This window comes from Primulina huaijiensis, chromosome 9, assembly GCF_012295235.1.
Source record: "Primulina huaijiensis isolate GDHJ02 chromosome 9, ASM1229523v2, whole genome shotgun sequence".
Classification (NCBI taxonomy): domain Eukaryota; kingdom Viridiplantae; phylum Streptophyta; class Magnoliopsida; order Lamiales; family Gesneriaceae; genus Primulina; species Primulina huaijiensis.
In genome coordinates, this window is record NC_133314.1 from 14,988,060 (window position 1) to 15,049,170 (window position 61,111).

At 33.5% G+C, this 61,111-nt stretch overlaps 2 protein-coding genes across 3 annotated transcripts; both read left to right on the top strand.

Annotated features, from left to right (window-relative positions):
- Positions 1 to 25,572: 25,572 nt before the first annotated feature.
- LOC140984530 (DNA-directed RNA polymerase IV subunit 1-like) lies at positions 25,573 to 46,333 on the top strand. Of its 2 annotated transcripts, XM_073452019.1 has the most exons (19): positions 25,573 to 25,950; positions 30,809 to 30,915; positions 31,354 to 31,477; positions 31,598 to 31,719; positions 32,525 to 32,578; positions 32,649 to 32,861; positions 34,188 to 34,325; positions 34,449 to 34,544; positions 34,643 to 36,568; positions 40,516 to 40,685; positions 40,799 to 40,865; positions 40,938 to 41,056; positions 42,117 to 42,295; positions 42,836 to 43,086; positions 43,158 to 43,331; positions 43,436 to 43,573; positions 43,909 to 44,147; positions 44,907 to 45,018; positions 45,766 to 46,333. In XM_073452019.1, exons 2-19 carry the CDS (start codon positions 30,829 to 30,831, stop codon positions 45,931 to 45,933), a joined length of 4,377 nt encoding a protein of 1,458 aa, XP_073308120.1. In that variant the 5' UTR covers positions 25,573 to 25,950; positions 30,809 to 30,828; the 3' UTR covers positions 45,934 to 46,333. The 2 variants fall into 2 exon arrangements, with proteins under 2 accessions (XP_073308120.1, XP_073308121.1); XM_073452020.1 differs by lacking the exons at positions 25,573 to 25,950; positions 30,809 to 30,915; positions 31,354 to 31,477 and having other exon boundaries at positions 31,646 to 31,724; positions 45,766 to 46,332.
- A 2,784-nt stretch (positions 46,334 to 49,117) lies between these two features.
- LOC140983900 (cucumisin-like) lies at positions 49,118 to 53,281 on the top strand. Its single transcript, XM_073451055.1, has 10 exons — positions 49,118 to 49,294; positions 49,368 to 49,456; positions 49,855 to 49,952; positions 50,047 to 50,187; positions 50,279 to 50,378; positions 50,485 to 50,998; positions 51,084 to 51,412; positions 51,555 to 51,666; positions 51,964 to 52,177; positions 52,623 to 53,281. The coding sequence occupies exons 1-10, from the start codon at positions 49,211 to 49,213 to the stop codon at positions 53,279 to 53,281; spliced, it is 2,340 nt and encodes a 779-aa protein (XP_073307156.1). The 5' UTR covers positions 49,118 to 49,210.
- Positions 53,282 to 61,111: the final 7,830 nt, after the last annotated feature.

Genomic DNA, 61,111 nt, shown 5'->3' on the forward strand with positions numbered 1-61,111 from the left:
CGTCATAGTGTATTGTGGGACGATACCGCATTCTTCTAGGAATCTTGCAAAAAGTCCTGGACGTTGTTCACCTGAACCGTCATATCTACCATAATATTCACCACCACGGTCAGATCTAACGCTTTTAATCTTTAAGCCAAGTTGATTTTCAACTTCAGCTTTATAGTTTTTGAACACATCCAATGACTGTGTCTTTTCATGAATGAGATAAATGTAGCCATATCTTGAAAAATCGTCTGTGAACGTTATAAAATACTGTTGACCATTCCAAGAAGCCGAAGGGAATGGTCCACAAATATCAGTATGTATAAGTTCTAAGACGCCTGAACACCTGTTGGCTTCAAATCTCCTTTTGTTGGTTTGTTTTCCCTTTATACAATATAATTAACACAATTATTAAAATCTGTGTAATCTAAAGGTTCGAGAATTTTGTCTGACACAAGTCTCCTAATTCTCTTTTCAGAGATATGACCCAGTCTTTTGTGCCATAACGCAGCCGAATTCTCACTGGTTAATTTTCTTTTAGTGCCTCTACTTGTTTGCAGAGATTCATTAAATGATGCAATAACATCCAAATAATAAAGATTATCGTATCCTGATAAAGAACAAGAACCAACCAATTTTGAATCGAGAAACAAACTGAATATTCCATTTCCAAAAGAACAAGAATAACCAAATTTGTCCAATGCAGAAATAGAAATCAAATTCCGTCTAAAAGACGGTACGACAAATGTTTCATAAAGATCCAAATATATTCCAGTCTTTAACAATAATCTAAATTTCCCTACTGCCTCAACTTCAACTTTGTTGCCGTCACCAACATAGATGAATCTTTCAGCATCACTTGGTTTTCGGCAATCCAGGTAACCCTGCATAGACACACTGATGTGAGTTGTTGCACCAGAATCTATCCACCACGTGTGTCTAGGCACTGAAGTTAAATTAACCTCAGAACAAACCATATTCAGAAGCATACCTTTTTTAGCACGCCAAGCGTGATAATTACTGCACAGCTTCTTCATATGCCCATCACTGCCACAGAAAAAACAATCAGAACTTTGAGAATCACTAGGATTCTTCTGTTGTTTCTTTGGAGGCTGTGTATTCGCAGCTTCTTTATCCTTCATTTTCTTTCCTTTAACCTTCGAAGTAGAGGCATAATGAGCACTTTCTATCTTATCTTGCTTCAACCTTTCTTCTTCCTAGACACAATGCGAGATGAGCTCATTCAGAGAGTAAGTCTCTTTCTGACAGTTATAGCTCACCTTGAACTGATTAAACTGAGGAGGAAGAGATATCAAAACCAGATGCACTAGCAAGTCCTCAGAGAGGTCAAGCTTCAGTGCTTTCAACCTTGAGGCAAGATGAGACATTTCCATAATGTACTCCCGGATGTTGCCCTTACCCCTGTACCTCATTGAAACTAGGCTTGCCAAAAGTGTACCAATTTCAGACTTTTCACTTTCAGCAAACCTCTTTTCGAGGTCTTGAAGGAAAGCCTTAGTCGTAGCAATGTCGCTAGACATTGTGCTCCTGAATGTTTCTGGATTAGCCCTCTTCATGATCATCATACACATGCGATTCGATCTCTCCCACCTTTCAAACTCCCTCTTTTCATCAGAGGTACTCTTATCCGTAATGGCGGGAGGAGAGTAAACCCTTATCGCAAGGTCCAAATTCATGACTCCGAGAACTATCAATAAATTCTCTTGCCATGATTTAAAATTAGAGCCATTTAACATAGGAATAGAATTTATGTTGGAGTGAATATTTGCAGGAGTCAAATCTGAACAGAAAACAAAAAAAACCAAATATACATGCTCAAGCAAATATCCAAATAAAATTATCAATAAATTCAAATAATGTAAACCCTCATAAACAGAATATCAAGCACTCCATTAATGTTTCATCTTTGGACAAAAGATTAACTTGTAAGTGATATCCTGGCGCAGCAGTCAAACAGTGATAGTAACTGTCATGTCAAATAACAACCTTTCTTTGGGCCGATTTATTATTCACATGAAAAAACCGAATAACTATCACATGTTTACCACCACAAGTGCATATATAATTATATTAAATATTAACCTTCCTTTGGGCCGATCAATATTCATATAAATCACATATACCTAAAATCCTTTTGTATTTCAAAATAAAATTAATTTCCATAAAAGAGCTCACTTTGGCGACATTTTATTTCAATTAATCAATTTTAAAAATACATATAACCTTATCATTATTTGAATTAATGAATATTTAACCTTAACCGAATAAACTTGAACCGAAAAAAAAAGGTTTTTTTTAAAAAAAAATTCGTAAATTCCGTACAGGTCGGGTCGACCCGGGTCCATACGATCCGACCCGAATCTGTACAAGTCGGGTCAACCCGGGTCCGTTCGGCCCAATCCGAAACCGTACTTTTTTTTAAAAAAAAAAAAATTTTATACAAATTTTCAATTTTCCTCTAAAATATTTTGTTGAACAAAACTGGAAGGAAAATCGAAATCTTATACCAAATCTTTAAAATTTACAACCAAATCTTTTTACCAAAATTGAAACTTTAAAAAATTTGATTGTTTATCCAAAATATTTTCCAAATCTGAAACCATATCAAAATATTTTTCAGATCTGAAGACATATCAAAAAAATTTTTCAGATCTGAAGTTATATCAAAAAAAATTTCAGATCTAAAACCATAACAGAAAAGTTTTAAATAAAATTTTCTTTTCCAGATCTGGATCTGAATAATATCCAAAAACTTGAAACAAATCTCAATGATTCAAGCATGAATGGCTCTGATACCAATTGTTGGGGAAAACCCATAAACCGCAGAATCCATCATGATAAATCATTAAGAATTTGACTGAAAACTTAAGCGGAAGCGTACCTGAAGCCATATTTCTGAATTATTTAGAACGTGCCTTGATCTTCCAGATCTACGCGCTCTTTCCTCGAGAGAATCCTTTAGTTTTCTCTTCAAAACTATTTTCTTAATGGGGGAGAGAATAGTGAAAGTGATAACGCGGGATCTGGGGATCATGACTCATATATATAGATAATATTATCATTATCTTCTGATATTTTTGTTTTAGCCCATCATAAAAACAGAAATTACACTTATGTCTCTACACATTAAAGGCTCAACAACCTATCAGATACATTAAAGCCCAATAACACGAAACCTTATTTGATCACTTTATTTGGGGCTTAACTTAACAGACAACCCACACACATAATTATTAACATATAAGCCCATAAAAATAAAATTGATCCAACAGTTGAAATTTTGTTTTCATAAAATACAACATCATGAGATTCAAATATGAAATTGACATAAATAGAATTATAAGGTTCCAGTACTAGTAGAATTTTTAATTTTTACTTCGCCACTGATTACTTCGGAGATTATTAATTATGAAGTAGTATATACCAATCAACTTGGGTAATAACACAGACGAAATAAAACATTATTTTTTACTTCAAAATTTAAAAAACACGATCTTCAGTTCTAATTTTTTGTAACATTTTACTTCGACAGAGTAGTTTTGATAAAATAAAAGATTAAAAAAATTTAAAATTTATATTTAGTGAAGTAAAAAGATTCTCTACTCAAAACATCCCAAAGTATAGGAGGCAGCTGGCTCTATCACAAACAAAAAGATCCTCGAAAACAAAGAACTATTCCCAGCATAGCCCAGGACTAGTATATGCAAAAGATGTCTTATGTACAATGACCATATCTTCACAATATTTAGTATAATGATTCACCTCCTTTTTATCAATTCTAAGACATTTAATCTTAGAGTTACATAAAATTTCCGCTCAGACCTTATAAATTTTGAATTTGTTTAGCACTTTATCCTTTGGATTCAAGAAATGCACCCCCTTTAAATAAGACTACAAAATCAGATTTAATGACAATTTTGAGGCCACACTTGCTAAGTATGCTTCCAGAAAAAAAAAAAAGGTTCTTCCTGATTTCAAGAACATGATACACATTAGTCAATGTAAGCGTCTTCCTTGAAGTGAACTCCATTTTGACAGTGCCAATTACTTCGATAGTTGTCGTGTATTGATCGATTCCTCATGTATATAATTTACCTCTCTTCTTAATTCTACCGGTATATAGGTAGAGAATAGATTTCAGTTGATACAAATGTGCTTTGTAGCACCGATATCAATCCACCAAAAAAATGGAAGTGACACGATAAGTAACTATAAATAAACGTTACATATCAGTTATAATGCGAAGGAACACCATGAAAAGAAGCAACTGTTCACGACATGGTGCATCGCGCTTCTGGTTCCCTCAACTTTGCTTCCTTCAAACCTGGTTCCTTCCATTCTGTTTCCTTACCATTTCTATGGAAATCCACCAACATTTCATGTCCACATGATTGGTGCGCTGATTTATTTGGAGAATAACTTGAGGATCAGTCGTTAGAATTCTAATCGCATCATTAAAGGTAGAATAATTGTTGAGAAGTAGTAGAAGGCAATGCTCTAGTGAGAGTGGATAAATCGACAGTCAGATCTGCGTGAATATATGTTATATTTGGAGGACAAACCAGGGTAGCCCAATTTTTCCCAAATTTAGCCGGACAAAACTTAGATATTAGTCTTATAAAAAAAAAAAAGCAAAAACTTGTGTGAGACGGTCTCACAGGTCGTATTTTGTGAGACATGTCTCTTATTTGGGTCATCTATGAAAAAGTATTACTTTTTATGAAACAATAAACACAAATCATATCAGCAAAGGATAATTTTTTTGGGCATAGTTTGGTACACATGATAGGATAAACATGTGATATATAATTTAAGGATAAGTTAAGGATAAATAAGATGTATGATATTATATTTAATGTTTGGTATGATTTTAATAAGAGTAATTAAATTTATATATTAGATTGTAATGACAAAATTAACATTATCATAATAAATTTTATAATTTCAAAGTTGTTGCTTGAGTTCATATTTTTTATCGGTTCATGCGCCGACAGTGTTTGCATGATTTATTTATTTTTACCTAATTTTATATATTCTATAATATGATAATTGAGCATTTTGTGAGTCAAGTCAAATATCAATTTTTAAGGTTAATCGAGTGATACTAATAATTTTATTGAGATTTATAAAAATCATTTATATAATTATTTCGAGTTCATTTACATAATTATCATATTATATAATATATAAAAATAAATAAAAATATTTATTTGATTTTAATTTCTACCTATTAGTAAAGATTTATAAAAATCATTTATATAAATATCATCTAGTGATACTAATTTAGAACTTGATCATATATAGGATTTTTATATATTGAGGGCAATTAAGTCATTTGTGGTGTTTTTTTTATTATTAAATTAAAATTATCACACCTAATAGAAGGGACATTTTATCCTTCTAAAAAATTAGGCTTTTTAAAATGGTACCAAACGTGGGGTAAGGAGGATTATTTATCAATCTCTCCCTTATCCCGTGTACCAAACTATACCAAAAGTATTCATATCTCACATGGTTTTAATCTTGTGATTCTACCGTCACTAATCCAATTCCAAATTGAAATCAATAATAGTCAACCTAACCAATTAACACAAAAGTAAAGAAGTTAGTTTGAAAAAGGAATGTGGTCAAGATCAATCAGTTGCAGTCACTACCAAAACGATAATAATAGCCGTTGGTAGTTCACTTGGTAAACCAATATCAAATATAAAAGAGAGCAAGAAGAGGTGGATGTGTAATAGAAGAGAGAGTCGTATCTATTTCGATCAATCAATAAACAAAATTCTCATAATTCAATATGAACGTGGTTCTGATACTATTTGTGGGAGATTTAATAAAATTAAATCTGTAAATCATGTGATTCAATAAACAAGATTTAAAACGTGTTTGGGTGAGATAAGTTCTCATATTGGTGACATATTAGGAATTCTTTGTATTAGATTGTGTCAAGCTGGTGATATTGTTGCATGATTTGGTTGGTTATTTGAGCCTTAAAATTGGAAAGATACTAGATCTTAATGAGTAAGACCGATATCTTATGGATATGTACTGATAACAATAAGGAAGAAAAAGACTAGAATCTGGGAAATATTAGATAACACCAACAGGCATTAAAACACACTCATCTCTTCACTTACGGCCTAACATCTTGACTCATTGGTACCAAGTAAGTGCAACTAGAGCTGTAAAAATGAGTTGAGCCCACCGAATCGGTCCATCCTGCTAGTCTGTTTTAACGGCTCTAGGTGCAACCCGTGTCTACTAATCGCTTAATGTGAGAGCCTGTGCGCGCTACCACAAAATAAAAAAATAAATGTGTGTCTCTATTAACTATAGTTTTTTTTTTTTTTACCTAATTATAAACTCTTGGTCTTAATATTGGTGAATTTTGGGGGAAGCGCTCAACAACTAAAGAGGTTATTGGGTGGGAATGGATGGTATAGGGCGAATTCTTGTCATTAACATCTATGGATTACTGAACATATAAAAAAAATATTTATAAATGAAAAAGTAACAACAAAATTATCCAACTTAATTTTAATTAATATAAAAAAATTATAAAAATTGTTTTAAAGTTTAAGATTGTAATATATTCTTTAAACTTTTACTTACATAAAAATTACTAAAAATATTATATGTAAAAAATTAATTTATACATCCGAAAAACATGACATTTAAAAAATATTAGAGAATCGCAATTTTTGCCACACTCGAGGGATATCATGTCTATCATGACCCTACCCCGCCGTTGAGGCTTAACAAAATTTAAAATTCAATAGTTGTAGTCAAAGTTATAATTTTTTAATAAAAAAATTAAAGAGGCAAGTCTAGAAATTAAGGAACTTTTTAGGTAATTAATAATGTGGCCGATGACTTTGTAGCTATTCGAGATAAAATTATAATAACATTATTCTCCAATTCAAAAAATAATAATTATTATAATAACAATGGGGTAAGGGATAAATTAGGGAAATTGTTGAGCTCTAAATAAATTAATTTGGGTCTAATCTAATCTAATTTTCCTAAATTGATATTTTCCTCATTTTTAATGCAATAATAATTGATGCGTTAATCGTGTATGATTGAGAGTGGTATTGAGATAAGTTACCTCTTGGGAAGCTTTTGTACGTCGACCTACTGACATTGTGCCGCTTGATCTAGTTGGTTAGGTGAGCCGTAAAGGAGTCACGTCATATATTAACGATTAATATTGTCTTTGATGGGAAAATGATAGACAGTAGGGAAAGAGAAAGACTGATATGTATGAGATAACACCAGCAGATAGAAACGCACATCTCCGGATTCATGAGTCTAACAACCTGACCGATTAGCATCTAAGTAGGTGCACTCTGTATTGCCACAAATATAAGAAAATAAAGAGTAACATGTCAATGACTTGTAGTTCATCTGACTGACATCAAAGTCTCAAGTTGAGGATAAGATCTCAAATCCGAGACTCAATTGCAACAATCGAATCCCCTAATTAAAAAAATAACGATGAAAACATTGGCACAAAATAATTAGATCACAAAAAATGCGAAGAGGAAATATATATAGTTGATTGATCTTAATAGTTTGATTGGAATTACCAAAAAAATTTGAAATATTTACTGGAACCTGTAATCATGAACATGTCCCATATTAAATTAATAATGAGTGAACTCTCTTATTCCTTTCTTTTATCTAATATAATTTTTATTTTTATTCAAAAATAAATAATATTNCTCTTCATCCATGGACTTAAAAAATATATAAAGTATGTCTTTTGAGAGACGATTTCACGAATCTTTATCTGTGAGACGGGTCAACCCCACCGATATATACAATAAAAAATAATATTCTAAACATAAAAAGTAATACTTTTTCATGGATGACCCGAATAAGAGATCGTCTCACAATATACGATCCGTGAGACTGTCTAACACAAGTTTTCACTAGCGGAAGTGTAGTTATTTCTTCTAATTTCATTTGATCTATATGTTAGAATGAAACGTCATCTTGAAAGAAATTAAATTTTAATTTAAGAATAAAGATAAAAATGATTTTAGAAAATGAGAAGTGCATCTACAATAATTGTGTCAAACGAAATGCATCCCTTTATTATGATTTATTATGCTTTTGGATTCAACGAAGAAAACTCCATGAATTATGTTTAAAATAATTTGTTAAGATAAAATTTATATCTAAATTTTGGTGATTATAAAATAAACTGATCTATATTAAGATTATATTAATGCAAATCATTAAACAGAACTAAACAATATTAAAAGCGTGTTAATCAACTTGTGTTGTTACAATATTTATTTAACAGACAAATCGAGTTGCTCAACTATTTTGATCCGATAGAGTTTCTTCACCAGCATGACTTGAACCAAGTTGTTCGAACAGAACAGAGCAACTCGAAGACCATTCTGTCAACATTATCTGAAGACAAACAGACTATCTCCGAGTTTATAATAAAGTTGTCAGCAAAAACAAAATAGAGAAGATATGTTGTTTACCTCTTTCAACTAGTGTCCAAGAAATTTGAATTTGCCATTATTATATTCGGCTACATGACAAAGACACATGGCAATATCTACATAATTGTCAGCTACCCAATATATATTTGAGTACCATATTCATTTATTAATGTTAGGGACCAAAACCTATAAATAAATAATGCATCAAGACTCAATACCTCTCTCGCAACTGCTACTGTTTTATCAGTCTTCATCAAGCATTCAAATCGCATAACATCTCTCAAAAGATTCATATTTAAGTTGTTCTTGCACACACACTGAGTTTTTCATCAGATCGATTAAGGATCAATAATGTGCACTTTGTATTCTCACTTATCTTTTATACACGAGTGTTATTGTATTATAAGAATCAATTATAAATATCAGAAACCTGTTTTTGAACACACAAAGTTGAAGTAAAGAGTTCTAGGAGTTTCAACTCATTAAAATTGTTGAACTGAGCTGGAGTGGGTTTGTACAAGTTTTTGTACCGATCAAATCTTATAGTGGAATCCTTATGAAAACAGAAGAAGGAGAAACATAGAAGTGTAGTTTTTGAACTTCCATAAGCAAATTATTGTCTCCTTACTTACTGTTACTTGTGTCGTTGAGATAGTTATAAGTGTTGATAAGTCCACTTACGTAAACTGAGCTATTGTATTTATATATATAATACTCACTAAGTAATTTGAGTTGTTTCCGTGCTAAGAAATTGATTTTATTAGCTTAAATTACTCGGTCCACTCACAACTCTGAGTATCTGATATTTTGATGGCTTTTGTTAATAAAATTCATATATTTTCCAAAGAAGAATATAATGACTAGAAGATTCGAATGCAGGCTCATTTATCAGCCAAAGATGATGACGTGTGGTATGCCATCACAGATGAATCGATGAAGATTATGAAAGAAAACACAGTCGTTGTTGTAACAGACGGTGCTCCTCAAATGATAGAGAAACCAAGGATGTAATGGGATGTCGATGACAAGAAGAAAGCAAATATGGAAAACGTTGCAAAAGATATCTTTTATAAGACCTTAGATAAAAATATGTTCAGTAAAATTAAAACATGTTCATGTGCTAAATAAATATGATAAAACTAACCCAACTTTGTGAAAAAAAAATGATGAGATGAAGGAGAAAATGTTGATGGTGACCATTTAGAAGTTCGATAACATCAAAATAAAGGTCGGTGAGACAATGGATTAGTTCAATGAGAGGTTCAACATCATAGTGATTGAGCTGGCAACTATTACAACAATAGGAAGGTTGCTCTTAAAATTATGAAAGTCTTACCAAGAGAATAAGACATCAAGATCATATCCATGAGAGAGTCCAAGGACTCGAACAAGCTCAAGTTGTAACAAGGGCCTTGTAACTGGTGGAATTGCTGATTCTTCTTCATTTCTAGTTCCCAGCTCAAACTCACAGGAATTTCGCTGACCTAAAGTCCTATGAGTTTGAGCTGGGAACTAGAAATGAAGAAGAATAAGTTGTTCCACCAGTTACAAAGGCTCTTGTTACAGCAGAAGAATCCACATCCAAGTCAGTAGAACAGCTGAACAATGACACCAAGTCATTATTTGTCAATAAGTTTGAGAAATTCATGAGAAATAATCACTCTAACATTAAAAATTCTCATAAGAAAGAACAATTATAAGAAAGAATCAAACTCTTTAGATCAAGCATGTTTTAATTGTGGTAGAACAAGCCACTTCATCGCCGATTTCACTAGACCAAAGAAGGATGACAATAAATCATCTGACGAGAAGAACCAAAGATGAGAAGAAATCCTTCAAAGGAAGAGAGAACATAAGGTGATGATAGAAGAAGAAAGCAAGAGCAAGTGGACTGAGATAGACTCAGACACCACTAGCTCAGATGATGCTTCCAGTGATAGTGATGAAAAGTCGGTCAAGTGTCTGATGGCTGATGAAGATATGGAATCCAAATTTGATGAGGAATTCAATTTTGCCTTTGATGAATTTACACGAGATGATTTAATCACTGCATTGAATGAGATGGTAATGGATTACAAAAGACTTTCTCAAACATTTGAGTAAGTCAAAGCAGAAAACAAATGTTTGACAGATAAGTCAAACAACTCAAGAAGTGAACAACTTGATGAGATAGACAGTCTTAAGACAAAATTATGCTCACGACTGAAAATGAAAACATGCGATTTGAATTCCGAGTAATAATGATGGAAAATCGAAGTTGACTAATTTGGTCAATACTTTGACAAAGTATTATGTTTCACTTGGAAAGATGCATGAAAGTCAAAAGCAAGCTGATGACAGATCAAGCTTAGGCTTTGATCATAATGAATACAGATCTTCCGAAACAAGTAATCAGTTTTGTCTAAAGAAAGAGAAATCTAAATTCATAGATTTGTTAGATTAATCACAGTGTATGAACATTTAGAACTTGAAATTCAATTCATTAAACCTATCTATCAAAGGAAAAAAGAAATGCATCGTGGACTTGTATATGTAGATCTGATAGTTCTAAGTTCAGGAATAGACTAAGCAAGAATGGATATGATCATCATTCCAAGTCAAGCTGGTCTGATAAGAGTCACACTAGACAGAGCTATATTTAGGTTAGAAATAACTACTACTACAATTGCAAACCAGATCAAAAGAGATATAGGCTAACTGATCAGAAGGAAAAGCCTAAACAAATATTTGTCAAGCCACCACACAACACTAGCAAGATTTCAGCACAATCACATAGCCTATTGGAGACACGCAATGGAAGATCTATTAGGATAATTCAGGTGTGGGTCTCAAAAACACTAATATGTTCTGGACCTAAATAGATGTGGTACCACTACAAGAAAATACTAATTCAACAACACATCAAAGACAACGACTTTTATTAAAAATGTTGTGTTTTTTCATTTAACAACGGTTTTAACAAAAACCGTTGTCGTATCCTATAAAAACGCGCTTAAAGACAACGAAAAACCGTTGTCTTTGATGTGTCTATGACAACGGTTTTTAAAAACCGTTGTCGTTGAGCGTGTTTTTTTTTGTTACAACAACGGTTTTTAAAAATCGTTGTCTATGAGTGTGTTTTTTTTTTGCTACAACAACGATTTTTAAAAACCGTTGTCTTTGAACGTGTTTTTTTGGGCTACAACAACGGTTTTTAAAAATCGTTGTCTATGAGCGTTTTTTTTTTGGGCTACAACAATAGTTTTTAAAAACCGTTGTCTAAAAGCATTTTTTTTGGCTATAACAACGGTTTTAACAACCGTTGTCCATGAGCGTTTTTTTTAGGCTACGACAACGGTTTTTGAAACTGTTGTCTATGAATGTGTTTTTTTGGGCTACAACAACGGTTTGTGTAAACCGTTGTCTTGTGGTTTTTGTAGAACTACGACAACGGTTTTGTAAAACATTGTCTTTTTTTAATGTTTTTTTTATCAAAAATTGTTGTAATTGTTCTAAATTTTTTTAAAAAATCGGTATTTAGCGACGGGTTGAAAACAACCGTCGCTATTTTAAATTAGCGACGGTTATTACCGTCGCTAAATATTGCGATGGTGTGATACAACCGTCGCTAATTCAAATTAGCGACGGTTGTATTAAAGCGTCGCTATGGGTTTCAACATTGTAAATTTAAATTCGTGACGATACAAACGTCGCTAATTTAAAATATGCGACAATTTTAAACAACCGTCGATAGTCGCGACGATTTTATAAATGTGTCGCTACTAGCGACGGTTTTATAAAAATCGTCGTCAATAGCGAGAGTTTGAGCTAAAACCGTTGCAAATGACGACGGTTTATACAAAACCCGTCGCAATTTGTCTATAAATATCGGTGCACTTGTACATTTTCTCCCCACACGAAATTTTTCTCTCCCTCAACAAATTTTTTTTATCTACACGAAATTGTTATTTCTTCCACAAAATTTTTCTCTCTTCCACACATTAATTTCAGAGTTAAGATTATAAATATTTTTATTATATGACAAATTTAAATTTTTTATTATTATAATTATTAAATTATAAAAGTATTTTTTTTATTTTCCGTAAAACATTAGAGACGGAATTTATATACCAAAACCTTCGCTATGTAGCGACGGAAATCATATACAAACCATCGCTAATTAGCGACGGTTTCGGAAAAAACCGTCGCAAATTAGCGACGGTTTTCATATAAAAAATGTCCCAATATATAGTTTAACAACGATTTTTCAATGCTACGACAACAGTTTTTCACCTTCGTCTTTAGACGTGTACGACAACGGTTTTTCACCGTTGTCTTTGAGCGCACCCTTTAACCACAGGACCTTTAACAGCGGTTTTACAAGATCTACGATAACGGTTTTTCACCGTCGTCTTTAGACGTCTACGACGACGGTTAAAAACCGTTGTCTTTGAGCACACCCTTTAACCACATGACCTTTAACAACGGTTTTATTTGACCTACGACCACGGTTAAAAACCGTTGTCTTTTGCCTTTTTTTTTAGTGTACAAAAATCATTTTTAATATGTGATTACATGTACAATAGATTGAGTTGTTGAAGAAATCAATCTGATACCTAGATAGAGGATGTTCAAAACATAAAACAAGAAACGTCAGTTCTTATCAGAAATCATTGAATATCAAGGTCCAAGAATCACTTTTGGATATTACTATAAAGTAAAATTGTGGGTAAGTGTAACTTTGTTCATTATAATACATCATCAATGATGTATTGTTAGTTGAAAATTTATGTTATAATCTAAATAATATAAGTCAATTATGTGATAATGGATACATTGTAGAATTCCACAAGCACATTTGCACTGTCAAGAATCCAAAAGGTAAAATTGTGATGACAGGTAACAGGACTGGTAATATTTATAAAATAAATTGGTCTGTTGAAGCTGACAAAAATTGGTTTTAGCATAAAAGATTAAATCATTTGAATTTTAAATTTATCTCAAACCTAAGTAATAACATTTTAGCATCCATTCTTCCCAAGATTGACTTTTCAAAGGATAATATATGCTCAGCATGTCAGATGGGAAAGCAAGTCATAACGATTTTCAAGAAAAAAAATGTTGTACCGCCTCAGCTCGATGTTTGAAACTCCTTCACATGGACTTATTCGGCCATATATCAGTAACGTGCTTAGGGGGAATGAGGTACACTATGGAAATGATTGATGATTTTTCAATATTCACATGGGTTATTTTCTTAGATTCCAAAGATCAGATCAGATCAGTTCACAATTGATAAAGATCCTAAAACGTCTATAAAATGAGAAAACCCTAGTGGTGGACAAAATAAAAAGTGATTGAGGAACTGAGTTTACCAACATACTGCTTGCAACTTATCTGGAGGACAATGGAATCAAGCATGAGTTCTCTGCTGCAAAATAACCTCAGCAGAATGATATTGCTAAGAGACATAACAAAACACTTAAGGAAGCAGCTCGAACCATGCTAGCAGACAATGGAATTCTCAGCGCTTTTGAGGTGAAGCTATCAACATTGCCTGTCATATTCAGAATAGATCAACAATCAAAAAAAATGGCATGGAAAACTACCCTATCAGTTTAAGGATATATGGTTGTAAATGTTTCATTCATAACAACAATAAGAATCATTTAACTACCTTCGATTCAAAATTAGATGCTGGAATATTTTTAAGATACTCATCTGTTAGCAAAAAATATCGTGTTTTAAATACTAGAACTCTATATGTTGAAGAATCAGTTCATATAGTGTTTTATGAATCATCAGTTGTTCCAAATGCACACGATACACACTTATATGATATTTCCAATTGAATGGAAATATTAATCTTCAATCTGACAATGATGATGAGATTCAGATTAGAAGAACAAATGACTTGCACCGTGAGCATGATATTCCCACAAATCATGTTGATGATGACATAAATAAAAAATTGAGAGATCAAGATGATGATCAAAGAAATGACAATGTAACAGATCAAAATGATCATGATCTAGGTCAATCACCAGAAGATCAAGTTCTAAATCAAACTGATCTTATTGAGGAACAAGATGACCCAATTCAAGGACAAGATTCTATTATGTTAAATTCAAATCCCTTGGACCATGCTATCGGAGGAACAAAAATCATCCACCTGTGATGGTTACAAATACCGTTTTAATCTTTTAAGAACTAGAAAATATATTACTGATGAATTTTTTGCACATTGAATTTATATCTCCAAATGAACATAAGAAAATTGATAAAGATCTAGTTGACTCTAATTGGATAAATTATATACAAGAGGAATTAGGAAAATTTTGATAGAAAAAAAATTTGGCATTTAGTTCCCAGAACATCAGATCAATCTGTAATAGGAACAAGATGCTTGTTTGGAAATAAACTTCGATGAAAATGGCACTGCAATAAGAAGTAAAACAAGATTAGTGTAACGTCTTCTCATTTTAAAATTCTACTGAACATTTTTTTAAAAACAAACTAAGGCGGAAAATATTCGCAGATAAAAAACATTTAAATAAGTTGAACATGCTTTTAAAAAGTCATCTCACCTCTGAATAAAAATAACTGCAGTTAAAAACAATGAAAAGAGCAACCAACCTAAACAATTTCAGTTTAAAAATATAAAACGTCAAGCTTTTTAAAATCTGTCAAAACTTTCGACAACATAAAATCATCAACCATTTAAAAACCTAGTTAAACGTGTTCCCATAAAATCATATTCTTGCGGAAGAATACAAGGTCCTCGGGTTAACGTGCGTCACCAGCTCCGTCCGTTCAGTCATCATCACCTCCAGTCTCTTGATCAAAATGCTCACCTGCATCACACACGTCGAGGGAGTCTAAAGACTCAACACACCTGTACCGTGATAACAAATACATATACGTAACAAACAGCAGTGAAAAATATCGTAATCAACATACATTTCATGTCTGCAGTACAATCATATGCATAATCGTGACATGTCAAAACATGATAATAATCGTAGCATGTATCATCATATCAACATATACGTGTTCATTTTCTTAACTTGAATTTCGTTCATTAGCTGTGACTTTCGTATCATGTCAGTCGATGGATCCATCTACGTGTAATCGTGGTACCCGACGGTGAGGATAATCAGCGACAGCATTATCCGCCCACTGAGTCCCGACCTACATGTCATCGTGTCATCATGTTAGTCACAACTAAATCACTTCATTCAAAATGTGTCATCAAATTCATCACTTAAATAAAAGCATTCATATACGTAATTTTTCCTTTAAACCAAGCATGCACTGTATTTACCATAATTTCATAAAAATCATAAATGTGATGCTTAAACATTTAAAATGTCATAAATTTGTGCTCAGGGCTCTGTCATGACCAAAATCTCACCCCGGGTGTAAAATGACCATTTGTCCTTGGAAATCCAAAAATTATTGTTTCACCCTTGGACCTCTGAAATTGACCCGAAGCTTACCAAACTCCTTAAAATGTCCAAAAACATATTTATAAGCATTTCCAGACGTAAACTCGAGCCCAATACAGAACTTAATCGATTCGTTTTAAAACTTGGACCGGGGTCCCGGTTTTAACCCGAATCGATTCGAAACTTAACCGAAATTTTCCCAACCCTTGATCACACCTAATAAACATCTAGGAGGCTCTAAAAACATCTAAATCAGACCTCTATTCCCCTCGGCCATGAGCCATAAACTGCTGGAAAATTTCCTAAAAGAACCCACTCGAACCCTAGTTGCACCCCTACCATAACTACGCCCCCAGCCCAAACCCAGCTGGACCAGCAAGGTCTCGACCTTCCCTAGACCATCCTAGGACACCTCTGGACTCAAGGAACCCACGGATACAGCCACATGCAAGCCATGAAGCGCAGCCACTCGAGGAACGCTAGAACAAGCCCAACCCGAGACTCACCTTCACCAAGCTCACGCGATCGCCTACAGCACCATGCCCAGCAGTGTTCGGGCCATCCAAGGCCACGACTTAGACCCAAAAGGGTCTGGTCCGAGGGTTGGGAGCAGCCCTTGCACCACCGCCTACTTCTAAACTCTCGATAGCCCCATCCTCGAAGCACAACAAAAATGAGACCAGCGCTCGGTTCCTCCCCGATGGCAACCCCCACGCACTACCAGCCCTTGACAGCAGTAACTCACGTCCATAGCCACATAATAGCCTGAGCTTGGCAGCCCCCTTGCAACAAAACTAGAAAAAAACGTGAACAACACAACACCAAATGCAATACAATGGAACAAAACCTATGGATTCCTCATATTCTTGACTAGATCAAAAGATTTCATGTACACTTGCATACACATAAGTATTATCAACGTGAATGATGCAAAAACGAAGTAACAAGCATGCCTTTGATGATTCTTACGCAAGAACGATGAAGAACGGACGTCGAGAGAACGCCGATAACACTTGTTAGGATCGATTGAAGTCTTTAGAAGGCAATGTTAAATAAACACTTACTAAAATTTATTTGTTTAATTATATTCAGTCTAATTAAAAACTAAACTTGGTATTCTCGATTTTCAATGTCCGTTGATGTTAGGATCGGTTTGGGGGAAAATAGTTGAGCTACAATAGCTCGGTTTTTGAAATATTGAACACCGATGAATTAAATCGAGTTTGGTGTTCAAACCAAGCGGAATACATTCGAAATAATCATTCGTAGAAACCGATTAAATATTTTGTAAAGCATTTAAAATATATGCAAGTTGAATGAGTAAAAATATTTTGGTTGAAGCATTTTATCAAACACTTTGTATGCAATATTTTGGTATTTGAAGAATACATAAAATGCTTCAACAATGCATATTTAAAAACGATGAAAATGATAATTAAATGCAATAAACAAATAGACATGAATTTGTTTATGGATGTTCGGAGATTTCAAATGCTCCTACGTCACCCCTTCTTCCCCTTGGGAAGGATCCACTAGAAGACTTTGATTTAATCAACTCTTTGTACAAACCCACTCCGAAAGGGCAGCACCCAACTAGAACTCCTAGCACTCAAGATTGTAGACAGCACCTCATAATCAGCATATTGTTTAATGTCTCATATGCAAAGACTACAAACACATTGTTTAACGTCTATGTGTGAATACTCACTCAACTAATATTTGAAGTTCAACTCTCTTGTATATATGTGAGTGATTGTGTGTGAGGAATTTATCATTTACAGTGTACATCTCAAATGTATCCTCACACAAGGGCTTGTGCTCTCAACTAGCTGATTTCTTCATGCTAACTGCTCATGCTTTGAATCCCCTTCAAAAGCTCTTGTTTGATCTTCAAAATGTTGTATTTATAAAACCCAACAATGATATATACGTTAGACACCAGAATATGACCGTTTGGAAAGTTTCTGTACCATTTCTGAGATTGCAACAGTCAAATTCGCCTTGCTGGACTTTTTTCCGAGTGGTCAACTGGTTCAGTTCAACTGATCAGGTTCAGTTCATCTGGTCTGGTTCAGTTCATCTGGTTCGGTTCAGTTTCAGCTGGTCTGGTTCAGTTCAACTGGTTCGGTTGGTCAGCAGCTGGTTCAGTTCAGTTCAGTTGGTCAGCTGCTAGTTCAGTTCAGTTGAGTTAGTCAGCAGCTGGTTCAGTTCAGTTGGTCAGCTGCTGGTTCAATTGGTCAGCAGCTGGTTCAGTTGAGTTGGTCAGTACCTGGTTCATTTCAGTTCAGCTGGTCAGCAGCTGGTTCAATTCAGTTGGTCAGCTGCTGGTTCAGTTCAGTTTCAGCTGGTGTGCTGAAATCAGCCTAGCTGATTTCAGTTTGTTCCAAACCAGTAGATTCATCGTCATTTATCAGCAGCTTAAGTTTCGATTCAGACTTTGACTTTTGAAAATAATTTGTAGATCATTGTCTTATCTTTCCAACGCATATTGAATCGCTTCATTACAATAATGGAGCTGAGAGATATGAACAAAATACCGCAACTGCTTATACCAAACTGATTGCTATTTTCGTGCAATCAGTTCGGTAATTCAGCGATCATTTAGACCTTGATAACATCCGATTTTGCCCAATTGATGTGAAATACAACTTGTTCAAAATCGAGTTTCTAATCAATCATGTTGGCGGATTTTCATTTGAATCATACAGCTGAGAGATATCATCAAAATACCAAAGCTTGCCAGAAATTCAGTTTGTGCGGAATTCAGTTTCAGTTTTCTTATTTTTTTTAATAACTTCACACTAAAGTAAATATGTTAGAAACACAATAACAAGTTTTGTTAACATCAAAATCAAGATTGTGAACATGAAATGTTCCAACAATGACTAACAAAATATATGAGGAAAGAAGTCAAACTGACATATTAGAACAATTCAAATAATGACTTGGATATGTAAACTGAATGGTAAATTGAAAGTATAATGTATGGAAGTTTTGAGAACTTAAGTTCATATTTCACCCCTTCTTCTTTTTGAGAATGCACACAATAGAAGGCTTTGATCTTTACAAGAAATTTGTAAAAACCCAGTTCAGTTTGGACTTAACACTATCAAAACTGAAACTCCTGATCTACTCAACTGAACGAAGAAACATTGTACAAATTGTTTTCGAATACAATGAGCTATAAAGAATTATCCTATCACTTAATGATATTCAATGATTTAGGTACAATTCTTTGTAAAGTGTGTTCGACTGACTAAGTTTAGCTCAAATACTTGAATGCTTGAATTTGTATAAAGGTCGTGGAGCTTTACCAAATTGAACTCCTATATTTATAAATTCTGAGTCCAACGGTCTTGAGTTTCCAAAAAGATTTGTTACAAATAAAAGTGTTTGTTGGCTTGTCTTTTGTCCACATCATCGCTTTCTGACATCCGGATAAAATATAGTGCGGTTTTAACAAAACAAAGAAAAACTTATCCAATAATCAATTTAGCCCTAAGGTGTAAACTAATGTCCTTAAAAATGAATGATAATCTCTTAAACTGGACTTGATAAAAGGTGATATGATGTAATTCTGTTTAGGTATGAGTAAGTTTTGTTTGACTAGTCCAGTTAAGGTAAAACTATTTTAGCTTGTGGAAGTAGTCAGTTCCGTTCGATTTGGATGACTCAGTTTTAGTCTAGTCCAGTTTAGCTTAGATCAATTCTGCCTTAAATTATTTGTTAACACCAAAACATATATGTTTTAACAATATGTTTAAGTGAGTTATATGTCATTAATGACAATAAATGTCAATATCTTGGAATTATAAACATATGTTTGAATGATTTATATGTCATTAATGATCATATATATTACAAAGATCTTGGATGTATAAATATATGTTTGAGCGAATTTTATGTCATTGATGATCATAGATTTTACATACATCTTGGATATATAAACATATGTTTGAGCGGGTTATATGTCATTGATGATCATATATGTTACATATATATTAGACGTATAAACATATATTTGAGTGAATTATATATAATTAATATATATTTGATTTATAAACATATACTGAATGACTTATGTGTCATTGATGACTACATATGTTACACATATCTTAGATGCATTATGTTTAAGTGAATTATATGTATAACATATATCTTTGATGTATAAACGTATGTTTGAGTGAGTTATATGTTATTAATGAACATGAACACATGAATGAGTTAGTATCTTCATTCTTGTATGTCAGCAATACAAATGGTCTTACTATGTAGTAGTTATGTCTCGGTATATCGAAATTTCGGTATGGCATAAATTTTATATCGTTTTTACTAAAAAAAATTCGATATGCCGAAATTTCAGTACATCATTGGTATAGTGCAATCTATACTGCAATTAAAAAAATGGTGTTATTCACATCGAAATACTGAATTTTTTTGAATATCATACCGATATCAAAATTAGCATTATGTTATAATTTTTAAAATATATGAATTTTTTGGTATTTTGAAATATCAAATTTTTTTGAATATCATACCGATACCAATACCGAAAAGTGATTTACTGTTAAATTCGATATGTGCAGTATTTATGGTATAGTAAGTGCGATATATTGGAATGTTCAGTATTTTTTCCCCACCCATAACCATGAACACTTGTATGAGTTAATGGTCTTCGTTCTTGTATGATATCAGTAGTACCAATAGTCTTACTATGTAGTATTTATTCCTTGATTTGTAGTACACAATAACTTAATTATGGTATCAATAACACCAACTGCGCGGTACAACCATATATATATATATATGTGTGTGTGTGTGTGTATAACACCGTGGTCTTGGTTATTTCACGTATGTTCAGTACTAGTTCCATTGTTACGTAGAATTAATTTTGCAAAATATTGTTCAATTAAGACTAATTGCAGTATTAATATGTTAGAATATAATATCCTATACATATAAGTGTATCATCATGGTCTTGGTTCACTCATGTATGCTTAGTACCGGTTTCATTGTTACATTGTACTAATTTGAAAATTTGTGGTACAATTAATAATAGTTGCAATATCAATATAGTTAATATTGTATTGTATACCTTTATAGTTAATATACATATAAACATATAATCAACCAAAATATATATCAATTCAACCAAAATTTAGTACAAATCCAACCAATATAAAATATCAATTCAACAAAAATGCAGTAGCAATTCGAAATTCTTGACATATACAGTAACAAAAATACGTTAAGAATGTCACCGTCGTAAAAATTGAATTCATCAGCTACAAAAGCCAAATTTACAATTTTAGAAATACTCTCTCACCCGGAAACATTTGGAAGATAAATCTAATTAATTTTGACAAAACGAAAACTTCGTGGAAAACACATGGATAGAATTTCCTTTTTAAAAGATAGATCTCATTTCTCACATTCTTTTGGTTTAAAGGAAAATTTTGGGTAGATAAACATAGACATGATGAAGGTGATTCTATCAATTATCAATATGCTTAATATGTTTATTTAATTTTATGTTAATATGAGCTATCTTCAAATTTTATTTACAAATAGGTGCTTAATTTGTCGAAAGCGTGATGCAGTATATCTGACATATATTTTGCTTCTTGATTCCATTTTACTTCAAAAATTTTATTTACAAACAGTGAAACAAATTTCACACAAAAGACTAAATCTTTTCGTGTTTGATTGATCAATAGAATTCAAGCTCATGCTGAGAGCAATCGGGGAATAGGTGATTCAATAACACTTCCCTCATTTTTATAAGATTGTAGATTAGTTGAGAACTTGTACCTTACACGGTTTACCAAAAGAGATTGATTCAAGGAAAGGGTCGGTCGAACACTTCGTCTACATCTGAAAACTTGAATTATGGAATATACTCAAAATTCTCAGTATCTATGGTAAGATAACAAAACTTTAAGGTAAAAACTTGTGTGAGACGGTCTCACAGGTCGTATTTTGTGAGACAGATATCTTATTTTGGTCATCCGTGAAAAAGTATTACTTTTTATGCTAAGAGTATTACTTTTTATGCTAAGAGTATCGGTAGGGTTGACCCGTCTTACAGATAAAGATTCGTGAGACCGTCTCACAAAAGACCTACTCAAACTTAATTTAATGGTTTTGTTGGATTAGCACTACTTTTAATTAGGTGGCATCGATGCTTCCATGTTTTAATGGCATGAAGAATCGATGGAGGGAGAAGAAGAACGTTGATGGTAAAGTGGAGGGAAAAAGAGTTTTAATTAGTTAAAATTCTAATTAAAAAAAATTAAAACAAAGCCTTAATATACAATTTAATTGCAATAGAGAGTTGAGTTAAAAAAAAATAAAAAATTTGACAGTAGAGAGCTCTTAATATGAAAATCTGACACAAGGACTTATATAAAATGAAAATTGACAAAAACTTGTGTGAGACGGTCTCACGGGTTGTATTTTGTGAGACGGATCTCTTATTTTAGTCATCCATGAAAAAATATTACTTTTTATGCTAAGAGTATTACTTTTTATTATGAATATCGGTAGGGTTGACCCGTCTCACAGATAAAGATTCGTGAGACCGTCTCACAAGAGACCTACTCATGAAAATATGGCTTGGAGCCTTTAATAAATATTTATGATAAATGGACTGATTACTAAATTGAAAAAAAATGTTCGAGGATTTTAGCATAAATTATCTTTAATCTATTCTATTTAATTAAAGTTGATTATATAATAATAACTCCTAGGAAGGACATCAACTTTTTCTTCCAATTTTATCCTTATATGATACTAATATTACACTTTTGTTTTTTTGTTTTAAATCTCAACCCACTTTTTTATTTTTATTTTTTTTATTACAACAATTCAAATATCAATTTAGTCCCTCCATAATTTGTCAAATTTCACTTTAGTACATTTATAATGATAAAAAAGACTGTACACACACGCGTCGCGTGCGCAGAATAACTAATTTAATAATAAATTATACACATTAATGTTAAATCATCATTGAGTGCGGAACGGTAAAATCACTACTGTATGCCAGAAGGGAAACAAAATAAAACTGGATTTTATATTAATTTAAAAAATTTCAAGGATCCGAATTTCAATCCTTTCCCTATGTTTGGTTAATATTCTTAAATATATCATTTACAAAAATTCTTTGACATTCAAATTTCAGATATACACAACCAATTTTTCAAAGACTTTCAATTATATTACGAAAATGATCAAATCCTTTTTAATACTAATAATTCTATTATAAAATCAAACCCATCAAATTTTCCAAATATTATTATTCTAATTACGAAATCAAATCTTGTTAAAGGAAAATTTTAATGAAGAAAAATTATTATTATTCAATCTATAAATAAAATCAAATCTTAAAAGGAAAATTTTAATTAAACAATCTTCGTCTATTCCAATTATCTAGATTTTTTTTTCTGGTTTTTGAAATATATAAACCATTTTATGCATTTAGTATATTCTTGTTAACTAAGTATTTGAAAACCTGCTAAATAGAGATAAAATAAAAAAATTTATTTATAAACTTTATATTGATATTTAGAATGATTTTATTCAATATATTTTGCAATTTTGGCTTAAATAATTTTTCATTCTTTTGAGAGAGAAGTTAAATTTCATAAATATTAGTTTTAATTGTGTTATGCTCACAAAATGGAAGACAAAATAAATTGACGTGAATTGATATTTGATGATGCATGAATTCATTTTTTTGTATAACATTTATTTCAATTATATTAGTGTATTTCACTTAAAATATGAATGATCATTTATGTCTTATAGAACTTAGATGGATGACCATGATGTAAAAAAAATATATGAATGAATAATGAGAATTGGAAGAATTCTATAAAATGTTCGAATTTTGTTTTTGTTTGTTGAAGTTGAAAATACAAATATAACAGTGTAGTAAAAAAATTTTGTTAGGATTAAGTGTTTACTACTAGGTCAAAAGTTATAGTTGTTAGTCAATGCACAACTCTATTTTCTTGTACTCGTTGTAGCATATAGTGCATCTACTTTGATTCTAATGGGTTGCTCTGTTAGACTCATGACCTCGGGAAGATGCTGCTGATGTTGTTTCAAATCCTTTAAAGATCAGTTTTATCATTTTTCAACCGTCTTCCTTGTCTCCAGCAGAGACAATATTACCCATTATGATCTGACATCACTATTTTATGGCCCACCTGGTGAACCAGATCAAACGGCGCAACATCAACAGCTTGACACACAAGAACTTCCTAAGATGTCACTCATCTCATTACTATTCTCATTCATGTACACTTATCAAAATATTCACTCCCAAGAAATATAGTTATATGCTTCATAGGAAACTTGAACTCATGATCTCGCTCTGATACCAATTGTTAAATCAAGCATTCACCATTAGGCCAAAATCTATAGCTTGTTAGCAAATGAACAACTCTATTTTTCTTATACTCTTGAGAGTGCATAATTCATTTACTTGTGTGCTAATGGGTTGGGATGTTAGGTCAATGAGTCTAGAGAGAAGCGTGTCTATCTGGTGTTGTATCATATACCTTAGAGATCCGTATTACTGTTCCCTACCTCCAACTCTGTCCCCAACAGAGACAATATTACTCGTGAAGATGTGACACAACTCTTTTACGATCCGCCTAGCCAATCAGATCAAGCGGTGGAATGTCAGCAGCTTGACATACGATAATTTCTCAGAAAGTCACCTATAACAGTACTATATATATGTATATATATATACATCACTTGAAAAATGTGTTTTTTGCTAGACAATTATCTTAGAAAAATTAGTTGTAATTTTTTTTTTTACATGATAATTTGGTCATCTAAATAATGGACGTACAAATATTTGGTTTAATTATAACCTCATATTTTACATAAAAAAAGAGCAAATGATCAATAAATACCTATCTCATCTCAATAGTTAAATGTGTGGTCAATCTCTGTTAGACCGATTTTTTATCTGCAGTATCTGACTAAAAAAAATAATTTCTGTACTCCCTGGGCCCATATGTGTTTTCGAATGAAATTTGATACAAAATATTAAAAAAATCTAGAATAAATATATGATATTTCAGAACTAAATATTTTATATACGATACAAATATATGATTTTTTAATACCCAAACATATATAATAAAATTTGATATTAATGACACGTCTTTTTCAGATGAAAATTCGATAAAAATCTTGAAAAACTACTATTAATATATTATATTTGAGTATTAAATATTTCATATCTGACCTGTATATATGATTTATGATTACCCAAACATATATAATAAATTTTGGTATTAATCATGGCATGTCTTTTTTCGGATGAAAATTCAGTACAAAACATTGAAAATCTGTACTGATATATGATATTTTAATATTAAATATTTCGAAATTGACAATAATATATGATTTTTTACTACCCAAACATGCATAAAAATTTTTAGTATTAATGAAACATGTTTTTTCCGATGAAAATTGATACAGAATATTAAAAATGTGGTACTAATATATGATTGTTCAGTATATACTCTTTCAAATCAGATACTAAAATATGATATTTGAACATNTATATATATTGAGGCGATTTAATAACAAGTCTCCTGAAAAAACAACAAATAATGCATGTTTGGTACGACTAGGTATGAATTCTCCTTGATTGCTCGCACACGACTCCTGCGCTTCTCTCTTCCTCGGGAAACGAGGACCAATTCTTGCCCTCGATTTTCACCAATATTTACACTTTTGTCTTCACGTGTTTATTTTATAACCCTCCCCCCTTAAACCCATGTAGATTCCCTCCCCACAGCACAATACCCTGCAATCTCTGCCCAGCAGTACGCCATTAATGCAAGAGCTTTCCATTGACGCCAAGAACTCCCACGGGCTTATCTCCATCTCTGTTTCATACAGGGTGTGATCGGGGAATCCGTGAGTGTTGGGGAGGGTAAAAGGAAGTTTTTTCTTTTGGTGAATTGAAGGAGGCGAGGGGAAAAATCGGTTCTCTGTCATCTTTTGAAGTTTTTTCTTGCGGATTGGTAAGATGGGTTGTTTCTTTTCTGTGATTTTTGTTGTTTGCTTCCTCTTTTATAGATTGATTGTGCTTTATTGAAGATGGGTTTACGGTTTATGGATGTTATGTTATGAGGATTGATAATTTTCCCTTCTATCTGCATTTGCTTTCCTTGGTTCGCCTGACCATCTGCAGTTTTTGGGTTAATGTACATACTTCTTGACATTCAATAGAAAAAGAAGCAGTCTTTTTTTCTTTTTCTGTGACAAAGGAGCAGAGTTGATGGCTGTACCTCGCATGCCATTGATTTATTTTGTGAAGTGGAATGGTACGCTAGCTTTTCTTTGAAATTTCAAGCAATTATGTGTTATCTAGTTAAAATATGGATTTTGAATTCTTGATCAAGATTGACGTTGCCATTTGTTTGTGGCACAACCAGTTTCGATTTCCGTCACTTGTTCATAGTTGTGAAAGAGTTTTTACTTTATTCAATTAAATGAGTGAAAGATTAATGTAGCTTGACCATTAAATTCAAATAAAAATTTGACCAGTTTTTACTTTATTCAATTAAATGAGTGATAGATTAATGCAGTTTGACCTTTAAATTCAAATTAAAATTTGAGCTTGAATTTGAATAATAATTCGAGCAAAACTAGAAACCAAAATATCTTGTTTTTCGAGTTTTTATCATTATTAAAAAATTTATCCTCAAGCTCAAATTTAAACGAATTAATAATAGTTTGATTAATTCAGTTTGTTTATATACTTAGGTAGTATTTGCAAATGCTTAAAAAAATGATTATGAACTCTTCCTTTATAAATTTGCAAAAGTAGAAGAAAAGTCCATAATCACTTTTTTTAAGCATTTTGCAAATACTATCTTAGTATGAGTAATGACCAAACTTTGTGAGGGGAGAAAACTGGTGAAATTTCTTCATTTTTTCTTACTCCTCATGGGTTGCTCTTTTTCTCATATCTTTATTGGCCTGTTTGTTTGATGGTGTTTCATGTCTTTGTTTGATGGCTATCTCTGCTGAGGCGTGAGAATTTGATTAGCATTTTGCAGAAGTTCGTGCAACAAGCTCAAGTAAACCCATGACCTCTCCCAAATTAAGAAAGGATTGTTATCACTTCAATCAAATAGCTGATTGAATGTTGTATTGCTTGAACCATTGCATAATTTTTCAAGTTATTCGCTGTAAAAGCAAGTCTTCTGCATGCTTGGCTGCTAGCCTCACTTTTACCCCTTTGAAAACCTTTGTTGATATTAAATGCCATAGTAAAGCTCTAAGAGCTCGTGTCCATACATAGAATCATGTCAGTGTTATTATTTTCTCCCGTTCCCTTCCCTGATTCTTTGTGACTGCGGAACATTAATTTCTTCCTCCAACTTTTCTTTTGACTCTGAAGAGATGCTTGCAAAGGTGATATCTTGCCAATTCTGTAGAGCAGAGAGCACGACCAATGTACCTTTTGTTTTCATATTTGTCATCCAATGACAGTATATACATGAAGATTTCCGAATTGACCTATGGATATTACAATGTTTTGTTGTTCGCTCTTATAATCATGCTTTCAGAACTGGCATCTCGCTTGTTCTTCCATTATCGACCCTTCATGTGTGATGTCCTTGACCTAAATGGGGCCATGTTTGTATTCTAGAGAAGCTTTATACTATCAACTTTGAAGGTCTATAACATTGATGCCACAACCATGAAGCATGTAAAACCGGCAGACTTTCACAATGGAAATTACCATGTTATGCGTTTAACTTGAGCAATTCAATAGTTAATCATAGATTTTGCAAGCATGTCCACCGAAATTGAAATTGATAATTCTTTTTCATGCGCTCAAAAGATTTCCTTCTATATGAGGAAAATATGAGACACTTACATGTATCCCTAACCTTTTGTCTACTCCTGTAGCCGTTGATTTGTGATTTCCACACCCACTATCTCTTTCACCATGGTATTCTTCATTTTAAGAATGTTTTCATTCCTTTTCTGCCTCTCCATATTTATCTTTACAAATTTACTGTCATCTTGATTATAAATTCTATTCCATCAATCCTTTTGCTCATTGTTATCGAAGTGCTGGCTATCATTTTGAACTTTCCCACCATCAATCCAAATTCATCCCCATTTTGTTATCTATTGCTTCATTAGCCCAAAATTTTAATGGTTAGGGCGCTGAAACTCTTTGTTTCTTCAGCGACAGCAAACACTAACACATAAAACAGACAAATTCTTTGTTTCCTTGCTGGAAAACAGTAGAATAAGGAGTCTCATAAACCTATGCAGAACTCCTCAACTGGTACATGATTAAATTTTATCATGCTTGTGCGTGTGCAGCTCATCAACCATCCCATCGCTGGGGGCTAGAAATCGTACATATTCTTCGAGTCATTGTTGCCGCAGTTGTATTCATCTTCGCCAACAAAATTTCATAATCACCAACTCTGAGAATTTTTTAGTTATAGCCTAAGCATAATTTCCTGATTAAATAAGATATTGCACTCTAAAAAAATTCAAAGATAAATTGTGCACTTAAACATAATATATCATTGTTATTTTTGTAAATGGCACAATCATCATTTCATCTAACAAAATCTAAATTTTCTTAATATGATTCATGCATAGCGATCCGCCAACCATCAAAATTGTCAACCTTGATTTTAGATCACCAAATTTTACATAGGTGTTGCTATGTTGGACGGGGTCCAAGTGCTATCATGTTGTCATCGTCCATCTCAATTTCATAAATGTGTGCTGGAACCACAACTCACAGGCCATTAGGCATATTGTGCCTTGTGTGAGAACATGGACACACAAGCCATTGGGTCTGCTTCAGCTTAGCATAACTTCTTGGAAATATTGTATGCAACTAGCCTCTAAGGTACCGAGTGGTTAATGAGATATAATAACTTATAGATATTTAATTAAAGTGACGATGAAATAGAAGATGTGGATATAAATGGGGGTGATAAAATATAGATTGTTCGATATGATTTTAAGTTTGAGGATAAAATGAAATGGAATATGTAGATATAAATGAGGGTGATAAAATATATATAGTTCGATATGATTTTAAGTTTAAGGATAAAATTGGTAGAATTGTCAAAATAGGTTAGTGGGGCTAGCCTGCCCGCCATTTTGGCTGGTCGGGAAATTGCCAACCCAACTCACCACCGATTTTATGTGGCAAAGTGGGATGACCCGGCAGCCCTAGCCGGTTTTGACAGCTCTAACGGTTAGATTAGACGGGGTGGCCTATCCGGTGGGCCTAGCCCGTTTTGACAGCTTTAAAAATTGGCTGCTATATATGTATCGTCCAAAATACCCTTTCAGATGTCCCATTGCAAATTTGTTCTTTCCTCTTTATGCACCACATAATTAAAGCCGAGCACTCTTTCCCATCCGATCACTATGTGTAAGGAAATTTTATTTGCACGCAAGGAAAGTTTTACACAATGTGGTCGCTGCTGCATACATGGTGGTTACCAAGGCTAAGCATTCCTACTATGCTGCCTGAAACACGTTGAGTGAATGAACAATCCACTGACATCTGGTAGTAATATTTTCTCAATTTTTTTTCCGGTGAAACAAATCCAATCGAAGCGTCAAACATAAAATATAACAAAATAAATTTTTGGCCTAGAATTGCAGGACAAAAAATCTTGTTAAATTACCTCGGCCATGTCAGTGAAGTTCCTCACCTTTACGTTTGCCGTCAATTCAAAAGTAATTTTGGGCGGAAGAAGTCTCATGGAACAATAATTGTTTTATGGTTACAACTTATAAGGCTTCTGAAGGTACATTAGTCCTATACCCTGTACATCATTACGTTAATTATTATAGCGATTACAAGGGGTTGAGTTCTTGCTATCGTGAGTGCATTATCATTAGGGTATATCCAATTACCAACATTGCCCAATTTTTTTTATGTGATTCGCGTGTTTGGACCAATGATGACCATTGGATCTACAGTGGGGGTTAATGCCCCCGCTAAAGCATCTCATTGATCTGACGAGGAATGAGTTTTCTGCCATGAACTAGGTATTGACTGAGTTTGCTCATGCTTTACCTAGTTGATAAAGCTAATGTGCCGAACGAAGGAAGAGGGAGGAGAAATTGACAATTCTTCACTTATCAAGGCCATCAAACGGTGCTTGAATGTTTTGTGACTCTGGACAATATATATTTGGTTATAAGACTTGCATTCTTATCTCTTGAAATCTCTGTTGTGACTAGAATGCCAATAAAATTCTCCAGTTTTTCTTGTGAAGTGATTTCATCAAAATTGAGATCCTTGGTCTTCTAGAATTGTAGAAATTTATATGCGTGTCAGTACTGTTATTCGGATAAGTTTTGTTCATCTCTGATAGGACATCTGAATTTCATTATGGTGAAGTTATATAATTGTTGGAATCTTTTTTTCTCTTAAACTCTTCTATTTAGAAGAATTAATTAATAGAAGATGATGTTTTAGCATTTCTGTCTCATTCTTATACTATGACTAGTTGTGCATTTAATAGAAATATCAGTGGTTTTCTTGGAAGGAATTTTTTTTACTGATTGTTTTGTTTTTTATTAAGTTTAGTGCCAACTTTAATTTTCTTTGCTATTAGTTTAGGGTATTATGCTTTAAGATCTTCTGATTTTTCTTTTACATGTCAGAAACTATCACTGAACTGCTTGTCTTAAGACACTGTCTCGTGAGATATTTAAGCCTTCATGCATGCTTTTTCTTGATTCAGCTTTGAAATGACGCCAAGTTTGAATAGATGTGGCATTGCAAAGCAACTTGTCTGTTACTATGGTTCTTTCTCACTAGTTATATTCAATTTAATTTGCTTGACTAACAAACATTTTTTCCCATTCCAGAAGTATTAGTTGGAGCTTCAATGGATAGCGACTCGTATATGGATCCGCAAGTTACATCAGGTTGCCTGAGAGGAATAATTTTCAATATTTTATCTGAGGAAGATGCCGTAAGTGTTAATATTCTCTTTCTTGAAGCTCTATGCTGATCTTGTGACTGACACGTAACAATCTAGGAGCTAGTATATTATTGCTTGTACTTGTTTGCAGACGAGGATTGCTCTGTTGTCTTTAGTTTTGTTATCATGTTACTTCATTTTCACTTGATTAAAACAAACTTTTACTTCACACACTTGAACTTTCCTGTTTATATTCCCATTCTTAGTAGGCTTTCTATTGATTCATCCTCGTTTGTGTATAACACTGTGTTTTTTGGAATTCTAGTGTATCCTGAATCATGATAAGCTCTGATAAGTTGAAGTAATTTGTTTATTAATACAAAAACTTAGTGTATTTGTTTATTAATACAAAACACAAATGTGTCAGTAATTTTGGTTGAAGTAATTTTCCTTGAAGTACTTCATCTTTATAGCTGTTTGCATTTCTAGGGAAAAATTTCGACCATGGTTGTTGGAACTGTTCATGAAGTGTCGGATCCTGCATTGGGAGTTCCCAATCGGCACAATAGTGAATGCCTTACATGTGGCTCGAAATTAGCCAAGGAATGTGAAGGTAGATTGGAGAATTAGAATATAAAATAATACCTTTTTATCTTTCTTTCTCTTATCCTAAACACCTTGATTTGAAGGTTGTCGTGTCTTATCTTCATGGCGACTTAACATACTTTTGCAGGTCATTTTGGTCTGATCAACTTTCCTTTTACGATCCTGAATCCATATTTCATGTCTGAAATTGCACAAATTCTAAATAAAATTTGCCCAGGATGTAAATTTTTTCGGCATGATAAGGTCAAGGTCAGGTATTGATTCTCATGTGTTGATACTTTTATTTGCTGCCAGCATACATTGAAATTAGATTTGCATGTATATATTTATATTGCTTGTGGTTTATTAGTCATTTGATTGCATTTCTTGCAGCCTCTAGCATGTGAAATCATTGGTGCTAATTTTACATTCATGAAGAATGCTCGTTATCCTAAGGACTGCCCAATGTTTTACTTTGTATTGATGGGACATTATTTTTGTTATAATAACAACGAAAATTTGGTACCTGTGACATCTGTCGTTTTTGTTTAACTTCTGCGGGCTCAGGATAATCTACTTGGAAAAAAATAAAATCCGCATCTTGGTATTTGCATGATTAATATTAATTGTTCTTGACTGGAGATTTCTTCAGTCATTCTTTTGGTATGTTTTAAATCTATTTTCTGGTATACTATTTCGGTTTTGTTCTCTGATATCCATTCTTGTTCAACTCATTGAAACCTTTTTGAGATTAAAAAACAATCATTATGGTGCAGTATAAGACAAACCGTGCATCTCTGATATGTTCTGAGGAATGGAGGGAAAAAAGTCGACTATTGATATGCTTTTGGTGGTAAATAATTCGAGAGTTATCTATATGTTTGATGTACGTTGGTTTGTTAGCACCATTTAACAATCTGGATATTCATTCTGTTGTGTTTTCGGAGATCTCCAAACTCCTGTACATCAGTCCTCCATCAGCAATTGTTGTTTGTTGTACTATCTGGTGAATGCTCTTTTCCTTATTCTTTTTATGATACTGAGTTTTTTTCATTCTTGTCTTTGCATGCAATAGAAAAATGATTTTGCAACGAGTCATCAACAACCAGACAAATGCAAATATTGTGCTGTAAGTGCATTTGGCTGTTTTTATTACCCACCCGCATGATCATTACCAACTTATTACCGTCTAATAACAGAAAAGCTCAAAAGGAATTTATCCAAAAATGGTATTTAAAGTATCCTCCAAGGATGTGTTTGCAAAAACTGCAATTATCGCCGAAGTGAATGAAAAACTGGGGAATACGAGCTGTTTCGAGGGTCTGCCTTTCGATTACTGGGATATCATCCCTAAAGATTCAACCCATGAACAAGTCTTGCAACCGAACAGAAGGGTTCTATCACCCGCCCAGGTAACATATCCTGTCATCCTTATTGTTTGAAAGGAAATTTTACTGTAATAGATACTCATCTTTCCTTTTTGCCCTCCAGCTCCTAGTGTTTTATGTCTATTTATTGCCTTGGAGATTTATCATCATTTTCAACTGCAATAGTTTCCCCCTTATATCCATTTTCTTGAATGTCAACTGAACAAGGAACATCATGTTTGGAATTTTTGAGGCTCAATGCATTTATTATGTCTTGGGCTATAATATAATTTCTTGGAAGTGTTGTAGTATTTTTCATTTCTCGAATTCTAAGTAACTAAGATATTCAGAACTTTGTCTTGAAAATGTATGAATGCTAAAACTTTTGGAATTGACGTCTAAACATAGAAGTAATAAGTAGTGAGATTTTGATGACCAAAACTTGGACATCCTTTCAGTTTCATTGGGCATTTATCACGATTGATTATGGGCATCAGATTTTCGGCCCTTGCTCACGTTGACCAATCTTAGCCAAACACGTGGTAAAGAGAAAATAGATGGCAAAAATTTTTGTGGCTATGTCTAAAAATTAGCAGGATGAACTCACTTATACCTCTGCAAATGTGCCTTTTATGCTAAAATGGCAGGAGTCTGTTGCAAATGAGAGAAAATCCATGTGTGTTTATTACTCAAATAAAATAATTTATAAATACAATCCACTCATAATAATTATTAAAATATACTTAACTGAACACTCCCAGAGGCTGGAGAATATGTATCACCTCCGACTAGCTTTTACGAACATTAAATTTTATGCACATTTAATCCCCTCATAAATCTATCATCAAGTTAATTGCTTTATTTCAGATTTGATGTGCAAGTAGTTTGCTCCTAGCCTTATTCAATATTTGTGCTTTTGTGGATATTAATTTCTGATGTGGATTACTGACCCATAATGACTTCACAATTCATGAGTTGAGACAAAACAACTTTCCCATGTAGTGTCCCTATGGCTCTGATCTGCATGCAGAACGTTCTCTTTATTTTCAAGTAGGATCTAGCTTTCTCACCATCTATGTAGACAATGATTTTAAGTTTTGCATAGCAACCCCATGTCATGTAAGCTGTTTAAACATTTTAGAATTTGGTCGATTGCATCTCAATTACTTACGGAATTGAGTCAAGAAATTGATTAACAGCTTGTTCAGTAATTGAGCAAACAGATGATAAACACTCCAACCAATCAATTGCTAACCAGTCTGATTTTTTATCACTGTTCTTCAATTTCAAAATTTGTGAGATTTTTCCTCTTTTTTGTATCATTTTTTTTATGTGATGGCCAAGTGATGCTTTGGTTTATTTACCATTCAGATTTATAGTATGTTGAAAGATGTTCGCCCAAGGATCCTTGAAGCACTTCTCAAAAGGAAAAATTCAATCTTTCTCAACTTCTTACTTGTCACTCCAAATAGCCATCGCGTGAGAGAATTTGGGCAGCACATAACTCAGGTAAGTGACGTGGCTGTTGTTATTCTTGTCTTTTGTGTCACAATAGATAGATTGCATGGGATTTTAATATTTCTATATCTAACTGATCGCAAATTAATTACTTTTTTACTCGACTGATTCCAGGATGAAACTACAGCTATGTACAGAAAGCTTATAGATTTTAGAGGCACACCCAATGAATTAAGTGCTCGTGTTCTTGACCGTTATAAAATTTCCAAGGCAAGCAAACAAATAAAGTTTTCTTCTTCTCTGCCTTCTTTTTCTTCATAGACCTTATCCGGGAGAAAATACTTGTGTTAATACCTCCCTTGTTGCAGTTACGCTCTGAAAAATTGTCAACTAGACAACAAATATATGCTGAATTATCATCCAGAAATGATTCTGCAGCCGATTTTTCTGGGTTAAAACATGTAAAAGAGTTATTACTTGGAAAAAGAACAGATCATTCTTTCCGATTGGTGGTTGTAGGTGATCCTAGGATTAAAGTGGATGAAATCGGTGTACCAATTCAAATTGCAGAAAATGTACTGATCAAGGACCATATAAATCTGCGGAACTGGGACAAGCTAGAACCTGGCTGTGACTTGAGGTTTTTTCTAAAAGGAGAATTGTCTGTAATCAGAAACAATACACTAAAGTGCATCAGATCTAAGGAACTGTTGCAGGTCGGAGATACTGTTAGCAGGCCTTTAATGGATGGAGATATTATATTGATTAATAGGCCTCCATCAATCCACCAGCACTCTCTTATTGCATTATCTGTCAAAGTACTTCCAATTAACTCTGTTCTCTCCATTAACCCTCTTATATGTTCTCCACTTCGAGGTGATTTTGATGGAGATTGTCTTCATGGTTATGCCCCGCAATCAGTGGAGTCTAGAGTTGAGCTTACCGAGCTTGTGGCTTTGAACAAACAGCTGGTGAACGGACAGAGTGGTCAGAACCTCTTGTCACTAAGTCATGATAGTTTGTCTGCTGCTTATTTGATCTTGGAAGATGGAGTTCTCTTGAGTAAGCATGAAATGCAGCAGCTACAAATGTCCTGTTCTTGTCTGCCACAGTTGCCAGCTATCGTCAAGACTTCATCAGACACTAGTTTTTGGACTGGAAAACAGCTGTTTAGCCTGCTTTTGCCAACAGATTTTGAGTTTGATTTTGCATCTGATGGTGTACATGTTAGTCAAGGAGAGCTTGTAACATCCTCCCATGGATCATCTTGGTTACGAGATACTAGGGAAAACTTCTTCCAACGTCTTCTTCGTCATTCTGGGGAAAAAACTCTTGACTTTCTGGGTGCTGCTCAGGAAGTTCTTTGTGAGTGGCTGTTTATGAGGGGACTCAGTGTTTCATTGTTAGACCTTTGTCTTACATCTGATCCACAATCTCAGAACAATATCATGGATGATATCTCTTCAGGTCTGCAAGAAGCAGAAGAGCTGTCATTCATCAGCTCTTTAATGGTGGATTGCAACCAAAAGTTTCTCATCGAGAGCTCCGAGGACAGTGGGAAGATTTTGGATTTTCAGAAGGAACGCATGCATGTTGCACAGCAGAAATCTGAAGCATTTAGCCAAGCTTCTATTTCTGCTTTGAAGAAAGTCTTTAGAGACATACAGAATCTTGTCTATCACTATGTAGATGATAACAATTCATTCATCGGTATGCTGAAGGCTGGTAGCAAGGGTAATCTGCAAAAACTAGTACAGCATAGCATGTGCCTGGGATTACAACATTCATTGGTTCCATTGTCTTTTCCAATACCTTGTCATCTGTCTTGTTCTGCATGGAACGACCAGAAGAGACATGCTGACGTAACTGAATTGCATGGTGCCAAGGAATTGTCGCACTCGTACTTCCCGTTTACTGTGGTTGCTAATTCTTTTCTGTCAGGCTTAAATCCCTTAGAATGTTTTGTACTTTCTTTGACAACCCGTGATAGTTCTTTCAGTGGTCATGCTGATGTTTCCGGGACTTTAACTAGAAAGCTTATGTTTTTCATGCGCGATGTAGTCTCTGCATATGATGGAACGGTCAGAAATTGTTATGGGAGTCAAATTGTTCAGTTTTCTTATTGCACAGAAGATGCTACTATGGCCCCCAATGATGTCCTTGGTGCCTCAAATGTTGGGGTAGGTGGACATCCTGTTGGTTCATTGGCTGCTTGCGCCATTTCAGAGGCTGCATACAGTGCTTTAGATCAGCCTGTCAGTGCATTAGGGCCATCACCATTGCTAGCAATAAAGGTAAACTTCGTCTCTTGTGGTATGGCCTAAAAAATTATTGCTTTGCTTTGTATTGCTTGATTGTTTGTAGGCTGAATATGTATTGGTAATTTGAAGTTTCTACGAAGCAAGGACAAATTAACTTCATGGACTAATCTTAACTTCATGGACTAATCTACGTCTTTCTTTTGTAGCTAATGAAACTGTAAATGATGTAATTGAATTCTGCCAACTTTTGTCACCTACTTGAAATTTAGTCTTTCAATCCATCATCCTTCAAGTAATCATGGCATGTAGTACCAGCATTTTACAATTTTAGCTATTAATTGTCGTTCACATCCTTGAACACCTAGTTAATAATTCATTTGTGTAGTTTCTTATTTCTCATAGGGGATCTGCAATGGTTTAATGAAGAGTCTAGGTTTGTTGAATGAATATTACTACATGTTATAGGTAGATCAGTGGGTATCTTGGTAATATGGGACCTTAGTTTGGTTTCGGTTAGTGATAATCTGATTGGAGAGTTCTAAATTTCAATTCAAATTGAAAAGAATGTTGGTATCAGGTGGCGGTTTTTAGCAGTCTATGGACCTTGCAAGCCTATTGAGAGTAAGTTCTGGTGATAATTGGTGTTTAGGGGGGATTTCAATGTCGTTACATCATTAAGTGAAAAAATGAATAGTAGATCGTCAACTACGAACATGAAGTATTTTGATTCGTTGATAAGAGAATGAAATACAAAGTATACTCTGTTGAATTTAAGGGTGTCTCCTATTTGTGGTAGATTTGACAAATTCTTGTTTTTAAGGGGTGAGTGGATACTTTTCCTTACTACAGACGAACAGTCTTGTCCATATTGACTTCAGATCACTTTCCAGTGATCCTAGATACTATTAAGTCTAAGGGGGTCTGTCACCATTTATATTCGAGAATGTGTGGCTGATACATACTAGTTTTAAAAAGTACTCTCATCTTGGTGGAACAATTCTGATCTTCGGGGTTAGCTATCAAAAGTGATCCATAGGTTTTCGGGAACGTGGGAATGAGATGTGCGAAATTAGAAAATAAAATCCGTCGGTTGGATGATCAAGAAAATGAGGGTCAGATGAGGTAGCAATCGAAAGAAGATAAACCAAATGTGCATTAGAAGAGTTAGTGTGTCGTAGGAACCAGATAGATAATCAAAAGGCAAAAGTGAAATAGTTGAGAGAAGCGGATCATAACACAAAAACTTTTCATTCCCTATTAAACCATCGTAGGAATATGTCATCTATTGACAAGTGGAACGGGTAGATGGGTTGATGACGTCATATAGTGAGCAGATTGAATCGACCATTGTACATTTTTTCATAAAATTATACAACATATCTAGTGAATGGGGTTGGGGCATACAAGGAGTGGAATGGTGCACTATCGATGGTGAGTCCGGAGTAGAATTGGAGAAACCTTTCTCAGACGTTGATATTAAAAGCGCAGTGTTTGAGAGTGATGGAGAAAAGGCTCTGGGCCCAAATGGTTTTAAATTGACGTTTTATCAGGAGCGTTGGGATATTGTAGAAGAAGATCTAATGAAGATGTTTGATTAATTTTTTGAGGGGGGTGTTGTAAATGGTAATATAGTTTTCCAATGAGACAAATATCTGTTTAATACCGAAGAAACAAGATTTAGTCAAGGTAATATACTTTAGGCGCATATTAGTTTGACAATCAGCTTGTATAATATTGCTAAGGTTTTGTCAAGTAGATTGAAAAAAGTTTTACCGATCACAATAGAAGAAACTTAAAGTGCTTTTATCGAAGGGTGAAAAATTCTTGACTATTGTCTTATAGTGAATGAGGTGGTGGAGGAGTTTAGGTGTAAAAAAAAAAAAGGTGTTTAAAGTTGACTTTGAGAAGGCCTACGATAATGTGGATGAAGGCTTTTTGGATTATGTTCTACTGAAAAGAAGGTTCGGAGAGAGATGGAGAAAATGGATTCGGCTGTGTTTCGACTGTTTCATTTTCAATTCTTATTAATGGTAGACCAAAGGGTAAATTTAAGGGTGAGAATGGCCTGAGGCAAGGTGATCCGCTCTCATCTTTCGTGAGTAATCTAATAGTAGACGTGCTGGGCAGATTGATTGATAAGGCCAAGGCAAGAAACCTCATTCGTGGTCTCCAAGCTGGTAGAGTAAAAGTTGAGGTGTTGCAAATTCAATTTGCCGATGATACTCTGTTTTTTCTCAACAATGAGAGACATCTGTGGTTTTTGATAGAGATCTTGAATTTATTTGTTCATATGTCAAGGTTTAAAGATCAATATGAGTGCTTGTTAGGCCTTAATTGTGTAGGAGAAGAGAGGAAAGATTAGCTCGAAAGATTGGGTGTGGGAGGCAAAGTTGCAGTATTACATATCTGGATGTTCTACTAGGCGAAAACGCGATGAAAATGTCGTTCTGTTAACATGTTTTGTCGAAAATGTCTAAGAAGCTAACAAGTTGGAAAAAAGCATTTTTGTCTATAGGGGGAAGATTAACTTTGATTTGTGCAGTGCTGAATGCGATGTCATTGTACTTAATGTCTCTTTTTAGAGTCCCAAGAGGTATAGTGGAGATTATGGAGAGGACTGTGAGGGATTTTATTTGGGATGAAGTTGATGGAGATTCACACGATCATATGGTTGTGTGGGAACAAGTCTATAAACCGAAATAAAGAGGGCGTTTGGGTATTGGAAACATTTGTATGAGGAATAGGGCTTTTTCTGGGGGAGATGGTGGTGGAAATGTTCTATTGAAGAGGAACCGTTGTGGAAGAAGGTTATTGTGAGCAAATACGGGTTACATGATAATCGTTGGGACACATGTTTAGTAAGAAATGGTACTTTTTGGAGCCCTTGGAAGTTTATTTCAAGAATTTATCCGGTTTTTCACTAGTTAGTGAGGGAAGTGGCGAGAGTGGGCAATAAGATCATGTTTTCGGAGGATAGGTGATGGGATGATTCTTCTTTTTAGGACCTCTATCCCATTTTATTTCAGTTATCATCGATGCATAATAAACACATTTATCATTTTGTTCAGTGGGAGAGCTCCTCTTCTTCTATATCTTGGGTTTTGTATCTTCAGAGGGATCTGAGGAATGAGGAAGTGTTTCAGCTGAGCTCGTTGTTAGTGTCTTTAGAGAGGGTCAGATTGGTTGAGGGGGAAGATGATATCAGAGTTTGGGGCGGGAATCTTTCAGGTTTATTCTCAGTCTAATCTTTATGAGTCTTTCTTTCCAATATGTGGTTTTCCTTTATTCCCTCTTTTTCATGTCTTTTGGAAAGCTCCGATCCCACCAAAGGTTCAAGTCTTCTCATGGATAGTGGTGTTGGGTAAGCTGCCAACTTGCGATGATATAAAAGAGATGGACTTCGTGTGCGTCGGAACTTCGTGTGCGTCGGAATGAGATGGAAAATCAAGATCAGTTGCTTATTCATTGTCTTTTCACAAGTTGCATTTGGTTAAGAGATTTGGAGAAGATGGGTTTGGTTTGGGTAGTTCCAAGATCTCCGTACGTAGATTTTTGACACAACCTTGGCAGGAGGGGTAAAATATTTTGGACAATGATAGTTCATTGTATTCGTTGTTCAGTTTCGTTGAAGCGGAATAGACGGATTTTTGACAGTTTAGAAAGTCGATTGAAGAGTGTTAGGACAAGATTAAAATTCGTGCATCTAGCTGGATTGGGAAGCACGTAGAGTATAAGAACTTCTCAATCTCAGATTTGTTGAAGAATAGGAGTTATATTTGTAGTTAATTTCTGCAGGCTTTTGTCTCTTTTTTTTGTTAAGATGCGGATCACTTTTCCGCCAGCTGTAATTAAATGCGTTTAATTAATTAATATAATATTGTTTCTTATAAAATAAATCATCAGGACTCATAGAATGTAAAGTGGTTGTGCAAACTTTGTTTAAAAAATTTACAGAATTTCTTGCAATTATTTGAACACAGAAAGTTTTTGAATGTGGAGTAAAGAAGAGTCGTGGCAATAAAAGTGCATCACTATTTTTGTCGAGAAGACTTGGAAGATGGGTGAATGGTTTTGAATATGGAGCTCTAGAAGTCAAGAATCATTTGGAAAGACTGTATTTCTCGGACATAGTTTCAGAAGTTAGAATATGGTGAGTTTTCTACTATCCTTTTTCCATGTCTCTCTTTTCTTTTTTCCTGTTGGTGATATTGTTTTGTAAGGATTGGATATTTAATGCCTCATTACGGCCACCATCTGTACCAGTCTCTCCCTGCAGACAAATTGCAGCACTAATGCTAGTCCATGGGTTTGCCATTTTCTTATAAATAAGGTAATACATCAACTTAATTATTTCTTCTCGGGCATCTGTTAATCTAGTTTATGACTCTTGCTATTCTTCCAGGAAATTGTCGAAAAGAGACGGGTAAGATTGCATTCTGTTATGGATGCTCTTTATATGCAATGTTACGCTGTTGAAGCAAAACCAAAAGCAAATCTACCCAACTTGCGGATAGTTTGTAAGTAAGTTTCGCTTCGTACCAGGACTGTCCATGTGTCCTGCTTACTGAATAACGAAATTGTGTGAAGGAGTGGAGAAAAAATCTATGTCCACACCATATGTGTAGCTCTTACAATGTGTTTCTTCCAATTTTGAAACGGCTTAATCCTCCCCAATATTTCATCTAACATGTTTATACAGTTAAGGTTAAAAGCAGCATTTTCAATAAAAGCTGCAGGAAGAGAAGATTATTTCACAAATCCAGATTTCTTCAATTTTTGGTTGAAAAAAAGTTGACCTCCTTTTAACTGATGTTATATTTGGTTGCAAAAACGTTCACTTCCATTTGTACTTGATGTTAACTTTGATATTAGTAGAAAAACAATCGTTTTTCAACTCAAGTTCAACAACACATGCATCCCTACGTCTTGGGACTTCGTTTTAAGAAATAAATTTTATTTTGATACAGCGACAAGATTAAAATTCACAATCGCAGAAAAGTAGAGACTAGAAATGCTCAACACCAAATACAACACTTTGAAATAGAAAATGACCTGTAGGAGCTTCTGGTATATTATGATACTGATTTCAGCAGTTGCTATGAATCATTTCTCGAACTCTGCAGAACACTTGTCTTTTTAAAAAAGAAACAAACATATGCTCCATTGGGAGGTTTCTATGACTCTTTTGTCCTTTTATTTACATATCCACTCATTTATATTTACTCTGTACTTGCAGTTCTGATGTCCTTCCTTTGACGGCATCCTTTTTTTCTAATTTATAAATTTTAAATTAGCAAATGATAACGAAAGGAATACATAAGATTCTTGAATCCGTTGTATCTGTAGAAGTCTCAGTGCCAAAAGTAGCTGAACTCTCATATTGAATTCCACATGACAAGGAGTATGACAAACAATTTGTAGGGAAGCACTGATTAAAATGTCAAGCCAAATGACCTGTTTAATTTTTTGAAGTGGTTATTCTTACGCTGACAATTATGCTTACTGAAAGGACTCAACTTTGTATTTGCTCACCATTTTCTTTCTGTCTTCAATCCTTCTAATCTTACTTTCTAATTGTCAGGGAGTGTTCTGATGCTGTTGCTCACTCAAAAAGTAACTCCAGAATCTGCATCTCAGTTTCATTGAGTGAAAGAAACAAAAAAAAGTCGCATGCAATAGATGAAAAAAACAAGAAAAAATCGGACTTGGAAATTCTTCGTGAATTGTTGGTCCCAATGCTTCTTCAAACAGTTGTAAAAGGTTTCGACAAATATTATTGCTTCATTTTAGGAATCTAGACTTGGTATTCTCGTTTATTTAGATATTATTATTATTCATTGTCTTATCATGATTTTTTATTTTTTATTTCAAAATAGTATGGTAGGTTGATATGCGATGGCTTGTTTGTCCTTATCTGATATATATAGTTTATATTTCTCTGTTATTAGGCCCATATCATTGAGAATTATGGCATTGTAGTTAGATGATGATTGTTGATTTGGGTATACTTGGAGTACTTTGGATTTCCTGACCTTTCAGTCCTGTTAACTGGTAAGGGTTGGAAATTGATTGACAGGTAGAAATTGGAGCTGAAAGAAATTGATAATGCGATGTTGAGGCCCCATGTTACACACAGAACTGGTTATGAAATTTTGGGGCAATTTAAGTTTTTATAATTTCAATAAACCATTCCATCAGTTCATATCTAAAAGGAGAACAGTGTAGCCCATTTCAAACAAGATAAATCAATGCATCCCTTTGGTTATTCTAGCTTACCTTAATTATCGAAAATTTTGGCAGGTTTTCTCGACATCAAGAAGGTTGATATTTTATGGAAAGATGAATCCAATCATCCCAAAGGCTCTTCAGGAGAAATTTTTTTGCGAGTTTCCATGTCTGAAAAGTGTGACAAAACTAAATTCTGGAGCGTCCTAACGAACCATTCCCTTCGGATAAGAAATATAATTGACTGGGACCGGAGTCATCCGGATGACTTCCTTGATTACAGTGACGCCTATGGCATAGACATCGCATGGCAGTATTTTGTCAATGTATGTATTTAGTTATCTTTCGTACCATGCAGTTCATGTCACAGTGTCTAGTAACTCTTCATCAAATGTAGAGTTTGAATTCTGCCATCAGTGACACCGACAAGTCCATCCTTCCTGAGCATCTGATTGTCACTGCCAATTGCCTGTCATCGACTGGAAATTTTTTGCCCATAAACGCGAAAGGGTTAGCCCAGCAAAGGAAGGAAGCTAATGTTTATTCACCATTAACCCAAGCCTTCTTCTCGGTTTGTTGTTAAATTGAAATTTCCCACCTGGATTAGCCGTCATCATTTCTCTTGTTCAACTAAATTAACATGGTGTTGTTTTTGCATGTTCGAATCAAGTACAGAATCCTAGTGAATGCTTTATTAAAGCAGCCAAGATGGGACAAGTGGATCGGCTACAAGGAAGCATTGATGCATTGTCATGGGGACAAACTCCATTGATTGGGACTGGTTGTCAATTTGATGTTGTATATAATGGCAAGGTAGATAATACATTTTGATTCTATGAGTGAACTGGATGTATTTTTGGAAGCCATCACTTATTTGTAATAACATTGTTCGAAAATGGACGTGAAGAACATCTTATTTAGGAATTTGGATCGAAGAAGATTATCGTACTTAAATCTTAAATCACACAAAATGTTCAAGTGTCCTTGCATTGCATTTTTCTATGCGTTGAAAAAGACTCGAGAGTTCTGGAAGCTTCTCAGTCTGAATGCATATTCATTTTTCTAATTGCAAATCAGACGACATTTTCATGGTAGTAGAAAGTTATACTCTCCCTTTATTTGATTGTTTCTACGTTTTCATGCATCAGGGACACGAACTTTCAGAACCTGCTGATGTCTACGGTCTATTGAGGGCCAATCTTGAAAGTGTCAACAAAAATGAGAAAATCAAGCTGCCAGTCAAGCACGTGACTGAGGAATCTAATGTTCAGCGCCAATATTTTAGCACAAAACTGCATAGGAGTTTGCCGAATGGAAAGTTATCAGCACATTTCTCTGTGCATGAAATACAGAAAATTTCGCGATCATTGAAGCGTATGCTGCAGGAGTATGTGAAGCTTTTACTTGCCATTTCTTTTTCTTACAATTGAGACTCTTCTTTTTGCCTTTCATGCCATGGTACTGAGGTTGCAAATACAACTTTAGTTTTTATGCGTTTTACTCTTTCTATATCGTCCATTTTCGGTTCTACATTGTTCATTAATGGTCTACCCACCAATACTCTCACCTGCTCAATACTTAAACTGAGATTCGTATGAGCATAGTTGGAAAAGGTAACTCAAGAAATTAATTTGTGATGTACGGTATGTTGTACAAAAAATAAAAATGTAAATGGTGATGTTTGCTATAGATACACAACGAGCATCTATATTTTTAGATAAAAAAATTTATGTTCAACCCGGCTACATAGTATTTCATGATTAGCCAGCCAAGGAACAAGCTGGAATTGTTGATAATGTGAAATAAATGATGACATCTTGATTAAGTACATGTCCCTGAATCTCAACTTTCTAGTTAGGTGGCTCTGGCTAATTTATCCTCAGCAGGAGGTAATTAAAAATAAATTGTACATCATCACGACTTTTGTACCAAATGTAGAAGACTAGAAGCGCTTAAATAATGCTATGAGAGTCGAGAGAGATTATATGCATTTGTCAAGGATTATTCATGAATTATAAAAAAATCCAAATACTATGGCTGCTTCAAAATTTCAAATTCCCGAATCTATTATATTAAGATCATCTCAATGTGTTGTGTTTTGTAAAATTTCCCCACCAAGTTTTATATAAGCTTTCCCGTGTTTCAGGTATGCTATGGACTGCCAGTTGAGTGGAGAGGACAAGTTTACAGCTCTGAGGGCTCTACAGTTTCATCCACGATGGAAAGAGAAGATTGGAGCGGGTGCTATGGAGATAAAGGTATGTCCTTTGGATACTTATCTTAGGAGAGCAAATACACACTCTGAAGCTTCTTGTGATGAATTGACCAGTTATTTGTTAATGCTTGGTTGGTGGTGATCATCGTATAAAGAGATTACATGTGTAGTTATTTCCTGTATGCTAAAAGAATTATTCATAGAACATTCTCTTGACAGTAAATGTATTAATTTAATCTTTTGAAGACTTCGGATTTTGGTTATACAGCAATTCTTGTTGACCCTTCTAGAATTGGCGCAAAGGGGTTCAAGAGCTTGACATATTTCTTTTGGAATATTTGGGAATTGAATCTGCAGAAGGCCTTGTGCTATTTTGTTTAGAAATTTAAACTTAACTCCATCAATTTAATTTAATTTTTTTATTTTAGCTGGATATCAAACATGGGAGGAACCAAAAGTGCATATTATTAGTTGCTTTTTTATTTATAGAGTGGCAGTACTTTTTAAAGAAATTTAGACGTTGATGCTATTCTTTTCTTTATTTTTTAATTAAACTCACAATTCCAGTACCTCGACTGCAATTAGAAACTAATGCTCTCGCTCAGGAGCAAACCTGATAATGTCTTTTGAGATTGTTAGTAATTTAAATTGAAGTTCTAAGATTTGAATAGTTCGATGACGAGGCTTTGGGGTTATAATTATTCCACTGTAGGTAAGCGTAATCTGACCAACCCTTGTGGGGGTTGTCGTAAATAACCCATTCTTGGTTCATCTTCTCTTCATATTCCAGGTTGGTCGTCATCCAAAACATGAAGAATCCCGCTGCTTTGTATTGGTCCGCACAGATGGAACGGTGGAGGATTTCTCGTATCACAAATGCGTGCACCATGCTCTGAAACTAATTGCTCCTCAGAAGGCCAAGGCCTATGGCTCGAAATGGCTAAATGGAAAAACGTAAGCAACAATTGTTTTTGCTAGAGGGCATGATCAAAAAGCGCCCCATTGAACCACATTACTAGTAACTGAACTTATTTTTCCCTTGGCCTCTTTTTTTAATATATAAACATTTATATCCTTTGTAACTTGGATAGCCCAAGCTTCTTTTTGCTGCTTCCACTGAAGCTTGTTAGCCATAGCTGGGCTAATGAGATTTAGTGGAAGTAGCAACGGGAAAGCTTTTAAGGGCTATCCATCTTCAGGTTGTATCGTCATCATTTTGTGTGGTTCTTCGTTGCGTAATTTTTTTTTTAAATCATTGATCTGTATCTGTTAAACTCGTTGCAATAATACATAGGTTCTGAGACCTTTTGGGGTGAAATTGCGATCTTATAATCGTCGTGCTAAGCGTAAGAAGGAATGGTTTTGGTTTGATCTTGTGTTTGAAATATCTTGCTTTACTTTTCTTGAATATACTGTAAAATCCCTGTAGTTCCCAGATCTTGGCGAAATGGTGTTCAGATTAATTTAAGTGAATAGATTTCAAATATACCCAATATGACATGAGATCAACCAGTTGAGATGCGTATTAGTTCACGTCTCAAATCACAATCCGTCAAATATCGTATCGGAATACCATAGTAAAGAAGTTGGTTTGTTATAGGGCTGGTTTTGGTCTCGGAGGGGTGAAATTTGGTTTGTTTTGTTGTAAAGGTCATTAAACACACTTGTGTGAGTTTTCTTTTCAAAAATAATATATGATTTTAAAACCAAAGACATCATTGTTATTTTATGTTTTAAAAACATATTTCACATCTTTTGACACGATTGTTATTTTCCATTCTCGAAAATATTGCTATTATTATGTTGTATTGTGGCACTGTGTAATAAATTTTAAAAAGCCTTAAGTACCATATTATATTTTTGGCAAAAATTTGTGTGAGACGATTTCACGGGTCGTATTTTGTGAGACGAATCTCTTATTTGGATCATCCATGAAAAATTATTACTTGTTATGCTAAGAATATTATTTTTTATTATGAATATCGGTTGGATTGATTCGTCTCACAGATAAAAATTCGTGAGACCGTCTCACAAGAGACATACTCTATATTTTTTTAAAAAAAATTAGTACTTGGATTATGATATAATTTATGGTTGAATAGAATATTTGTTCTTGTTCAAACAAGAATTAAAGTATAAAAAAAGGTTTATACCACAATGATGGGTTGACGGCTGCTACGATACTTGTCTGCTAAAATCCAGCTTAAATAATACAATTTTTTTTTAAAAAAAAACCTAGCTTATATAATCTGGGGAAAAAAAATCCTAAACTCGATTATTTTCTAGAAAATTAGTTTAAAATTTTGATTTGGAAAATTTCTAATTAAATAAATTTTCCATGGTAATAAATTTTAAAGTTATGCTTTTAAAATCCCTGAGTCTTATACTTATTATGAAGTACTCTTTAGGAAATACACAAAGTAGGGATGTTTTATGAATGATCGTGTATCTATGTATATAGAGTAGGTTTCTTGTGAAATGATCTCACGAATTTTTATCTGTGAGACGGGTCAATCATATCGATATTCACAATAAAAAGTAATACTGTTAGCATAAAAAGTAATATTTTTTCATGGATGACCCAAATAAGAGATCCGTTTCACAAAATACGACCCGTGAAATCGTCTTACACAAGTTTTTGTCATGTATATATATGCCATTAACATACAACAGCATAATAGTTATATATATATATAAAGTAATATTTTGTTATTATAATTTTTTAATCGTAAATCAAAAATAAATTTTAAAATTTTCCAATTTTTATTAAATTTTTTTACATAAAATTAATTTATCATACAAAAAATAGGGACTATGTTGGGGATTTTTTTTAATACATAAAGTTAATTCTTCATGCCGAAAAGGGTTTTTGGACTGGAATTATATTGGTGTAATTTTTCTTCATTTACATTTTTTATTTTGTTTTTTTTCCTTGTAATAATATAATAAGATTATAAATAATAATATTTTAATATTAAAAAAATAATATAGAAAGTTGACGAAGCAAGTATTTTGAGAAACTAAAAAAAAATCAAAGATTAAAGGTCTTTGTTTAAATTAGGATATTTTAGGAAGAACAATTAAAAACGTATCAAGAGACCAAGTTGATTAATAATATGTGATGCTTTTCTTTTAATAATAGTAATAGATAACAATGATAAAAATTTGTAATTTGATAAACTTTGCATGGTAATAAATTTAAAAGTCATGCTTTCAAAATCCCTGAGTCTAATAATCGAAGAGTCATATCTCTAGGCTTATTACAGTAAGGTCAATGCACCATCCAGCCAATGAATGTGGTGGTGAATACGCTGTGCTGTAAACTAAGCTGTTCACTTTGTAGATGGAGAAGATACAAAAAATGTGTCGTGAGTGAATTATAAGATTATATAGTATATTTGAAACGTTGACTACTTTTTAACTTTAAAATCTTACTAATTTTTTTTTTATTTTTTAAAATTCGAAACCTTCATGCCAACATAACTCAACATTTAAAAATTTTAAATATATAAAAATCTATAAATCGTCAACCACCAAAATCATACGTCAACTTTTAAAATAATCCAAAATTGGATTACAAAATAAAGCATAAAATATCTAAATAAATAATCCTCAAAATCTTTTCGTAAAACTTTAAAATACTAAGTAAATGCGAAAAATAAATGTCTCGCGGGAGTGTACGGCCGGACTCGATCAACTCAAGTGTCAGCACCTCCCTCAACATCATGCTCACCTGCAGCCATCCAAACTTATTGAGTCTAATGACTCATCATCTTCTAACCATACATAGCAAATAATACATATACAAACACATGCATTAAAAATTTTACTTTTATTTAAAATAAGCTTAGCATAAACTTGTAAGCGTAAACTATATCGAAAATAGCGGCTACAAGTTCGATGATCATAAAAAAAGAGAGGTTAATGAAATTCATATAAGTTCATACAGAGAAAGAGAAGAATATAAATTTAACATATTTCTTTTTTTGGTTCGAAAACAAACAGTAATTTTCAAAAACCATCGTTCTATTTTTTAAAATTTTGCCTGTCAATGTCACCTGAGATGTTCTTTTACTTAGTACTATGAAAACCAAGGCAACAACATGCTGAGAAACACAAAGCTGCCAGCTGCCAACCAAATAATTATCGGAGAAAACAATTTGCAAAGCTGTCCTATATAAACCTGAATCCTCAAAACATGAGACATCAGTTTGAGGTGATCAAATTGAATCAAAATGGCCAGAATAGCTATATTTTCTTTGCTATATCCTTTTCTGTTTTCATATCTAGTACTGAACTGCCACTGCCAAGAGAGAAAGGTATGTGAAGAACTAATCCGTTTTTTCGGTTATTTTTTTCCCGAAATCCTGAAGCATGGCGTCATTTATGCAGCTTCATGTCGTCTACATGGGAGATCGGCCTCACGGGGATGTATCGATTGCTTCAAAGCATCATGCCATGCTGCATAAAGTTATTGGAAGGTTGATATGTAAAACTCAGTAGAAATGACAATATTGTTGACAATAATTAAACAAAATTCAGGAGTATGATCATTCTTAATAAGTTACTCATGAAAATATGAACACAGTTTGAGATTTGGGTGAGCTAAAACAACACGATCGAGGCTTCATTCTGCATGTCTAAAGATGGTAACATAGATAAATCAGAGCTCGTCCTTCACAGGATAACAGCTAGAACTCTCTCAAAAGTCGCGCGCTTAGTTCGATTCTTGCACTACAACAGTAGCAAACACCATCTGTGTCTCCCTATTGGTATATAACAAAAGAAAGGTTGAGTGAAAACAGCCTAAGTTTTCATCTCATCCGAATGTAATATCAACTACAGTCAGCAGGTACCTGATATTGATTCATCAATGCAGAGCTTCATTAGCCAAAGACTCATTGGTATACAGTTATGGGCGAAGCTTCGATGGATTTGCAGCCAAATTGACCGATGCGGAAGCCAAGAGGATTTCAGGTTAGTCGATCACGGATGAGTAAATAACATAAGGTTAACAAGTGTTTCTATGACTATGGTTCTGATAGAAAGCAACATAAATATACGAGTGCAGAGATGGAAGGAGTTGTTTCGGTGAACCCAAACCATGTGTACAAACTTCATACTACGAGGTCATGGGACTTCATGAATCTCACTTTAAACAATGTAGGAAGTCCTAAAGAATCAGATGTTATCATTGGACTCCTCGATACTGGTAAATATTAGCCCTCAAAACTAAAATTATATGTTATAAGAAGGATGTGGTGCAATGTATTTGCAATATTTTATGTTTTTCGCTTCTATAGGAATTTGGCCCGAGCATCCGAGTTTCAATGACACTGGTTTTGGCTCTCCACCAGCCAAATGGAAGGGAACTTGCACAGGCCAAAATTTTACCTGCAACAAGTGAGTATAACTTTCATATCTGAAATAATTGAAAAAGAGGATAAACATTTTTATGCGTTTCTAATGAATCCTGATATTGAAAAAATTCTTACTTTAATCGTTGCAGCAAGATAATCGGAGCACGATACTACAACAGTGATAATTCTTCTAACATCTCAGATATTCAATCTCCAAGAGATTCAGAAGGGCATGGTACCCACACTGCATCAACTGCCGGAGGCGTTGAGGTGGCCGGAGCTAGCTACTTTGGTCTAGCAGAAGGTATTGCAAGAGGTGGTGTACCGAATTCTAGAATAGCAGTGTATAAAGTCTGCTGGGCATCTGGATGCAGTTATGCAGACATTCTTAAAGCATTCGACGATGCAATTGCTGATGGAGTTGATATCATATCAGTCTCCTTAGGATCACCTTGGCCATCTGACTATTTTGATGATCCTATTGCCATTGGATCATTCCATGCCATGACAAACGGAATCTTAACCTCAAATTCAGCCGGAAATTCAGGTCCAGATCCTGTAACTGTTTCTAACTTTGCACCATGGTCACTCACTGTGGCTGCAAGTTCCATTGACAGAAAGTTTGTAGCCAGAATGGAACTTGGAAACGGCCAAATCTTAACGGTAAGCAAAGATAACTTGTGCTGAGATCATTCAACAACTATTATCTTTTTATTCTCATTTTGCTTTTGAACTCAAATAAATGAAGGGTATCATCATCAATGCTTTTGATCTCAATGGAACTTCGTATCCTTTGATATGGGGCGGAGATGGTGCAAACTATACCATTGGATCGAGTCCTGATATTGCAAGGTTTTGCATCAATGGTGCCATGAGCACTGACAAAGTAGCCGGAAAAATCGTCTTTTGTGAGGCACTGGCGGATGGCTCTGCAATTCTTGCAGCTAATGGTATTGGCACCATTATGTCGGATGTACTTGTAGTCAATCCTGATGTTGCATTCAGCTGGCCGTTACCAGCCACATTGATAAGCCCCGAAGATGGCAAAACCGTATTGGATTACATAAGAAGCACCGAGTGAGTGATTCTTAATTCTTCACAAGATCCGGAATGGGATATTTCTCAATAAACAAGTCATAAAAATGTTGTTATTTACAGTTTTTGATTTCTTTATATTATTGATGAAGCTAATGACTTGATGAAGCATCTCTTTTTACAGGATCCCAACAGCAACCATATTCTTCAGTGATGCCTGGAAAGATGTAATGGCTCCAAAGGTTGTTTCATTCTCTTCCAGAGGACCGAGTGCCATCAGTCCAGACATTCTCAAGGTGATCAACAAATTAAATTTCCTTAACCAATATCTCCAATCAAGTTATGGTAATACATGTATATTAAGGATTTGCCATTATTCCTTTTTTTTTTTTTTTTGGTTTTTCGAAGTGGGATGGTTTTCTGACCACATGTACCCGACCATGTTTGAATTCTAATTTTGCTTGAGAACTTTAGCCAAAGAATCTTGGTCGAATACAGATACCATAAATATTTATTAAGCTCCTACATTTGGTCCATGGTTTTTCGATGTGGGGACTGGTTTTGTTCTAACACTTGCTCAATTCTGTAATCAGCCTGATATAACCGCACCTGGTGTAGATATTCTTGCTGGTTGGTCACCATTGGCACCATCCACCGTCTACTATGGCGATACCAGAAGCACACTCTTCAATATCATTTCAGGCACATCCATGTCTTGCCCTCATGCAAGTGGTGCTGCAGCATTTGTTAAAGCTGCTCACCCCAACTGGTCTCCAGCTGCAATTAAATCTGCACTCATGACAACAGGTGCAGACATTCTCTTCCTTAGCCTTTGAATATCTTCGCAAAATAAATACTCATAGATTTTCAACGTCCTGAAAACACTCTATGTGAAAATAGTTAAGAGTTTTATAACGATCATTGCCAATCTTCAAAATGCCGAGATTCTCCCTTCTGTCATATGTGATTACCTCTATGGCATAGCAATCACAAAATAAAGTTTCAGCCATCTTGTGATATATAAAAGATTTATATTGCATTTTGACCAGCTATATTTTTTGGTATAATTGACAAAGGCTCAATATTTCGGTCTTATTAGAGACTCCGCCTTTGTGAACATGCATAACCTATATTTCTCATCTTACTATTACTTCTAGACTTCCTTACAAGAACTTAAAGATCATTATTACTTTGATGATAACTTTGTTCATCATGTTGATAATCTTCTTTACCACTCGTCATCAATGATTAGCACATGTGATGGACCCTAGCAAACATGAAGATCTTGAATTTTCTTACGGCTCTGGTCAAATCAACCCTGTTGCTGCGAGGGATCCTGGACTAGTATTTGATGCATCTGAGAGAGATTACGTCAACTTCCTGTGTAAACAAGGCTACAACGCCTCCACTCTAAGCCTTGTAACTGGGGATAATAGTACCTGTAACAACATAGCACCTGGACGAGGCTGGGATCTCAACTATCCATCATTCTCCCTGTATGTAAAAGATGGCGAGAAGATCAGTGCCACCTTCACGAGAACAGTGACAAATGTTGGTGCAGCAAACTCCAGTTACACTGCTACACTGTACATGCCACCACTATTCAGTGTCACAGTGGAACCATCAGTCCTCGTTTTCTCAGATATCGGAGAGTCAAAGACTTTCACCGTTAATGTAACAGGTCCTGTGATTTCCCAGAGGCCAATCACGTCAGGTTCGATCAAGTGGATGGATGGAACTCACGTGGTCCGGACACCACTAGTTGTCTACAACTACTTACCGGGTGCACCTTACAACCTCGACTTGGAACAAGCATACTCCATGACTATGGAAAGCCTTGCTTTCAAGCATTCTACTGTGTATCAGAAAAGTGGTATGGGACATAACAGAGCTCATCCACAGTTTCTTTAGTTAAAGAACTGATATATATCATATCGGGTCAGTTAAAAAAGTAGGAGTGACATAAAAAGTATTTAAAAAATAAGGACTCTGACTTTTTTTTTAAGAAACAAGGATTGACTTTTGATTATTACATTAACTGCGATTAAACTCTTTAACTTAATTAATTTTCCTTTTTTTTCTCAGTCGACACACATCTTCCCTCAATTAAAATTTACGAGTCTTTTTCTCCAAATCGAGATATTGAGTAGACCCAACAATCAACAATGGTCGACCCTCAAATGGTCGACCAAAGCTTGGTCAAAGACCAAAACTTTGGTCGACCACAAATTTTGGTCTTTGACCAATTGGTCGACCATTGCTTTGGTCAACAATTGTTTGGTCGACCAAATTGCTTTGGTCTTTCACCAAAGCAATTTGGTCAACCAATTGATCGACCAAACAATGGTTGATCATTGTTTGGTCTTTGGTTGATCATTGTTGGGTCTTGGGTAGATCCAAGAGTGGATAGATGGTCGATTCACGTTTGGGTCGACCAAAACGTGGTCGAAATTTTCTTCTTCAATCAGTCGATCGACCAACGAAAATAAACAATAAATCGAAATAAATGTTAATATTATCAGATTATTATTACCCATTACGTCGATTTGTGTTGAGAATTATAGTCGGAAAGGTAATGAAAATGGGGTCGACGGAGAGGATTTAGGTTGAGTCGACCGATGAGAATGAATTACGTGTTTAAAATAAATGTATATATGTAATCAAATTTAATGATGTATTTAAACTTAAAACACAAGGACATTTAAGTAAATTGAGTTATTGATCTTTTTTTTTTTAAATACTTCATAATGCACTCCCTTTTCCCCAAATTTCCCCTTATGTCAGATTTTATTATTATTATTATTATTATTATTATTATTATTATTATTAATTTTTGTCTATTCTAATTATCTTATTCTCTTAATTTTTGTTGAATTTTGCAGAATATACCTTTGGGTCGACCCAAAAGCAAAGCAACAAGGTCGACCCAAAAACAACAAGGTCTACTTTGTGTCGACCCAGCTAAATATGTGATTCATATGTTAAAACATGTAATATTATATAACATACTTGTGAAATTGTGATTCATATGTTAAAACATGTAACATAGTTGTGAAATTGTTATTCATATATTAAAACAACATGTAACATAGTTGGTTATAAAATTGTGATTCATATGTTAAAACATGTAGCATAGTTGTGAAATTGTGATTCATATGTTAAAACAACATGTAACATAGTTGGTTGTGAAATTGTGATTCATATGTTAAAGCATGTAGCATAGTTGTGAAATTGTGATTCCTATGTTAAAACATATAACATAATTGTGAAATTTGTGAAGTTATGATTCGTATGTTAAACATATAACATAATTATGAAATTATGATTAATATATTAAAACATGTAACATAGTTGTGAAATTGTGATTCATATGTTAAAACATATAACATAATTGTGAAATTTTGGCTCATATGTCAAAACACATGTAAGTGACTCATATGTCATAACATGTAACATAATCATGTAACATTATAGAATATACTTGTGAAATTATGTGATTCATATATTAAAAACATGCAACATTGGTCAAAATTGTGTAAGTATCCGTCAAAATTAAGTAATTATCGGTCATATTTGTCAAATATATGGATTCATATGTTAGAAAAATGGTCGACCCAAAAGCAACTTTGATCGACCCAAAATCAACATGGGTCGACCTTTGGGTAGACCAAGTTTTTGGTCTACCCTTGGTCTACCCATTTTGGGTAGACCAAAGCTTGGTCGACTGAGCCTTTGGGCTTGGTCGACCAAACATTTTTGATTTGGTCGACCAAGAGCTCTTGGTCGACCAAGCTTCAACCCAAGCTCTTGGTCGACTCAAATAAAATGTTGGGTAGATCAAAATTTTGGTCTACGGCTTGTAGGTCGACTCTTTCTTCTTCAAGCGAGTCGAAGAAACGGAAGAAATAAATCGAAATAAATGTTAATATTATCAGATTTTTGTCAGCCATTTGTTCGATTGAGTTTGCTTATATTGGAAGGATCTGTATCGAGAATTGATGGGAAGAAAAAGACGATTTACATTGAGAATCGTCGTCGTAAAGGAAATGAAAGGAGATCAACGGAAGAAAAACCTAGTTTGAAGTCGACTGAATGAGATGGATGAATTTAATGTTAAGAATTTAAGTTAATGATGTATTTACACTTAAACAAAAGGACATTTATGTAAATTGACTTGTGGATCCTTTTTTTAAATAAGTCACGATCCAGTCTCATTTCCCTAAATTTCCCTATATCAGAGTGTAGCATCAAGATCTTGCTACCACTTCTTACTTATGAGGCTAATAATTATATGTTTATCCGAAATACGTCCTGGCCATACCATTCCAAGGAATCAGTTGTTTGAATGCTTAGAATGAATGCAGTTGAAAATAAGATCAGGCAATCTAAATATCTCGTTGATTGTTTTGATTTTTTTTTCCATGATCACTCTGTTTTTTGTCCAATGAATTTGACTGAGTGTGTAAATGTGGCTAAACATGTCATCTTTCTACACTTGTGCAAGTACAAAGATAAGATTCTTGATATAGAGAACTTTGTCCATGCTATGTGATCTTTTCAAGCCAAAATGATAAATATTTGATTCTATCCAACAATAACAAAGTCAAAACCAAGGTCTAAAAGTGTGGACCATGAACTTTGTTTTTCAATTGTAAAAAGATAAAAATGACATCCTTATCAATACAAATCCAAAAACTCAGTAGAGATATATATGTAAAATTTTAATTGTTGCGAGGACAAAAATGGAATATTAAAATTTTATATTTATTCCACATAATATATAATTAATAGTTAATGTATTATCACTACAATATATATTGATTGTAGTAATTTATATCACTTCAAGAATAAAATGTAAGTCCTATATTAATTTTTTTCAAATAATCCATCTTTATACTACTTTTAAATGTTTTATCCTATTAATTTTCTCTCTACGTGTTTTTTTTAGAATTTCAGTGTAATTTTATAATTATATTTCAGTACAATTTTTAATTAAGTAATAAATTATAGTATCACAAGAAGATATATTAAAAAAATTAACTATATATGTAATAGTAAAATAACATGATAAATATAGAATAATATGAAGCTTAACATATTTTATCATTTTTTTAATAAGAATTGAAAATAAAGAGTTTAATAAATTATTTAAGAGAATTTATATAAACAAGTATGAATGTTAAAATATTAATAATCTCATAAAGCATGAATTTCTCAGAAGAATTCAGAGAGTTTAACTATAAGAAGGAACTTAAAGATTTTAGCAGCATTTTTTTTAAAAAAATTATATATTAGACAAATTTATAAATTGAACACACAAAATTTGGTATTATTTGAAACATCTACTAAGAGTATTTAAGATTTATATATTAGGTGTCTAAATGCAAACCCGACCATGGTTCTCAAGAAAAACGGAACCAAAATCAGAATTAAAATATTTTCTTGTTCTCAGTTTCAAAATCAGCTCTCATAATATATAAATTTTAAGGCATAATTGTTAAACAATTAGTTTCACTATCTCATATGCTGTAAAACCATTTTATTTGATATTAAAAAATGGATCATAGTAGTACTTTTTTTTTAAAAAAAATTTATATATCAGATAAATTTATAAATTGAATACACAAAATTTGGTATTATGAGATCTCTTGATTTATAATTTTCGATTTTTAAATATATTTTTAAATTATTTATGAAATTTTAAAAAAAATAAAAAATCAGTAATAAGGGAAAAAAATTTCACATTCAAGTAAATGACAGAAATATTGCATATAATTTGACAATGCTATCACTCTAAAACTTAAAAAGCAAATGATTTGAAATATTTAATAATATATTAAAAAATAAATCATCGAAAGCAAATAGTTTGAAATGTCCAATGTACATACGTAAATAAGAACTAAGCACACACAAATACATAAAAAAATATAATAACGATTCGTATTTGAAAACTTAATGAAAAATATAAATTAATTTTTTTTATAATTCTTCATTAATTAATGTATATGAAAATTACTTTATTGTAAAAAAATTATATATTTGCATATAATTTTTCTTTCAAGTGACATAATAACTATCCATATGAAAATTTATAATGTGATATATATTATTTTTATCTTGATTTTAAAATATAGTAAAAATTCAAAAAATATATGAAAATTTGGAAAAAAAATTATCTATATGTATATGTTATAGGCATGATTATTTTATTAAATAGTATAACTAAAAAATTACATGCTTTTGATCGTCAAAATCAATCATCAATCAAAACTCTAAATATGTAATGCATGAAAAGAGATATTAATAAGCAATAAAAGACACATAAGTTATTTTCTACTGTAAAAACAATATATGACATAATATTTATAAGAAATATAATTATAATGATAATTGATTAGCATTTGTCAAAGTATTAGATATTTTATATATGATATTTTAATATCTTTATTTAATTATTTTGAAATCTAATTAATAATTCAACAAATACAAAAATAGCATTTTTTATGAATTTTTTTGGGTTATATTTCAAATTTTAATCATGAAAATCATACCTATAGTTTAAAATTATATGTAATAATTATTGTATGAGTTTATTTGATTTTATTTGATATTTACAATAAAATTTTATTTCAATGTGTTTTTCATTACATACCTTGATTTATTAATTATTTCAAAATTATATTTAAAAAGAAATTAATAGTGATCAATGTTAGTCTACAAAATATAGATTCTGATATACAATTAATTATCCGTGATATAGAATTCTAAAAACAAAAAGTAAAAAAAATTTCGTTTTAAATATTATTTAAATTGAATATTATGGGTTATATTTTATTATCAATATTATTATTGCATTAGCTTTAAAATAGGATTGTGTGAAATGTTTAGAGATGGGTTAAATAAAAACTTAATACAATCTTTTTTTCTTATGGCTAATTTAGTTGTGTTGACAACTAAATTTTATATATTTTCGAGTGTCGATGTCAGTTGAATAATAAATAAGTGCGGAAAAAGCTAAACTGACAGATTAGAACAAATCACAAACAAGGTTGTCTAAGTAAGCTGAAGGGTAAACTGAAAGTGAAAAGTGCAAATGTATGTTTCTGGATGTTCAGAGACTCAAGCTCTTACATCACTCATTCTTCCGTTTGGAAAGCTCAAACTAGAAGACTTTGAATTATATAAGTGATTTGCAAGATCCTAGTTAATTTTGGAATTAAACACTGCAAAACTAAAAGTCTTAGTATATCTCTGCTGATAATAGACAGTATGCAAACTTCTATTCGAATGTAATAAATTACAATACTATCTTAGCACTTGATGATCCTTAAATGATCAGATAAAATACTCTTTGAAATTGTTCTAGACGGATTGAGTTTTGTTCAGATGAAAGCTTGAATATTTGATCTTTTTCAGTTGTTGGAATCATTGTTGTTCAGCTGAATTTCTTCTCTATATTTAGTTCCTGAAATAAAATATATGTTACAAAGAAAAGTGTCTGTTGGTTTGTGTCTGTTGTCTTGTTTTTTAGTCCATGTCAACATATTTCTAACAAATGTACGCTATTGCGATTAGCTTTGAATCGTTGTTGGAATCATTGTTGTTCAGCTGAATTTCTTCTCTATATATAGCTCTTGAAATAAAATATATGTTACAAAGAAAAGTGTCTGTTGGTTTGTGTCTGTTGTCTTGTTTTTTAGTCCATGTCAACATATTTCTAACAAATGTACGCTATTGCGATTAGCTTTGTATCGTACATTATTTCGATTAGTTTTGTATCGTACAATGTTGCCATCAGTTTTGTCTGCTGGTGTAAACTACTTCTGGTAAACTGAAATATTTGAAACTGAGTGAGAAAAACTGATGATCTGATAAGAACTATTTCAATTTGGGACCGTGTCAGTTTTGTTCGACTATACCAGTTTCTCTTAGGTCAATTTTACCTTATTTATTTGTTAACACCAAAACATAAAATTTCTTGATCCAACAATTCTCACTTTTTTTGTATTTGACAAAATAAATATAATCGTCTAGTGTAGGCTACTAAAATTGATGAGCGAATACATAAACTGATAAAATTGATAAGAGCAAGTTTCTGAAATTGATACACGAAATCTAATAAACTAACTTATAAGGGCAATTTTCTGAAACTGATAAACATAATCTGAATGATAAACGAAATATGGTAAACTACTATCTCTTATCTTCATTCTTGGAATCTGTTTCCTTTGCTTTTCTTTCTTTTTTTTGTCAACACCAGGAGCAGCTACATATCGTTTGAGAATATGCACGACCGAGGCCATCTGAGCTGAGAGGGTGTCGATCTTGGAAGAAATCTGAGTGTGAACTGAGTCAATATTTTAGGCGAGATTGTCATGAACTAAGTCCATTTTTCGAGGAAAGAGCATCATGAAAACTAGATAGTTGGGACGTTGAACCATAATTCTTTCTCATGTAGTCTATTTGAATGAACAAGGAATGAACATCTTTGGATAAATTTTTAATATCCTTGACCACTTTGTCTTTGAGATTCTCAATATTAGTGTCAGTCAGTTTTTGACTTGTCTTGACTTGAGATAGAAGAGCGTTGATTCCAGTCAGATTGTGAAGGAAGGATGTTGTCCATTGCATAGTCATATCTTATCTCCAATTCTAGTGATTCAGCAGTGACATGTGCTTTTTGTCAGAGAATATGATTAATTGGTTGCTTGGCTCAATAATGTCAACTGATTATCCGCCTGATCAGCTTCAATTTTAGTCGCTTTAGATTCCATCTGGTCTGTTGTGGCAATTGAGTCTTCAACGATTGAAGAAGTCGGGGCAAGATAGTTTTTTAGAGTTTCAGTGATGAAGAATGTCTCTAGAATTATAACGCTAGTAATTTGAGATGATTCTTCCAGTGAGTGATGATTCTTCAGTTGTCATCACAGTAGCATCATATATGTGGGGCCCTTAACTCCTAATCGTCATTATAATGCAATTTGATTAGAGTTAATTAATTACAGCAGAAAACAAGTTTAAATTTTCTTTACAATGAGCCCAAAATATGTTATTTGAATACTAAAAAAAGTATTCCATCTCACATCATAAAATATGCCCACACATAATCAAAACCAACTACATAAAAACAACTCATACCCTCGGGACATGCCCCGGTATATAGATACATATATTGTTAGAGTAGGTGCCTGTCGAGCCAAGTGTTGGCCGAGTGTTCACAATGAAACTCTATGTATAAGCAATCTTTATTTTGATAATATTTGAAATTATTATTTTGGCACATCTTTATCTGTATACCCATGCTAGTTGCATAGATAAAGCCCTTGAATATACAAGTAGTAGAAAGAATATGAGATGCTCATATGATGAGTATCATGAAACTCATATTTGGAATACTGTATATTCTAAACAGTTCCTAGTCGATTCAGCCGCCGCTAAGAAGGATATAGGCCGCTCGAGTTCGAGACTAGTATCTGCGATGTGAGTACCATGTTTCATTGGTAGGGGACATTCTGATGTCCGAGCACGCAGATAGGTGCTCCTGGTAGAGTACACTGAACAACCCTCCATGAAGGACTTATCAAGTGGTTCTCACTTATCGAGTGGAAACGTCCTAGTTTATGGTTGTACACCATTAGTCCTTATGACCCGGGACAACATTGAGACTCTATGTGCTAGCATTACACTTTGACTTGTTTACCGACTCTCATGGGGTCATCAGGTGGCAAGGTTGGGTGTTCT

Coding starts and splice junctions, on each gene's coding strand:
- LOC140983900 (XM_073451055.1), top strand. CDS start 49,211: ATGGCCAGAATAGCTATATTTTCTTTGCTATATCCTTTTCTGTTTTCA. Junction 49,953..50,046: donor GGAAGCCAAGAGGATTTCAG/GTTAGTCGATCA, acceptor ATACGAGTGCAG/AGATGGAAGGAGTTGTTTCG. Junction 50,379..50,484: donor CAAAATTTTACCTGCAACAA/GTGAGTATAACT, acceptor TAATCGTTGCAG/CAAGATAATCGGAGCACGAT.
- LOC140984530 (XM_073452019.1), top strand. CDS start 30,829: ATGGATAGCGACTCGTATATGGATCCGCAAGTTACATCAGGTTGCCTG. Junction 31,720..32,524: donor TTCGGCATGATAAGGTCAAG/GTCAGGTATTGA, acceptor TGCATGCAATAG/AAAAATGATTTTGCAACGAG. Junction 40,686..40,798: donor GTTTCAGAAGTTAGAATATG/GTGAGTTTTCTA, acceptor CATCTGTACCAG/TCTCTCCCTGCAGACAAATT.